The 60,948-nt window shown below is 36.3% G+C and overlaps 2 protein-coding genes across 3 annotated transcripts; one reads left to right on the top strand and one right to left on the bottom strand.

Annotated features, from left to right (window-relative positions):
- Positions 1–5,450: 5,450 nt before the first annotated feature.
- On the top strand, positions 5,451–19,012 carry LOC145558527 (homeobox-DDT domain protein RLT2-like). Of its 2 annotated transcripts, none has more exons than XM_081619796.1 (18): positions 5,451–6,323; positions 6,452–6,994; positions 7,803–7,876; positions 8,973–9,395; positions 9,608–9,697; positions 9,811–9,975; positions 10,046–10,268; positions 11,156–11,256; positions 12,053–12,139; positions 12,240–12,392; positions 12,521–12,676; positions 14,411–14,620; positions 14,741–15,463; positions 15,608–16,168; positions 16,363–16,983; positions 17,076–17,180; positions 17,341–17,592; positions 17,855–19,012. In XM_081619796.1, the coding sequence occupies exons 1-18, from the start codon at positions 6,170–6,172 to the stop codon at positions 18,767–18,769; spliced, it is 5,556 nt and encodes a 1,851-aa protein (XP_081475922.1). In that variant the 5' UTR covers positions 5,451–6,169; the 3' UTR covers positions 18,770–19,012. The 2 variants fall into 2 exon arrangements, with proteins under 2 accessions (XP_081475922.1, XP_081475921.1); XM_081619795.1 differs by having other exon boundaries at positions 8,970–9,395.
- Positions 19,013–19,560: 548 nt separating this feature from the next.
- Positions 19,561–23,185, bottom strand: LOC145558528 (uncharacterized). Its single transcript, XM_081619798.1, has 3 exons — positions 21,983–23,185; positions 21,231–21,682; positions 19,561–20,262 (listed from the first exon to the last, which is right to left on the bottom strand). The coding sequence occupies exons 1-3, from the start codon at positions 22,145–22,147 to the stop codon at positions 19,827–19,829; spliced, it is 1,053 nt and encodes a 350-aa protein (XP_081475924.1). The 5' UTR covers positions 22,148–23,185; the 3' UTR covers positions 19,561–19,826.
- Positions 23,186–60,948: the final 37,763 nt, after the last annotated feature.

Genomic DNA, 60,948 nt, shown 5'->3' with positions numbered 1-60,948 from the left:
AGAGAGCAGAGAGAGAGTATGCAGACAGTTATTTGTGTTTTTATTAGAGAGTAGTGAGCTAAACTCACCCTAGCACTTAATGGTTAATTTGGAAAAAGAAAACAAGGAAGTTGTTAACAGGGTAAGGGGAGGAGGGAAGAGGTAAGGCTGAAGAAATAATGTCATCCTAACAAAGGGTAGTGACTAGATAGAGAATAGTTTATCATAGTTGCTTTTCTGAAAAATTTCATGTTAAAGAAAATTCTCCTATCATTTCTCTTTATTAATTAACATGTAAGCTAACTAATGCAAACAAGGTTCTTTAGATGTCAAAAAAAAAGTGTTTACAAAAAACTAAGAAAAAGATAGACGATTCTAGTGATAATTTGTTTGCTACTTTTTTTAAAAAAATGGAAAGTGGGATAATATTAATTAAAATTAACCAAATACAGCTTGGTTCCAATGTTTGAGCAAGAAAAACCGAAAATCCGTACAACAAGGCCTGGAAAAAATGATACCTATACAGGGATCTGAAAGAAAGCATAGTTAACAGGATACCCTAAACAAAAGAAAACATGGATAATAGACTACCCTACCCAAAATGAAGTCTACCAAGTTCAAGTTAAAATATAGAACTAAACAGTCGGAAAATCTTCGCAAAGCAGAGGATAAACAGAGAGTAGTTATAGTCTTCACTTCTAAATGTTTGCTACATCTATATATGAACCATACACCTGTTAAGGAAAGCGTGTTCTAGATATCGTTTCATATTATTCATTTGCTAGTAATTCATCATCAATATGCACATGGAAGAGCTCCTACCCTGATATACCTAGTACAACTAATTTATACTAAGCATCAACAAAAAATACTGAAGTATGTGTGCTAAATAAGCACCCCAATCAATCCATCCGTCCATTGATTATCCCATTATAATTAGAACTACACTCTAATCAATAAACCCCACTTAAAGAAAAACCAAAGTTGGAATAATCAGAATTTAGATCTTTATTACATTGAAAATAATTAGGTCTTTTCGCATAATCAATCAATTTTGAATGGTTTTACATCAATTGACTTCAATAATAACCCTAAAATTCGCAATTGGAATTCCCCTTTTTCTTGTAGTGAATGATTATGGTTTGAGAGTCATTAAGAAGTTTAATAATATGTAAATAACGTAAAGTGAAAGAGATTACGCACCAAAACTCTTGGAACGTATATACCTTGAGTATGAACATATGGGGGGAGTTATGTGACTTTATATATGATCATAACTTCTACTGGAGTACAGGACGCTGTACATTCCTTTTATTATTATTATGCGTAGGAATTCTGCCACTTACGAGTGGTTATTGATGCTGGCACGGTTAGCTCCCGTGTCAGTAACCTCAATTTATTGGGGGCGGGGGGGGGGGGGTGGGTTAGTGGGGAAACCCGTTCGATGCGTAATCAATGCTAAATAAATTTATGTAGTTGCCTAGTGAGAAGTTTTGTTGAATGTTGTATGCTTGAAAAATAGGTGGAACAAGGTAAGTTGTGTGTTGATAGGTAATTTTATATGTTAGTGTGTTAATTACGCTTATGTATTCAGCTTTGCTGATTGTGTGTTTTGGGTGTTTATTGGCCTTGTCTTTATCTTGGACCTATGATGACCCATTTTTGATGGAGAGTAGTGGAAACAAGTAGAGAGAAGCTCACTACAAAATTAAGTCAATATAGCATCAACTAAAATTCGTTGCCAACTCTATTTAGCAACGGTTGGAAACAAAATTTTGTTGTTGCTAAAAGGCTTGTTGCCAAGGAATTTTGGCTACCAGTTGCAAAACAATTTTGTTGCAATATTGCATCAATTTAAATATAGTTTCCATGATAGTTGTTGTGTTTTGGTGCATTTGTTGCCAACTTTGGAAACTAATTACAATTGGTTGTTGCTAAAATTAGCAACAAATTATTAATGTTAGCTCTTAAAATAGCAACAAACTATTAATGTTGGTTCCTAAAATAGCAACAAATTATTAAAGTTGGTTCTTAAAAATAGCAGCAAATCATAAAATTGGTTGCTATCAACACTTTGAGAGAAAAACCCAATCCCTATTAGCAATTCGGTTCTACTCGATCTCGGCCTTTATCAATCTGAAATCTCACTCAACTCGGCTTGACTTTGCATGTAAGGCTCTTTAAATCTCCCGTCTCAAGAATCGCAGTTGGTAGGAGTCGAACTTGTGACCTCAAAGTCACATGGTGAATCTTTTACCAACTATACCAAGTATTATTTGTTTACTTCTAGGCATATAATTTATAATAAGTGAATGAAATATTAGAGACGAAATTGAAAAATTTGTCTCTAAATTAGGGACAAAATAAAAAAAAAAATCCTTCTCTAAGTTAGAGATGAAATTTAAATCCGTCTCTATTTGATGTCATTATAGCAACAAATAATAAGAAGAGTGTCTTCAAATAATTTTATACGTAGTAGCAAAAGGTGGCCTACATATAAATTATTAACAAAATGTAACACAACTTGTTTCCAATGACAACAAATAAAAAAATACGTTATCATCTAGCAACAATAGTTTAGACGACTTGTTTCTAATGGAAGCAATTCAAAAATTCATTGTCTTTGTTTGTTTCTAAATCAATACAAATAAAATATTTGTTGCCATATTTTGTTTCTACATAGCAACAAGAGAAAAATATGATGTCATTTAGTAACAGCTATTAAGACAATTTGTTTTAAATTGCAACAAATAAAAAATATGTAGCCATTAATTATTAAAAACTAAAGCATAAAATGTCGCTTTTAATTAGGCAATGAAAAAAATTATATTCGTTGCTATTTAACAACATTATAAAAATTTGTTGCCAAACTTTGTTGCTAAAAAGCTTTTATTTTTGTAGTGAAAGCTTTTCAGGTGATGAAGCATATTCATGAATGGGCATGAGTGAAGCGAATCATGCTAGTTTCTATAAGTATATGATGTGTTTAATGCTTTAATTATTTATGATATTATTATTATGCATGCCTAACGCAAAAGTTTTGAAGTTGGTTTGGTTTTAATAATGGCCTATAATGGTTCCAAGTTGTAGGTTGATTTTATTTTACTTCATTTGACTTTGGTTTGACTTTACTTTCGTTGGTTGACTGTGTTAAGTTGACTTGTTTTGAATGATTTTGAAATTAGTCTTCCGTTGTGTGTCTTTGATAATTTCCTTAACCGTTTTCACGGTGGCGGTAATGTCTCAGATATTCCTATTTAAAGTTTTAAACAGGGCAAACCAGGTATTTTAAAAGATTGGAATTTCTAGGGTGTTACATTGGGCCAAATACAAATCCAAGTATTTGAATTATCCAAACAAGATAATTGGCCAAATTCTTGGATTTGAAATGAAAACCTTAAATCCAAACAAGCCATTAGTTTCATTTGATTTGGATGTTTGTGGTGAATTTGAATCAATTGACTTACGAGGAACCACTTGATTTTCTATCTCTTCTGCATTGTCTATTTGATTACCTCTAGTGTCTTGATTCGTGCTTATACTTTCTCTATCCTCGTTCATTAATGGCGCTTCTCTGTGTTCATCATCAATTTGAGTAGTTTCTATGTTATCATCCACAAAATTCTCTATTTCATCTTCTATTAGTGTGCGATTAAGGTCGAAATCACCTAACAATGGTGTTTAAATTTGCCTCTGTTGTTGTAGAAAATCGTGGATCAAATTACTGCAATTTGACGAATTGCAGATTGCTGATGAATCCTCCATTAATGATCGAATCGATCGAATCCCTAAGGTAATCAATTTTGCATTTTCTCTCTGCGTTTTCTCAGTTTCTCTCTCCTCCATTGTTGCTTTGCGATTACTAAAATTAGGGTTAAAATGTTCTTAGTTTTTCACGTCGTTTTTTATGAAATTTTAAAAAAAAAAGGAAAAATTGACATTTGCTACCTGTTTAAATTTTTTTTTTTATTTTGCTACCACACAAATCCCTAAAATATATATTTCACTACCAAATGACTTTACCGTTACCGTTTCCGTTAGTGAGTTTTAGCCACTGTTCAACCACCTTGCAGCCACCCATCCACTTCACTGCCACCCCTCCCCCCTGCCGGCGTCGGAGCCGGTGCGATTCCACCCCCTCCCTTTCCCCCACCTACGCAGCCAACCCCCCTTCCATTTCCCGTTCTTGCTGCCCCAATCCCCACCCCGAACCGAAAACCACCCCCTTTCCCTTTCCCCCATCGGAACGCCCCCTCCCTATTCCCCCACCGAAATCGACCCCCTCCCCTTCCCTTACCCTTTCGGCCATCCCCAATCCTAAACCACCAGCCCCAAACCACCCTAAACGAGGGTTTTGATTTTGATTTCGGTGGTTTGGGGCTAGTGGTTTAGGATTTCGAATTCGATTTCGAATTTTAGGGTTTTGATTGGCTGGTGGTTTGGGGCTGGTGGTCGGGGCAACAAGAAGGCGAAAGGGGTTCGTTGGCTGCGTAGGGGTAGGGGAAAGGTCGGGGCGCCGCCGATGAAGAATTTGGTGGAATTTCGCGGCGGAGGTGACGGTTTAGCAGCGGCGGGTGGTGCACTGACCACGAGGTTAGTGGTGGTTGGCAGGAGGGGAAATGGAGGAGGTGGGGTTCGCCGACTTCGGGGAAACATTTGGCCGCTAGCAAGTGGAGGGGGGAGGGTGGCTGATGCCGGGACAGGGGAGGGGAGATGTTTGAGAAATTTTTTTAAAAAGTTTTTTTATATAATTTAAATTATTATTTAAAGAAATATGGGGCCCACTTAACGGAACCTTAACGGATTCTGTTAAGTGGTAGCAATATATACAGTTAGGGAATTTGTGTGGTAGTAATTTAAAATATTTTTTTAAACAGGAAGTAAATGTGACACGGGGTGTTTCCGCTGGTGGCAAATGTCAATTTTTCCAAAAAAAAAAAAATTGGCTCGTAAGGTGACGTCCGATTTACAATAAATTATTGTAAACCGGGAGCATATAATTTTTTTTTTGAAATTCGTATAACATATATATTTTAGATAAATTGTTTTATTTTAAAATTCAATAAACAACCGGGTTGCATGGGGCACAAAACGAGTAATAATAATAAGGCACAAAACGAGTAATAATAATAATAAAAAAGATAAAAGAGGATTGAAAAAAAAAAACTTCCTTAAAAGAAAAAAAAAAAAAAAATCCTCAAAACAGAATATGGGTGGAAGCGTAGAACTGTATGGAAAAAAAAAACTACTACTCGTACTCCAGGAAAAAAAATTAAATTAAAACGCTTGGAATAACAAAACGAAAAAAAAAGGAAAATAAGCATAGAATTCCTGGAATCGTGAATCTAAGTCAAAAAAAATTCCACGAATATCAACTTTAACCACTCACTCCTGTTCTTTTTTAATCCTACTAATTTATTTTGTTTTTTTCTTCGATAATTGAAAAGAAGAACAAAAAAATATAAATATAAAAACTGTAAAAACCCAAAAAAAAAAGGGAAAATCTTAGGAAGAGAGAGATGGAAGGTAGTAGTGGAGAGAGAAAGACTGTTCGTTCGTTTGTTCGTAGCAGCTCCTTTAATCAATTCCCACAAAAACAACAATCACAATCCCTTTTTATAATTTTATTATTACACCAACTGTTTTATTTCTCTTTATTATTTTTACGATAGTATTATTATTAATTATTTTCTAAGAGAAACAAATAACTGTGTTGAACAATACTACAAATTTTGTTGCTTTAATTCTTCTAATACTTCTACTTGGTTGCTATCATTATTATTATTTATTATCGTAATTCCCCAAAATCTTACCCAATTCAACAAGCAAAGCAATCTTCTCTTGTTCGTGAATCACAACCAATTAATCAATTTCTAGAGAGAGACTACTTTTTGGTATTAGAGAGAGAAAGTGTGGTCTCACTGATTTCTGATTTTTTTTGGAAAATTATTAATGCAATTTATACCTCTCTTTTTTTCTTTCTATCTTTCTACCTCTTTTTTTATTCGTTGTCAAAATACCTAACTTCTGATTTTCATTCAAGTTTTGTTCTTTGCGTTGATTTGCAAATACCCAAATCGATTTGGGGTATTTGCTCATCTGGGTCGTTGTTGATTTTGTTATTTGGTAATTTTAGATCGGTTTTCGTCGATTTCTAGGGTTTTTGTGTTGAATTTGGGGGAATTTTGTAATGGAAGGTGGGAGTTGTTCTGATGGAGAAAAGAAACCGCCTGAAAGTGGTGGTGGTGGTGGTGGCGGCGGAGGTAGTGGTGGAGGTGAGCCTAAAACTAAGAGAAAGATGAAGACGGCTTCTCAACTCGAAGTTCTTGAGAAAACCTATCAAGGTTTGTTCTTTGTTGCCTGCAATTTTGATTTTATTTACATCTTGTATAATAATTTTGAAGAGTTTCAGATATATATTGTTTGATTGATTTTTTATTTTTTAAATTTTTTTGTTGATTTGTTGCTGTAGTTGCGACATACCCATCAGAAGCATTGAGGGCAGAGCTTTCTGTTCAATTAGGGTTAACTGATCGGCAATTACAGATGTGGTTCTGTCATAGGAGGTTAAAGGACAGGAAACCGCAATCAGCAGGTGGCAGTGGTTCAGGAAAGAGGGCAAAGAAGGGGGAGGCGGCGGCATCGGCTGCTGCTGCTGCTGTTACTGCCACGGTTGGCCCTCCTGCAGTTGTTACTCAGGCAATCCTACCGGCTGTGGGTCCCAAAGATGAGATGTTGGGTGCTGAGTTGGGTAATGAACATGGGTCAGGGTCTGGATCGGGGTCTAGTCCTTATGGCCATATGGACCCACGCCGAGCATATGTGAGCCGCCCTGGGGTTGCTCTGCCTAGACTCAGTGGGCATAAGAGGTACTATGAGCCTCCTCAATCGGTAGCCGAGCTTCGGGCTATTGCATTTGTTGAAGCGCAGCTTGGGGAGCCACTTAGGGATGATGGACCTGCTCTTGGGATGGAGTTTGATCCATTGCCTCCTGGCGCTTTTGGTGCTCCAATTGGTATGCCTCACTTTTTTGTTGTTCTGGCTTAATTTTATTTTTTATCAGAGATAATTTGGTTTATGGCTTGAAGCAAAAATTAATGAGATCCATCATTTTATTTTTGCTTGTATTATCTGTAGAACTATGTCATTGCTGGCTGATTTAATGTAGTTAACTAAATTTGATGTGAACGCTGACCAGCTGATGGTGTCAATTGATTTGTGTGAACTATTTGATCTGTAGTCATTGTATGGTTTGAAGTGTTGTTTTTTGGAGTCTGAAACAATGTGACTTTTTGTTGGCTGGCTGGAGGCAAATACTTATTTCACATGGGGTAAGCTAATATTTTTGAGTAAGCTAGTGCTATTCGATAGGTCACTCTAATGATGTGTTTGGAACATGCTAGCATTGGTAATTGGTTTTAGCCTTGCAATCAAAAGAGGAAAGAGCTTTTTCTTACCAAAAAAAAAGAGGAAACTGTTTTAAAACTCTGTCAGAGTTGATATTGTAAAATAGTGAGAAAGTACCATCTATTTTTACAAATGCATTCTTAGTTTATGTTTGAAATCTTTTCTGTTTTAAGCGATTGATTAATCTGTTTAAATTTGAATGCACCCTAGTATGTGACTGATTCCCCCCCCCCCCCCCCCCCCCCCCCTTTTTTTTTTTTTTGGAGTTAATAGTCCCTTAATTTTTGAAGGTGTGATATCAGATCTTTTATAGAAATTTGGGTAAATGAAGAATTTTCTGTGGTTGTGCTGACTGCTTACTGAAAATGTCATGTTTGTATGGTAAAATTTATTAAGCATTAATCTCATGTATGTAGCAACTTCAATCACACCACAAAAGCCAACTGGACGAACATATGAGTATGAGCGCTCTGATGCTAAACCAGTCAAGGTGAGTTTTTGTTTTTTTTTTTTTGTTTTGTTTTTTTTTTTGGAAAATGAAATCTTTGTTACTTTATTTCAGGATTATAATACATTTTTTTCATTGAATAATTTCCCAATCTGTTTTGGTTACGGTTTTATTCCTTGCATCATATATTTGGATAGAAGAGTTGCATCATTATTACAAGTCTCATGTGGCTTAATCCTTTGTCTCTTTTTATTTGCCACATTTTCCTTTATGAGATGTCCCTTTGAGATTGCTGAAAAGCACTCTATAGTTGGTACCACCTCCGCTTTTTTTAGTTGACACGATTTGTCTTCAACACTATTCACATACTTCCCTTTGACCGTGTTTTGTGATTTATACGTGATGAAAAATAGTCATGTGAGATCTTGTTAAATTAGTCACTTTATAAATTTTTAAAATTTCATCCTTTTTTTTTTAAAAATAATTTTTGCTTATCAGTACTTAAAGATATTATTGAATGAATTTGTGCATTGACAAACTTGACTAAAGAAATGTGTCAACTAAAAAGGAACGGAGGAAGTATTTGTTTTGCCTTTCATTTGTTGTGAACTTTGGAGCGGTAACTGGGAAGGAAATTAATCAAGTTCTGTTCTTTGTGTAATTTAGGAAGATAAAGAATTAGGTACAGATGTATTTGTGTAAAAATGGATCTTGAGGTTCAGTGATCTTAGAATCCGCTGACCTGACTGGATTTTAGAACTGTAACAAGGTGTCATAGAACAGTGTGGGTGGTTTCTGATTGATTCCTTTATTTAATATTCCTTTTGTAACATGTTTTGTACAGACAAAATTGATCAGAAGCTATGAAAATTATTGGTTTTATGTGATAGCTGAAGAGAAAGAGACTTTAAAATTTAGTTTAGCTGGTATGTAATGTTTCAGATGAACTCACAACTCAGAAGTAAATTCATGAAAATTGAAGGTCTGTGTGAGGAAAACCGGGGTGTCTTATTAAACTTGGTTCACAAATTGCTGTTATGAGGGGCTTTCTTTTAGTCTTAATAATTATTGACTAATTCTTTGCACTCTTTGTACTTTGCTGTTGATATAGAGTTTTTAATGCATGTTTTTCTAGCAGGGCTCTAGTAGAGCTCCACATGAGTACCAGTTTCTTCCTGAGCAACCAACTGTAAGAAGTGAATCGTATGAAAGAGTGGCTCAATCTCACTACTATGGCTCACCTTCTGATGGGCCGGGAACCAAGACTCCTCCATTATCTAGTGGACGCTCATACATGCATGGTTATGAAGAAGTGCCTGTGGTATATGGTGTTCCAAATCAGATGCCAAATTTAAATTTGATGTCTCAAGGAAAGGGGGGTAGCCTCTTGCCGTCCACTTCAGGGGACTATGAAACCATTGCCCGGAAGTCTCCCTATATAAATATGGGTATGGAGTCACCTTTTACTGCACACCCAAACTCATTGGACAATGCACTTATCCCATCCGAGAGGCGCGTGACCCAAGAAGAGGATGCTGGGAGGTTGGAAAGGAAGCGGAAGGTATATTCTTCTGACCAGAATTTCCTTATAGTTTCCCTTTTTCAAAAACTTAGTTTGAGGTGCTATTGCAGATTATTTATAGTCTGCCAACTATGGGTCAAGCCATTTTTTTGTGTTTTACTTATTTATTTATTTTTCCGCATAAGCCTTGATTCGGATTGCTCCTTGTTTTGGCAATTTAATTGTGTAAATTGGTACATTTTGGGCTTTAGAATGAAGAAGCAAGAATAGCCAAAGAAATTGAAGCCCATGAGAAAAAAATGCGGAAAGAACTAGAGAGGCAAGATATTTTGAGGAGGAAGGTAATCAATTCTTGAGTGTTTTTTTTTTTTTTTTTTTTTTTTTTTTTTTTTCCGGTTTTGCTTTATTCTGTTGCATTTTATTTGTGACTAACCTAAATCATTTATGTTTGAAGAGAGAAGAACAAATGAAGAAAGATATGGAGAAGCAAGATCGCGAGCGAAGGAAGGAAGAGGAAAGGCTATTGCGTGAAAAGCAGCGGGAAGAGGAACGATACCAGCGGGAGCAAAAGCGTGAAATGGAGCGACGAGAAAAGTTTTTGTTGAAAGAGTCGATTAGAGTAAGTTAAGATAGGTATCTATCACATACCCTCTTATTTGAGGATGTCTAACTATCTTACTCTAATACAGGCTGAGAAAATGAAGCAAAAGGAAGAACTGCGTAGGGAAAGAGAAGCAGCTAGACAGAAAGCTGCTAATGATAGAGCTGTTGCAAGAAGACTTGCCAAAGAATCGACGGAGCTTATTGAAGATGAGAGATTGGAGCTGATGGAGATAGCCGCTTCAAGAAAGTGCTTAACATCCATATTGTCACTTGACAGTGAAACTTTGCAAAATCTTGATTCGTTTAGAGGTAGCTACTATGATTTTACTGAATGACATGTTCTTTGATGCCTTTTGAAGTCATAAAACACAGACCCGTGTACAGGCTTTGGGCTCTGTACTAGTTTGGAATAATTAGCAGTGAAACCCATCTGTACAACAGCCCAGACTCGACTACTCAATCCTCTATTGATAGATTTTACATTGGATGATAGTGTTTATAGGGTCAACAATCTGTATTACATAGTGTGAATAGTGAATTTTGCTCGCAGGATCAATTGGCAGTTGGTGTGGTGGTACCTTGGCTGCTCTTGGTGTCCATCTTGAATTATATGTCTTTTATTTTCTCAGTCCTGTGTTCAACTTCTCCATCTCCGTCTTAGAAATTCCCAACAAAATACTTATTACATTTTAAAATGAAGTTTATTTTTTATTTATTTATTTTTATTTATTTATTATTTTTCTTTTCATCATATCAACACTGTTCTCTTTCAATTCTAATGGTTTGCTATACTACTTTTTCTCCCTATATTCTCTCACAATTACATTTCAGTATTTCACTTAAATATTATTACTATTATTGTTTTTTTGGTTCTACTTAGTACTTAGTAGGAGTGATCGGGTAGTATGTTGTATCTGTTAGGCCTTTTTTGAGCGACATGTTGAGCTATGATTTCAGAGTTTGAGATGGGACCTTTTTTTTTCCTCTATTTTTCCGTGTAACTTTTACCATCAAGTGTTTATAAGCATTTTTAAAATAGGAAGTGTCACATCAGAATGAGAGCCTTTTTCGAAATAATAATAGATCCTAAAAATAAAGTCAGTGTTGTGGATCTAATTGATCTACGATATATAGTTGATCACTCTTTTTTACAACTTAAGCTTATCCGTCATAACTAATTGGTATTTGTGCTTTAGATATGCTGCGGGTGTTCCCACCAAAGTCCGTGCAGCTGAAGAAGCCGTTTGCAATGCGGCCATGGATGGGTTCCGAAGAAAATGTGGGAAATCTTTTGATGGTGAGACTGAGCAATCCTTATGTAGTTTTCATTTTCTAGCTAAGAGGATTTAATAAGCATTAGTATTCCTTAAGTGTGCTTGTATTTCTGTACTTTTATTCACCTATGTATAGGCTTGATCTCTGATTATCTTACATTCTTGACTAAGTATTGAATTGATACGCTGCCATGACCATACAAAATAATGCTATATCGTATCTTATGCATCAAAGAATGGACAGTTGAATTAAAATGAATGCATGAAGCCTCACTTACATAGAGGCTGTTGTGTTCAAATTTTGATGATAAGAATTGTAGAATTGCAGATGGCTTGTATAAAATATGATGATAAGAATGGCTATTTTTGATGAACTGTGCAATCATCTTTAGCTAGGAATTCAATGAATCAGATAGATAGGTACGGAATTGAGGATATAACCAACTCACCTGTTGAATTATGGTCCAATTTTAGTGAATGCCAGTATATTATTTGAGATTTTCTTTGGCTTATCACTGGTTCAACTTTATTCTGATACACCTACATGTTAATGGCTGAAGCTAATTGCTTCCAAGATGTGCATGTTTGTGCATGTATGTGTGCTATGTTTGGGGTGCCGGGGAAGGGTGTTTGACCTATTTTTGTGCTCCAGGAACTGAAGTGCTACACTTGACATTTTTTTTGTTCACATTGTTGCTTCTCTTATACAGTATATTTTATTTGATGATGCCGTTCTCTCCCTTCCGAGATACTTTATGATGGGTGCTCATGTCTCTTTTTGTTGTATATTTATTGTTGAAATACTATTCTTGATTTCAGGTCTGGAGATTTCTAATTACATTTGCTGATGTTCTTGGATTGTGGCCATTTACTCTAGACGAGTTCGTGCAAGCTTTTCATGACTATGTAAGTTCATGAACTTTCCATATTCTACATATTTACTGAATCATCATCATTATGCTCAAGATAGCAATCTTACCATTCTTTATGTTTGCCGTTCATGCAGGATCCTCGCCTACTTGGAGAAATACATGTATCTCTTCTGAGAACTATCATCAAGGATGTTGAGGATGTTGCTAGAACACCGACTACAGGGCTTGGTGTAAACCAAAACAATGTGGGTAATCCTGTTGGCGGACATCCTCAGATTGTTGAAGGGGTAAGCTCTATTTTTTGCTGCTCAATTGTCCCCTACCCTTTCTCCATATACACATGCGCCTGCATGCACACAAAAAAAAAAAAAAAAAAAAAAGGAAAAACATTGAAGCTTATAATGTGTTTTACCAGGCATATGCATGGGGTTTTGATATACGCAGCTGGCAGTGCAACTTAAGTCCATTGACATGGCCAGAAGTTCTCCGGCAATTTTCTCTTTCTGCAGGTTTTGGGCCAAAACTTAAAAAAAGAAATGTTGAGCAGGCATATTCACGCGAGGAAAATGAGGTATGATCTCATTGCAGTAGTTGATCTGATCTTGTAATAACCTAGGTTTGTCAATTGTCATACCCTCCCTATTCAACAAAACATTGCAAAGTAGCTTTTACCTTCCACTGAGCCTGGTAGTGGTTATGTCAAAGTTAATATAGTAGTTTGAATTATAGCTCTTTAATCGTCCATGAAACAATTCATTAGTTCATCTGCTGTTGGTGCAAGACCTTATGTGTATCTCGTTCGGTCCAAGTTTCGAGTCCTTGTTGCTCATCTAGTTAGTAAATGAAGTTTATGTTTTCAGATTCTAGTTTGTTTATTATGTTTTTTGTAAGTACTTCTGTTTAATAGATGCATTTTCCAACATAAAAAAACTTTCACCAATATTATCTTTAATTAGCAATTAGCAATAAATATAAATTATACATCATCAAGACTATTCTATTGAGTACCTATTATGATGAAGGGTTTTCAAAAATGGAAATTGCCCGAAATAATCCCACCTTTGAGCCATCTGCCCAAAATAATCCTACCTTTGGATTATTTTTAAATAATCCGACCTTTACGGTCAATCCGCTCCTAATGGTCCCAACCGGTCATGTAACTTGTTATAACAGGTTACCTGACCTGCCGATTCCGACGACGCCGCGCCACGCCCAGCCTAACGCTCCTCCCCCGGAACCACCAACCAGCCTCGTTAAATCCAAACCCTCGATTCACCAGCAGTTCCCACCCTAACCAGCCACAACAACCACTAACCCCTGCCAGCGAGCCCCAACCCCGACTCCAATTAGCGCACAAACCCTTACCCCTGCTAATGATATCCTACGCCCAACCCCAACCCCTTGCCCCGCGAAATCCTAGCCTATCCCCTTACCGGCGACCGTATTATAGTCGGTGACCCAGTCCTCCCACCTAGCCTCAACCTTGATTTCGGTAACGGTTGATTGGTTGTGGTGGTTTAGTGGCGACGGAAGGGGGTAGGGTAGGTCGGTGAACCGCGCGGGGAAGCTAGTGGATCTGGGCCTTGTCTAGGCCGACGGTAGGGACAGCCGACTGGGAGGTGGCTGGGTCGTGGTGGGGCTAGGGTTTGGTTTAAATTTTAGGCTTTTTTTTTTTTTTTTACCAATTACGTGATGACTCATTATTTTTTGACCAATCACGTGATGACACGTGTAAAATAAACTTAATTAAAAAAAAATTACCTACTCAATCGGTTACTGGTAACTTGGGACCATTAGAAGCGGATTGACTATAAAGGTCGGATTATTTAAAAACAATCCAAAGGTGGGATTAGTTTGGGCGGATGACTCAAAGGTGGGATTATTCCAGGCAATTTTTCCTTCAAAAATACCCAACCTGTTAGTCGGGTTTTTTTTTTTTTTTTTCCAGGTTGGGTCATGGGCCGCCTTCGAGAAAAGTCCATTGCCAACCAGTTCATCATGACATTTTTTAAATTTCAGTTTAAGATAAATCAGTGTGATGAGTCATTTGTTTTGATTTTTAATCAGTTATGGTTTTAAAGTCCATTGCCAACTAGTTCATCATGACATTTTTTTTGAACATTTGTATATGTTATCCAGTCTGGTAGGTTTTGTAATTTTAGGCAATTCACATACGGCAATTAATGCCTAGTTTTAGTTTTTTCATGAACTTTTATTTCTTCAAGATGAAATTTTCTCTCTGGTTATTGTTTTTGCATGTATTGTGTTGCAAGCCTCATATCTGTGTTTAAACTAATAATTTCAGGGCAATGATGGTATTGACATAATATCTAATTTACGTACCGGAGCAGCAGTTGAAAGTGCTGTGGCTATTATGCGGGAGAGGGGTTACTCTAACCCACGCAAGTCAAGGCATCGACTCACTCCTGGCACAGTCAAATTTGCTGCTTTTCATGTTTTGTCTATTGAGGGGGCAAATGGACTTAATATATTGGAAGTTGCTGATAGGATACAGGTGAGGGCATTGATACCTGCAGGTTTATAACTTCTTTTCATTGTCATACTTCATACTAATATTTACAAAGCTTTTCTTTTCTTTCCTTTTTTTTTTTTTTTTTTTTTTTTTTGGGGTTAGAAATCTGGACTTCGTGACTTGACCACAAGCAAGACCCCTGAAGCATCAATTGCAGCAGCATTATCTAGAGATACGAAACTTTTTGAAAGAACTGCACCTTCAACGTACTGTGTGCGCTCTCCCTACAGGAAGGATCCTGTTGATGGAGAAGCCATTTTATCTTCTGCCAGGGAAAAAATTCAGATATTTAAAAGTGGTTTTGTAGATGGAGTAGAGGCAGATGTTGATGGGATGGAGGTTGATGATGTTGAGAAGGATGAAGACTCTGAAAGCGATATTGCTGAAGATCCTGAGATTGATGATTTGGGTACTGAGCTGACTCCAAACCTAGATGTAAATCCTCCTTATGACGGGAATAGTTGTGTACCAAAAGTTGATCCAGACAATGTTAGTAGGGATTTGCATTCCCATGTTGATAACACATCTAATGGACTTGCAGACACCAGTGGTGCTTTGTCTTCAGCTCATTTGGAAAGCTTTAAGGAGATGAGTGATAATGGATGTTTTGTTGAGGATTCTGTGGATGTTGGCGGAATTTGCCAAGAGGGCAATAATACTGATCATGAAGACACTGATATTGATGAAAGCTTTCGTGGTGAACCTTGGGTTCAAGGGCTTATGGAGGGAGAATACTCTAATCTTAGTGTTGAAGAGCGCCTCAATGCTCTTGTTGCCCTTATTGGTGTGGCTACTGAGGGAAACACAATCCGAGTTGTTCTAGAGGTTGATTTTTTAAGTCTTTTTTTACTCCTTTCCCGGGTGTCCCCCCTCCCTTTCTTTCTTGCACTGTGACGGAAGTTCTTTTATGTTCTATTTCTGCCAATATTTGATTTTGTTGCTATATTCTGGCATGTAATATATTTTTAGGAGCGTTTAGAAGCAGCAACGGCACTGAAAAAGCAAATGTGGGCTGAAGCTCAGCTGGATAAGCGCCGCTTGAAAGAGGAGTATCTGATGAAGACTCCTTATGCAGCATATGTCACAAACAAGACAGAATCAATCACAATGGCATCTGCACCTGATAGTAGGCAGAGTCCGATGCTTGCTTTGGATGAAAATAGTACTGAGCCTATGGTTAATCCTGAAATGCAGCAAAAGCCAATTTTTGATTCCCATAATGATAATAATTTAGAAGCAGACCTTCCCTCTGAGAAGAATTTGACAACACCAAACCTTGCTGCGGGTTCAGATAATCTTGCTTTGCAGCAGTCTGTGTATGCTGCTGAGAGGTGCCGTGCTCAGTTGAAGTCTTATATTGGCTACAAAGCTGAGGAAATGTATGTTTATAGGTCATTACCTCTTGGTCAGGATCGTCGACGAAATCGCTACTGGCAGTTTATTGCGTCTGCTTCTTGTAATGATCCTGGTGCTGGCAGGATATTTGTTGAATTGCATAATGGTGGTTGGAGGCTTATTGATTCTGAAGAGGTTATCTCTCTACTCCTTTTCCCTCCCTTGTTGGTTTCTTTGAAGTGCTCAAGAGCTAAAATGTTTTAATTTAAATATATATATATATATATATATATATATATATATATATATATATATATATATATATATATATATATATATATATATATATATTTATTTATTTATTTATTTTTGTTTTTTACTCAATGCAGGGTTTTGATGCTCTCTTAGCTTCATTGGATGTACGTGGGGTTAGAGAATGTCATTTGCATGCATTATTGCGAAAAGTTGAGCCTCTGTTTAAGGAGTCCATTAGAAAGCAGCCTAACATGGATAGACAGAACACTGTTTCCATTAAAGCCGAAGTTTCTGAAGTACATTTTAACCCTGAAAGCAGTGGTGGTACTGATAGCCCTAACAGTACTGTTTGTGCATCAAATTCTGAGGTGCCTGAACCCTCATCGTCATTCAAGATTGAGAGTGGTAGAAACAATCTTGAAGTAAAGAACACCTTTAAAAGGTACAAAAATTTTGAAGAGTGGATGTTTAGAGAATGTTTCTCTTCCTCGGTTTTATGTGCCACTAAGTATGGGAAGAAGAGGTGTATGGAGTTGGTGTGCAGATGTGATTCTTGCCATGATGTATACTTTTTTGAAGAGAATCACTGCCCTTCATGCCATAAAACATATAGTGTATTTGACCAGAGCTTTAATTTCTCTAATCACGTAGCCCAATGCCAGGAGATTAAAGTTAATCTTGAGTGGAACCTCCAGCGTCTAGAATATCCTCCTCCAAGAATTAGATTGATCAAGGCCCTCTTAGCTCTAGTGGAGGTGATTTATCATATCTTCTTACTTTTATGACATTCTGCTCTGTCCCAATTCTTATATATCTATATGATTAATATTGCTATTCTTTTTAACAGGTTTGCATCCCTCCTGAAGCCCTTCAACCTGTTTGGTCAGATGCCTATCGAAAATCCTGGGGTATGAAGCTACATATTTCAGCATCCGCAGAAGACCTTCTACAGGTTATATTGCTTTTTCATTCTCTAAATCTGCAGTGTTATCATGTTATGTTAACCTACATGGGAGTCTATTCTTTCAGATTGTCTTCTTGTCTTGCCTGTTTTGTTCTGCAATTTTGTTACAACCTGATGTGTGTATGGTTCAACTTTTCTTTGTCATCAGGTCCTTACAGTACTTGAAGGAGTGATAAAGAGGGATTTCTTGCTGTCAAATTTTCAGACAACAAGTGAATTGTTGGCTTCTGATAATGCTACTGGGTATGTTAACGATTCCACAAATTTTGGCACTGTGACTATGCTTCCATGGGTACCCCAAACAACAGCAGCAGTGGCTTTACGGCTCATGGAACTTGATTCAGCAATTTCATATCTGCCTGATCAGAAACCAAAGGATACAGAGCCTAGGCACTTCCTGGTATGTCTTTGGCTTAATTTGTAGGTCTCATAAATAATGATTTAATAGAGATTTAGCTGTGGAATCCTGTTTCTGCCAATTTTAAATTTCTAAAATAAGCTGAAGAACAAGTTCTTGTTGGACCATTGTTTTATTATTTTGCCATGGATTTTTGCTCTTGAATTATAGTTTTCACTAAATTATAATTACTTATTATGGGAACAGTTGGGAACACTTGTGTATGTACTCACTCTTGTTTTTTTTTCTTTTCTTTTTGCATTAGAATCTTCCTTCCAAGTACGCTGTTGTGAGAACTGTCCAAGATGATGAACTTGCTGGTCCACCAGGTGACCATCAACAGGAAGATGCATGGTTTGATCACGGTGATCTTGGATTTGCTTCTATACGCGGTAGTCGTGGCCGGGGCCGTGGTGGTAGATCCCGTGGTGGTAGATCCCAAAGAAGGGTTGCTAACTCCCGAGGTGGTGAACCTAGCAGAGGGTTAGCCTCTAATGAGAGACTTGGCGAGGTACTTGGTGGATGGAAAGGCCGCAGTAGTCGTGGTAAAGGAGGACGTAAGCGTGGTCGTCGCTCTGTCCGAAAGAAGCAGAAACCTGTTAAAAAGGTGGCATCTTCTGTTGGTGGAAGGAGTCTGCCTGAGCCAATTATCTTCGATAAATCTCCTCCTGGTTTCTCTGGAAAGGGTGAATGGAATCATGTTGAGAGTAGACCGATGCAAGTGGATGAGATTGATGTCAATGATGATAGCAACTCAGAGCGATCAGACTATGATGATGATTATAATGGCCAAGCTTCAGGGGATGAGTATGATGACATGGCCATTGATGATTATACTGCTGTCTATAATGGCAGACCTCATTTAAGTGATTATAATGTTGATGATATCGATGAAGAGTATGATGATCAAGATGAAGTGGGAGATGATCGTGATGAAATCGGAGATGATGATCACCGTGATGAAGTTGCAGATGATGTGGATGAAGATGATGTGGATGAGGACGATGTGGATGTTGATGGTGGTGAATATGAACAAGGCGAATTAGAGGATGTTGGAGGATATTTGAATGCAGATTCTGAAGACGAGATAGAGGGGAATGGAGATGAAGTTGGAATGCGTGATGATAGGGATCAAGATGACACATCTGAATCTGCATCAACTGATTATAGTAGTGATTAGGGTATTTACTTAATATTATTAGCTTCAAGGAAGAGAGTATTTTTTTGGCGAATGTATTTTGTAAGGTTTAGAGATCTACTTCTTTCTCTTTTTGTAAATGTGGGGCAGTTTAGAAACAATTAGTCCCATCTGATCGTAATGTTGATCAGATGTGGCTGCAAACTGAAGTGAATGCGGGTTATGGTCCGTGTAACAATTACGAGTACATTTTGCATTATATCAGAAGTTTTAGTGAATCAGAAATTTGTCTACCTTGTATTGTTATATGGACTATATGCGAGCAAGATGGCTTAATTGATGAAAGCGTGCTCGGACAGTATATCTTTTATTTCAAGTATATAAGGCTATAAACTCACAAACGAGCTTCAGGGTGCATTTTATCACCCAAAACTTAAATGGACTTGTTTATATTGTTATAACTTATTTCAGTTGAAAGTTGAATAGGATTATAAACGACTAGATTTGAGTTTTTGTATATTTGAGCTAAGTTTAATTGAAATTATGATTCAAAAATGCCATTCAGTATCTATTCATCCAAACATTACCATGAGCTTTTAAAGAACTCCGACGTACAGTTTAGGCCCTGCTTGGATTGAGGGGAATGGAGTGTAAAATTTAAACAAAATCTAAAATAAAGAATGAAGGTTTTAGAAGAGAAAAAATGTAAAACATCACAATTTGTAAATTGAAATTTTAAATTCTATAAATGACAATTGTGGGCACATTCTATCATATAAGCAGTAACTAGGGGAGGCAAAATTAAGTACACTAAAACCTGACCATAAGCTAAATTACAGTTCAATGTTGCACAAGTGTCACATTATAATTATCAAGTTGCAGCTCATTATAACTCAGTGAAAGCAAGAATATTAACAAATACAATATCCCAAAAAAAAAAAAAAAAAAAAAAAAGAGTCCAACCATCTACAACAAAATCACTTGATTTGTAAACCAATGCCCTCCCACATCATTCAACTCAACCTCCTGCAATCCTTGGGTGTATTCGTGACATTCGACTGATGCACTATAGCTTGATGTTCATTCATCCATGGGTGGCCTAACTAAATAATTTCTTGATTCCAGCTTTCTGTTCAAAGGTCAATCGAGTAGGGAATTTGATATCAAATTTTATCCTTAGATTGCCTCTTCTACTCGGTTCTTTTGGTAAAGGCATTCCTTCCCTAGGGACAACTTCCTCATAACTCGGATGAATCACATTGTTGATGGGGATGTTAAGATTTCTGCCATCAAGAGTAGTTAGATGAACGGTGTAACCTGTTAAAGCTTCAGCCAATGATATCTTCTGAGTTACGACTAAGTCATTGCCATCCCGAGTGAACACCTTGTGTGGCTTCTCATCAATTACGAAGACCAAATCTGCTGGGGTTATTCCTGGATGCTCATTGCCTTTCTCAGGGAAAGTAATCTTTGTGCCCTTTTTCCACCCAGGCTTTATTTCAATTGTAAGAATCTCCTCTACAGGTATAGTTTTCCTGCAATATTAAAAATCAGTAAGGTAACAGATCAAAAAGAAAAAAACAAATGAGATTTGCAAATCAATACTCATCAGATTCATATACAAAATGGCAAATATAACAAGAGAATGGTGGCAACCGAGGATTGAACATTAACAAACCAACTTATGTTTGTGCCTTGCTTAATTCTAAAACAACCATTATCATATTTTAAAAGCACTAAAATCAATGTCCTTCTTTTGATGACTGGTTATTGATGTTCAAAACATAAGTCTGGACCCCTGCCGGCAGAAACTGCATTTTCAGAGTAGTTTATTCAAACAGAGTTGTTATCAATATACCATCAGTAAGAATGTTAGTGCATTGAAGTTTTCCCTACCTACGACTCCTTCAGGGTAACTATCTAAGTCGTACCTTGACTTATACTACCTCCGTTTCTTTGTAGTTGACACGTATTGGTTTTTTTTTAGTTGACACATTTCCTTTTGGGTAACTTTTGTACCTTGTATTTACAAGTTATCCCACTTACTTTTTCATTCTCTCTCACTCCCTGTGTCCTCTCCTTAATATATGTGCCTAAATCAAACGCGTCGGCTAAATAGAAACAGAGAAAGTATACAATTACACATTATATTTAATGAAATGGACAAATGAGTAGAACCCTTCACCAATCAATCATAATTTTAGAGTTTATTTGCTATCTATACATAAAGGCTCACTAAATAAAATATACTACATTATGGCGATTAAGTTGAACCAATTAAAATCAACACAATTAGAATATCACCTAGTTCTTGAAAACAGAAATTGAACTTAAGATCAACAAATATGCAACATGTCTTCAAAAAAAAAAAAAAAAAAAACAAATATGCAACATATAGATTGGGAAATCAACCAAAAGCTATCCACAACTACATAGATTTCTGCAAAGCAATTGAGAAAGTTAATTTTCAACATAATCAGGCCAGAAATTGAAAATTACTTACCCACTCATATCAGCAATCTCCCTAGAAATCTTCATTTTCTTAGTTGTTCCTTTATAAAGTTCCTCTAAAGTGCAAGGCAATTTGTTCTCAATGGGTGGCGCCTTTCGCGAAGCGCTTTGGAAGTGCATTGGGCCACCACCACCACCACCATTCTCAGCAAAACTTCCAAATATGTCATCACCAAATATACTACTCGAAAACTTAGAGCCCCTCATGCCACCACCTCCGCCACCACCACCTGCACCACCAAATGGGCTCGAAAACCCGAAGAATTCAGCAAATATGTCATCTGGATTCCGTGAACTAAACCGGAACGAGGTAGGTCCATCTCCGGCAGAAAAGAACGTTGCACCACCCGGACCACCAGCCGCGTCTGGTGGTGGGGTTCCGCCTTTAAGACCTTCTTCTCCATACTGATCATACACTGCCTTCTTCTGGGGATCACTTAAAACCTGCAAATTTAATCTTGTAAGAAATTGTCTATTTTTCTCTACAATTTTTACAAATTAAAAAATTCATTACAATCAAAATACTTAATAAACAGTAATTAATTCATCAATTCAACCATAGTCAATACGACAATATTAAAGAAAGAATCTATTGTCCATGATTAATCACTATACACTCATAAAATTAATCATTTCAAATTAAAAGGTACAGAGACACCAATATTATTCACCAGATAACATAATTTAAAAATAAAGCATAAAAAAAATATCAAAACCAATAAGAAAAGGCAGTCAGAAACTTACATCATAAGCTTCAGAAATCTGCTTGAATTTAGCTTCAGCTTCCTTTTTATTATTTGGGTTTTTATCAGGGTGCCACTTCATAGCTAATTTTCTGTAAGCTTTCTTCAAATCGTCATCTTTAGCATTCTTATCAACACCTAAAATCTTGTAATAATCAACACCCATTTTTTCTTCTTCTCTCTTTCTTTTCTTCACTTTTTAATTTTGTTGTCCTGCAACAATCAGTGCTTCCTTTGCTGGATTTTCTGTGTTGTCAGAAGAATTTTTGTGATAATTGAATCGAATCAGAGTGAATTACGGTGGTTTCTAAGTTTATATATTGAGGAGAAATATGTGTTAAGCAATAATTTGAAGGGGAATTTGTTTGGATTGTTGAGGATTTGTAAAGAGTTGTCTGGAAGGTTGGGTGTTGGTAGAATATTGTCGAAGTTTCCGGAATAAACCCCCGTGTTTATAAAGGTTTATGTGAGATTAAATTATAGGAAAATTGTTTGTCAAAAAAAAAAAAAAAAAAAAAAAAATTAAAAGATTGGCATGATTAATTTCAACTTTGCCTCATCCATCAATATTAATCACAACTTTAATTTATTTTTTGTTAATCCAAACTTTATACCATTTCCGCCAATAACACTCACAGGTGAATTATTGAGTAGGTAATTAAAAAAAAACAAAAAAACCCAAAACTAGTAAACCACCAACCCAGCCAACCACAACAACCCGCAGCCACCAACGGCTACCCGCGGCAACCCACGGCCAGCCAAACACCCTTCCCCTCTAGCGTCGGTCGTCGCCCAGTCCTCCTTCACCTCCCCAGGTGTCGGCGATGCTCGACCACCCTCCCCTTTGCTCTTAAAACCTTTCGTAATCCATCTCCTTCTCGCTCCCCTCTAACAACCATTAATCCCAGACCACTGGACACATCCAAAAAGCATCCCCCTCATCGCCGCGGCGCCACTCCTTTTCCTTTTCTCTCTCTCTTCGCCCTAGTTTTCCGCTGTCGAAGTTTGAAAGTTATGTATGTTAGGGTTTGGGATTTGGGGATTTTGGATTTTGTGGTGATTGAAGGGGAAAAGGGAGGTGGTTGGGGAAGCGCCGACACTGGGGGAGAGGAAGGAGGCTGACGGCTGCTGGCGCTCCGGGAGGAGGGGGGAAGGGGGTTAGGCTGGTCATGGTGGCAGCGAGGCTGGGCATGGGTGGTTTTTGTGGTTTTTTTTTTTTTTTTTTTTTTTTTTTTTTTTTTTTTTATTTATAGATTTTATAAGCCAATCATACGCTGATACGTGTCTTGTAACCTGTAATATTAGGTTGGATGATCGGTTGGGGGTGATAAAAATTAATAGGGTACAAAGTTGAGAGTGATAGGAAATAAGTTGATTGGAATTAATGATCAAATTTATACATTTGCACGTGTATCCAGTTGCAGATCCAAGAATATCTAATTGAGTGATGACAAATAAAATATCACATAGTTTGACAAAAAAAAAAAAATGTTAATTTTTTTTTATTTAAAAAAAAAACAAAAATAAAAACTTGTGCACATAGCTACTTAGCTAGTTTGTTAGCTAATGTTTTACGACTCAATAATAATCCAACTACCATATCATACTTTGAAGTGATCAATAATTTCCTCTTTGAAAACTTGTAAGAATACATCCTTCTAATTTTTTTCAAACATAAATTGTCGAAGACTAGGCTGTTTTTTTTCGTTGGACATGTTTAAATTAGGCGAATCATTTGACATGTCTTAATTAAATTGAAAAATTTTGCGTGAGACTGGACTCACGGTTAGTCCAGCCTCAGCAACAAAAGCCCATATTAAAAAGTGTGAGGCTATTAAAACCTGATCTAGGCCCGAAATACAAGATGCATGTTATTCGGCGGATTATAAAATAGTGCATAATGCATCAATATTAGGCTATTAGCGACGCTGTTTTTCATCAAATCTCGGAAAAAATTAAAAACTCGTTAAGCTATTAGTAATGGAGAAATCCAAGGAGATTATGATCATCAACAAAGAATAAGACTCACTTATAGGTTCAATTCAAGCTCAATTACAACTGAAGAAGGTATGAACTATAATTTTAATGCTTTTTAAATGAATTAAATTTTCAAATTGATTCAAAGTATAAATTATTAATAAAATTTTGATGCGAATTTAGTATCGCATTGGATTAACAGTTTAAATTTCAATAAAATTTCATGTAAATTTAATTGGATTGAATTTAAAATATTAAAATGTAGAAATTATAAATTCTAATTCACGCAAATTTAATTTCATGTTGCATTTTATTTCATGCAAATGCTAATTAAAAATAATAAAATGAATAAAATGCAGAAATTACAATTATGATTCATGCAAATTTATTTCGTATCGTATTTTAATTTCAAATTCAAAAATGCAGAATTTATAAATTATGATTCGTGCAAATTTAATTTCGTATCGCATTTAATTTTATATTAAAAAATACATAAATTATAAATTCTGATTCATTCAAATTAAATTTAGTATCGTATTTTATCAGATTCAAATGATAAAAGTTGGATATAAATATAGTAGTTGATGTTTCAAATACGACAATTCAAAAAATGTAGAAATTATATATTTTAAATCATTCAAATCTTATTTTATCAGATTCAAGTGAAACAAGTAAAATAGTAAACAACGACGATGGAGAAGATATAAAGAAGCTGCAAAAAATACTAGGTATGTCTATTTGAAGTTTTGAATATACAACTTCTAATATGTGACAGTATGATTCTATTGTATGACACTTTATATTTAATATAAAACAAAAATAACATAATTTGATTAATAATGTATTTTCATATAAAATTAAGGAAAAATACACTTTAATAATCCCAACTATGGGCGATTTATCTACAATAATCCCAACTATCGTTTATTCTACAATAATCCTAACTATTAGGTCAGTTTTCCTCCAATAGTCCCAAAAACCGATTACCTGCTGAAAAGGTAAACTTTTTGTTTTTTGTTTTTTAAATGCCACATGTCAACACATGATTGGCTTAATGAAAAAAAATTTAAAAAAAAAACAAAAATCACCCCAACCACCCCTCCTCCCTTCAGCCACCATCGGGACACCGTCCCCTTCCCCAGCCCCGTCCCCTCCATCCTCCCTATCCTCATCGGAAAACCATCCTCCTTCCCCGGCCACAAGCCTGCAACCGTCTATCCTCGCCGCAATCCCGCAACCACCAACCCAAATCTGCACCAACACCACCGTTGGATTCTCTCTCCTCCGCCGCAACCACCAACCCAGATCACCCTTGTTAAATTCGTCGGTTTCGGTGGTGAGAGAAGGGAGGAGGGGCAGTTATAGCAGCGGATTCAAGTAGGGGGCAGGTTTCGAGGGTTGTTGTAGATTAGGTTGGTAGTTTTCGGGGTTGGCGTAAGCTAGGTTGGTGGTTTCGGAGGTCGGGGGTGGGTTAGATGGGTGCTGCTGGTGCGATTTGGGTGGTTTGGCCGGTTTTGGGGGTGAGGCTGGGGGTCGTGGGTGAGGCTGGGGGTTTCGGTGGTGCGGCTGGGGGTTTCGGTGGTGCGGCTGGGGGTCGTGGGAATCGTTTCCGGCAGGAGGTGGAGGTGGAGGTTAGGGGTGGAGGTGGTGGTTGGGCGGCAGGAGGTGGAGGTGGTGGTTAGTGTTGGCTGCCAAATTATTTTTTTTTTGGTTTTCTTTTTTTTTTTTGTTTTTTTTTTAGAACCACTCACACACTGACACGTGTCAAACAACCTACAATAATAGGTTGTTGACTTTTGTTGACCGGTTTGGGACTGCTGGAGGAAAACTGACCTAATAGTTGGGATTATTGTAGAATAAACGATAGTTGGGATTATTGTAGGTAAATCGCCCATAGTTGAGATTATTAAAGTGTATTTTTCCTAAAATTAACGTAACATATGACAATTATAATCTATTATAAAATATTAAAATAATGCCTAACTGTAAAAAATTATTTGCAAATGTGACTAACATAGTACCTGACTATTGTAATGCCTAAGTATGATAATCTATTATCAAATAAAAATAACATAATATATATGACTATTATAATCTATTATCAAACAAAAGTAAAATAATTACTAACTATAAAAAATTTCATTTCAAACTTAACTAACATAATACCTGAATATTGTAATGTATTGTCGAATAAAATTGATCTAATACCTGATAATAGAATTACTAATTCAATTTGTACAAAGCACATTCAAGATCAATTGGATTCAATGTCAGAAAAATCAACAAAAAGAAGAGATAATTCTAATGATAGAATTCTCTATGAATTTTTAATTTTTAATTTTTTCTCTCTTCTTAATTGTTTGTGAGCATTTTCTCTCTCATCATAATTTTTTTTTCCCGATCTAATTTCTTCGCTCAATAAAAAAACCTTACTCTTCATTGTTTTCATGGAGTTTTCTTCGATTGGAGGTTTTACTACTGAATGTGCAGTTGTGTATTCTTCGATTTCAGATTTTGATCGTGATTTTGAGATCGTGTTTCCATCTGGTGTTGGATTGTTGGATACGTTAGTTAATCAATGTGAGTTTTAATTCAATTTTTCATTAATTTGTTGTCAGTGTTTATTTTTCTCGTTCTTTTAATTCAATTTGCAATACTTTGTTTCTAATTAATATTTCTTTTGTTTATCAATGTAAGTATAATTTGTTGATTTTCATTAATTTTGTGGTCGTTATATTTCTCGTTGTTTTACTTCAATTCTTAATAATCTGTATATTTTTTTGACCAACTTGAGTTTCAATTCATAAATAATGACGATCATTCATCAATGTCGTTGTTGTCAATTTTAATTTCTAATACTCTGATTTTATAATAATTATTGTTTTAGTTCAATTTGTTGATCAATTTGAGTGATAATACGTAGCTATTGTATTTCATTGTTTTGCAGTAGTTTTAATTTTTAAATTGCAATTTGTTTACTATTTTATTTAATTTGTAACATTCTTTTTTTAATTTTGTAATGCTAAATAATAATCTATTTTTATAGTTGTATTGTGATCAATTTTGTAATGCTAAATGATCATTCATAATGCTTATATATCAATTTTATTACTGCTAAATGAAAATTCATAGTCAATCAATGTTTATAGTCAGTTTTATTAATGCTAAATGAATATTCATAATGCAAATTGATAAGGATAAATGAACACTTTAATAATGCTAAATGTTCATTTATAATGTGAACAAATTAATTTTAATTGTTATGATCAAATAGGTAATGATAAATGATCATTTATAATGATTATGTTTAATTAGTTATTGAACATGTATGTCAATGTTTGTGTTCATATGTTTTAAAAACTTATGCAGTGGGAAAGAAGGATGAAGTGTTGTTGAAGAAGCAAGTAAATTTGACTTACTTGGTAAAGAAAAAGAAGCATATGAAAGGTACAATGAATATGCTTTTAAGAAGGGTTTCGGTAAGACTAGAAAAGATGAGTTAGTAAAGGTAAAACAATTTGTTTGTTCTAATGAAGGTTATAAGGATGATAAGTGCAGGAGTATGTAATATGTTTGATTTTATGAGAGACTTGAAACTGAAACTGATTGTTTAGCTTTTATTCAATTTAAAATTGATCATTTAGGTGTGTGGACTTATACAAGACATGATATGAAACATAATCATAAAATGATTCTTGTTGAAAAGAGACATTTGTTAAGGTATCAAAGGAGTGTTAATAAAGAACAATTACAATTTATATCTACATTTAAGGTGTAGTGGAGTTAAACTTTAGATGCTTTGAGAGCATTGAGGAAGGAGGTTGGTGGTGAAGGATTTATGTCTTCGTTGTGTGCAATTACTAGATATATAAATAGATCAAATTATAGAGATAATTAAGTTCGTACATCTGGGTCGTCGTTTTATCATAGCTAGAGGTACTAACGATCTTTGGGCTAGTAAAATAGCCTAGGTGCCTAGGGTTTGCATGTAAGCAATTGACTGATCATTTGATCAAACCCTAATTATCAAACACGAAATCCTACCCTCTCATATTCCTCTCTCTCTCACGGCTCTCTCCTCCTCCTCACGCCGGTGGTGATTCGTGGTGGTGGTGGTGGTTCGTGCGGTGGTCGGTTGTCCATAAAGGTGGTGATCGCGGTTTTCCTTAATCACTCGACAATCTAGTATTGGTGGATGGCTCGTTCGAATCTCGTGGACTAAGTAGAGGAGCAACAGTTGGGGCTCTATTCTCTCCCTGATTTGCCTGTCGAATAGCTACGTGTAATTCACGCTTTAAAGGTATGATTATGTGTCTTGTGTGTTATGCATGTGATTCTAGGGATTAGGTGCTTAATTTAATATGATTCGTATTATTTCCGCTGCGTAGTACCTATAAATTCCTTCAATGGTATCAGTTAGCCTCTTGCATGAACGCGCTTGATCATAATAATACGATTATTTGATGTCCACGTTAATTTTATAATCAATTAAGAGGGAGAAATTAATTTAAATATGTTTCAATTATTATTTTAATGTGATTAAACTTTTGGAATCAATTAAATGTGATTTAATTATGCTCAAATAACCATGAAGAGGACCGAATTCAGCCCTATAATATTCAAATTTTTTGAAAAACCCTAACCCTTATTTCGAATTTTTTCGAAAATACTAGCTCTAAAATATGATTTTTGTGCTTGTTTTTGATTTAATTCGATTTGTTTTATGATTCATAATTGTAATCGGATTGATTTATGCATGAAAATGTTTTATGTATAATCATCGATTTAATTTTAAAAGTTAAAATTAAATTGGGATTAATTTTATGATAAACCCTAATTTTAAAGTTGAATGTGATTTAATTTTAATTTTTGGACTGATTTGATCTAATTTTAATAAAATTTATTTTAATTAAATTGAAAGAAAAAAAATTGTTTTGAGGCCGACATCCGCGACTGGGTGGCGCAGCCACGGCGACTGCCGACCTGGTGGTAGTTTAAGAGGGAGGGGATGGAGGGCGGCGGTCCAAGGTGGCTGTGGGCAGCAGCGTGCAAGCATTGCACGGTTGTTGCCACGCTAGTGCCCTTGCGGCAGTGGCTGCTATTGGCAGCCAACCACAGTGGCTAGCTTCGGCTAGCCAACCACGGTGGCCGGTGTGGTGGTGCATGGTTTTAAAAAAAAAAGAAAAATTTATTTTGAAAAATATTTCAAGATAAATATGATTTATTTTGGGATAAAATAAAATATTTTAAAAGATAAAATCAGCTTTATTTTAGATAAAATCTTTTGTTTGGGATAAAATCAAATCTTTCAAAAGTTGTTAAATTTGATATTATCCATATTTAAAGTTGTTAAATTGGTAATTATCCATAATTAAAGTGGTTAATTTTGGATAAGATTGATGATGATATTCGGAGCATATTCCAAAAGGATAATAATTGATTTAAATAATGTGATTATCCCATAATTAGATTAAGATGTAATTGATTTTAAAATTATTTGATTGGCTAATAATTAGGATAGAATCTCCTAAGTTTGATAGGATAATCATGGAAGATTAAATATGATTTATCTTTTCTAGATTAAAATATGATTTGATTCTATCTCATGACTAAATTAAATATATGATATTTTATAGACCGTCATGAATAATATATGTTATTATCTAATTATGATTAAAATATAAGATAAAAAAGGAAATGCGTTGCCTTAATTATGAACATTCGATGTTGTAGTTTAGACAAGCATGTTAAGTGATTTATTATATGGCACTTTTATAGTATATGATATTATGTTGCTATATATAGACTAGTGTGGCCCATAGATTCTAAATACGATCTACGCATCTTGATGTATTTTTGTAATCTAAATATGGTCTGCAAACCGTTAAGTATTTTTGTAACTTTTATTTTGTAACACCCCCGATTTACTAACTGAAAATAAACAATAATTAAAGGAAAAATAAACATTCTTTAAATAAAATTGCGGAAGCATACTCCTAAATCAGAGGTATTACCGCCACACTCAACAACCTGTCGAGTGTTAAGGCTTACAAATCCCAATAAATACAACCCAATAAATCTAGGTGAGCTATTTATACAACTTTACAAACTGGTTACAACATACTACTCGAAACACTTGAGCTCCTTTAGCTACAATCACTTGATAAACCTGCTTAAAAAAATCTTGACTGCTCACCATTAAGGACAAATTCCAAAATAGATCGTTGCAGGGCCACCATAAGAAAAAGACATGGCCGCAAACACAAGTAACAGAACAAAATAACACACACACGTCAGCAAAAGCTGAGTAATCACCACATATCAGAATATAGTGTATAATATAATAATTAACATTAATATATCAATTAAATAATGTAGTTCGAAACTACATTACACATTGTACTCTGAAAATAACCTCTGTCAACTCAACCTCGAATAATAACACAATCCTTCACTCAATTAACTCATAACCAATTAATGTGCCATGCTCTTTGTTTTATACCTAGCCTTGGACATGGGTAATTCGAATAACAAACCAACAAGTATAAAAACTTGAATACTCCCAATAACCAGAAAACACCTTGAACCAGACCACATACAGGCTAATTCCCACACTAGGGGACCATAGAAAAATAATTAATAAAGATTGTACCTCATTCTTAACTTATGATCATTATCTCATTACCAACATGTCAAGGACTAAGGTCTATAACGTCGAGCCTCAAACCAATAACAAAATAATAATTCTCAACCTTTTGATCTCACACATTGATCAAATAACCATTCACAAATTAATTTATAATATCTCAATATTGGCACATATTCCCAAATAACATGACAATTCGATTAATAATTATCTCAACTCTTAGGGCAATAATACTAGCACCCAAAATTAATTAAATCTCAACCCAAAAATAATACTCTGCATTAATAACCCTAAAACCTCGATAAAACAATACTCCCTATAGAAACAACATTAAAAACCTAGAATAACACAATCAATCAATGCGACAATTAAATCGTATAATACCACGTACTAATCATATATAATTCACAAATTATAAGATTTAAACATACCAATACGAAGTACAATTAATACTAACAATTTATAACCAAACAAATCACAAAATTAATTGAGATCGTGTGATTACCATACGGATGAATTCACTTCGGACTACGGCAAGAAATAGGCTATCATAGGCTTTGATTTTACCAAAAAAAAAAAAATATCATGTGGCTTCTCCATTGATCTCATCATGATGTAACCATCAAACAAAACAATTGATATGATGATGGAAATTGTTGAATGAAAAAGAAAATTTAATGAAGAATCAAAGTTTTGGTATTAGTTAACATAAACCACGCACAAAAAAACGAAAACCACTGCTCCCTTTTTTTTTTTTTTTTTTTTTTTTTTTTTTTTTTTTTTCTAAAATACAATAACTTTATTAGGGTTTAAGATAATTTATAGTTACTGGACATAAAATAGGAATTAAAAATTATTTTATTTATTTTTCCATAAAATATATTTTATAAAATCATAAAATATCTGGGTATTACATATTTAAAGTAAATAGATTAGTTATTTAAATAGTGTTAGTACAAAGAAGCCCATAAAGTGAAGGCCCAAAGGAGCAAGGTGGATGGAGATCCATGATGATTCAAGTGGGAGCATTTTCATTTCTAGTTTTCTTAGGACTAAGGGGCCATACTATGTCATGTTTTAATGCATTAGTAGATTATGCATGTTAGATTTTATTTATGTTGATTGATGATGCGCTAGAGTTCACTAAATAATCACAACATAATGAATCTAGGTCCCTGTAATATTGAGATTGCTTTTCCAATTAAAAACCGAATGAAACCTTCGATATTTGTGATGGGTCATGCCAAAGCTGGGTGTCATATTATATCTTTGGGAAGTTGGGGTAAATCAAATTTTACAATTTTAATTGGTTATGCTCAACAAGGTTAGCTAAAGAGTTTAGAACCCTGAAGCAAAGGGAAATAATTAAACATGTGATGGTTAATTATTCAACCAAGAGTTACAAGAGTTGTAATCAGTAAAGAGTTTACTCACCTTGAAAATGTAATGGTTGATGGTAGGGCCAAAGTCCAGTCAATTATTGCACGAATAAAGGGTCTTCGAATCACTTAAAATTCAATTGGGATCATTTAAACATTGAATAAAGTGCTTTAAAGTTACCAAATTAATTCGTTTATGGTACTTTAATTATTTTAATTAAACATAATTATTAAAATTTGCCTTATTTTGACATAGATGGGTAGCCGTAATCATAATGACAACAACATTTACAATTTGCAACCATTCCTTGAGAAGGATAGGTTGACAGGAGAAAACTTTTCCACTTGAGAAAGAATGCTAAGGCTCGTTATGAAATATGAAGGTAGAGAGGATGTCATTGATACCCCATTGCCAGGACCTCTGCCAGAAACTGCAACTGTGGCAGAAGTCAAGAAGCACAAGGAAGCTCATGATAAAGCTGTGCCCTATCACTTGCTTGATGATTGCTACATGAAACATAATCTTCAAAAGAGTTTTGAGGATCAGGATGCGTACACAACCATGCAAGAACTCAAAGCTTTTTTTAAGAAACAAGCTAGAGTTGAAAGGTACAAACTCCATCGTGAGATTCTGGATTGTAGGATGGAGAAGGGTGCCAAAGTTCATGATCATGTTTTCAAAATGATTGGCCTAATTCAAAGTATGGAGAAACTGGGGCACTCATATAGTGATGAGATGGCAACATACATCATTCTCCACTCACTTCCAGAAAGTTTTAACCAGTTTATCATGAACTTCAACATGACTGCCACTACAAAGACTATGAATCAATAACATGCAATGCTGGTTAGTTCTGAAAAGAAAATCTCTAAGGAACCTAAGAAGGAAGTTCTTATGATCCAAAAGGGAAAGGGGTTCAAGAAGAAGGGGAAAAAGACTAGTGCCAAGAGCAAGGGCAAGCAAGTTGCCAAGGCTCCTAAAAAGCCTAAGGCGACTCCAAAACCCAAGACTGCAAGTGAGAGTGATATGAATGCTTTTACTGCAAGAAGAAAGGGCATTGGAAGCGCAATTGCCAGAAATACCTTGACTTCCTCAAGAAGAATAGAGCATCAACCTCAGGTATTATGTTATAAACATTTTAACTTTCACTTAGGTATGAGATATCAAGTTGTAGTGCTTAACATTATTATGTTGCACAGGAACTTCAAGCAATTGAGGCTAGCATGGCGATGGAGATTGAAGGTGAACTAGGAGTTTTGAGTGGCCAGAGATAGCTTCATAGTTTTGATTTCTGATTAGTTTATCATGACACTAGAACAATTTTTGGTTTTTTTGATGGGACAATATTTCGGTTTTCTTGTTTTGAATTTTGAATTTGACAAGTGTTGATCCATGACCAAAGTAATAAATTGTTTTCATTTTGCTAGAAATGAGTTAATTTTTTTTATGGCATTGATATAAGTAGATCACAAAATAAAATTAGATGATATAAGTAAACTTACTTATAACAAAGTAAGGTTAGGTCACATAACCAATTTGCACATCTAAAGTAACAATTGGATGGACTTTTATTCTTATATGATTATGAATCACTTGAGAATTAGAAGTCATGCTTGATAAGGGGAAATGACCAAGTCGCCTTTTAGTTGAAAGGGTGAAAGAGCTAATGACCCTTTGGAACTCATACATATGATGTGTGTGGACCATAAGTTCAAGAATTAGCAAAGAGATTTAACTATTTCATTGCTTTTACTAACAATTCAAGAATTAGCAAAGAGATTTAGCCGACCCCACTTTTGGGATTAAGGCTTTGATTGATTGATTGATTGATTGCTTTTACTAACAATTTAAGTAACTATATTGATAATTACTTAATGAATTAAAGCTTGGAATCATTGAAATGTTCAAGAATTCCAAAATGAAATGTAAAATCAGTTTGAGATAAGTAATTTAACACCACAATATGATTGTTGTGATAAATTTTTTTCTCAAAATCAATGATCATCTAAAGGGATTTGTTGACTTAGTTCACAATCTAGAAACAATAAAATTAAAATGAATGTTTATGAATAAGGAATCAAACTTTTCTTGCCATGGTTCGATCCTACACTAACTTTAATGATTTACAAATATCGTTTTGAGGATACGCATTACAACGACAATTGCGAATGTACTAAACATGAAACTTTACCAAAGCAGTAGAAAATATGTCATAAGAGTTATGATTTGGAAATGTTCCAAAAGATATTTTTTCTAAACATGATTAAGGGTTATGAAATCAATGTAAAATGTTTACAAAAATGACATAATACACCCTAAACCAGAAAAATAGTTCTTCATGGGTTTTCTCATGGAAACTAAGAGGTATTATTCCTACAATCGCGTAAAAATAAAGTGTTTGTTGCTCGCGATAGTGTCTTTATAGAAAGAAATTTCTTCCTACAAAGCCAAGTGGGAGTAAAGTTAGATCTCGATGAAATTCGAGACGAGCAACAAATGGATGTGGATAGCACTACATCAAAGACGAAAGCATATGAAATCAACTAATTTGATAAACCATATGTTGAAGAAAGCTAATTCCACTTGAATGAAAGGCTTTAAAGAGTTGAAGATAATAATTCTATTGTTGCTCATACCTATTGGATCAAAACAAAGAGTTTGTTGAATTTCTGAGAAAAGGTGGATTATAATATTTTCCTATTGGAATGGTTGGAATCCATACCCTACAAGAAAGCTTTGGATAAGTGCCAATTCAGTAAGTGGCTTAAAGCCAAGAAATCCAGTATGGACTCCATGTCTGTAAAGATGTGTTAGTCCATGATAGTCTTACATATATGGTCAAACCTATTAGATGCGTAAGCCTATTCGGATTATTCTAGTGATTGCTAATTTTGATTACGAAGTTTAGCAATGGATATCAAAATCACCTTCTTGAAATGTTCTTGATGGAGGATATGTATATGATACAACCTAAGAATTTTGAAATCCATAAATCCTAGAAAGTTTTGCAAACTTCAGAAATTCATTTAATGGATTGGAGTATGCATCAAGGAGTTAGGACATTCGTTTCGATTAGGCAATCAAACAGTTTGATTTCCTCAAAGAACGAAAAGGAATCTTGTAGAAACAAGAAGTTTAGTGGGAGCAATTGGTCTTCTTGGTCATGTATGTAGATGACATACAATTCATATGAAATGACACATCAATGCTTGAATCAGTCAAGCAGTGGTTAAAGAGTTATTTCTATATGAAAGATTTAGGATATGTTGAGTACGTATTGAGAATCAAGATCCATGAAGTGAATCTTGATGAATGATTGGAGTTAATCAAGAGACTTATGTTGATAAGATGCTTGGTAAGTTCAAGATGCAAGACTCTAAGAAAGGATATCTTCCCATGTCTCATGGTATTACGCTCAGTAAAACACAATGCCTTCATAAGCTAATAGAGTTGAGTTGTATGGATAGTGTACCTTATGCTTTTGCAAAAGGGTCCATTATATGTGCCATGAAATGTACAAAGAAAGTTGTTACATGTGACTTATGCATATGTAGCAGCTTCAAGCAAATTCAGAATAAGCATACTGAAAGTTACTGTAGGGAGTATTTCAAGCATTATCCCAAGCTTGAACCCCACTGTGATCATACACTAAAGTACGGTGGCGTCCAAAGGGAAAGAAGATAGAGCAAAAGAGTCGCTAACAAGTTTTAGGAACTTGTAAACCGTTCACAGGGTGAAGGTTACACCCCTTAACGATCCAAGAGATCATCAACTCCAATAGGTCTAGAACCATGACTGGTAGTTAGGGGATGAAGGTACAAATCCAACCTAAAAGAGATTGAACCTGCCCTAATAATAGGCCTCTACTTTATTCTGATTGTATTCATGTGCGCTTTCTGACTAACATGCAATCAATAGGATTAACCCTAAACCTGTTTATCTATGTTGGTTGAATATTAATGCACAAATAAATCTATTATTGACGATCACTTGAATTATAATCATATTAACCCTAAATAAGATTAATAATTATCTTATTAAGCGTGATTACAAGTACCAATTCCCTTTAAACATGCATAAAAGGTGTGATCAAGCAATAACAATAAATATCAAGCAACATAATAATAATCATCAAAATAATAATTATAATTATAATCATAATCATAATTATAATAATCATGTTAAAGCATAATATTAATAGCAAGATCTTAGGCATGATACTAACAAGATTAATAACAAACTCTAGCATGTCACTAAACAATAAAGATTAAAGCTTTAGCCCTAACATGATACTAACATGCTATTAGGAAATAATATAAGAAGTATCATAGAAATCACAATTGATATAAGCAAATCACCCTAAATATCATACTAAAGAAAGCATCCTAACATGATACTAGGAACATCCTAAACATGATACTAGGAATCAAAGTAGCAACCTAAGCATGATTTCTATATCATAATATAAATTAAACAATTAAAGAACTTACTTGGATGCTTCGTATCTCTTTCTAATAACAAAATACACGCGTTAGTAACTTCAAGGAAAATATAAAATCAAAAAAATCAAATTAAATAATTGAAAGAGAGATTTGGGACTAAACCCTCAGAAATTAAAACCTTTCACGTCTAGGGCGAAGGCAACTTCGAACAATGCTAGGCGTATCTAAGTCTTGTGAATGCGGAATTTTGTATGTAAAAAGGTTGGTTTAGAAAAGAGAGAGTGAGAAGCTTTAGCTTTAAGAGAGAAAAGAATTAGAGAGAATAAGAATTGATGATTGTAGATGATTCAAGGAGTTTTTAGGAGGCTATTTATAGAGAAAATCAGCCAAAAAGATAGAAAATCGAACTAGAGTTCTGACGTGAAAAAACATAGTTAGCGCCAAACGCTGATATTAGCGTCAGACGCTAATGCTGGCGTTAGGCGCTAATCAGGTTTTTGACGCGTTTTCTAAAATCAGATAGAAATTAACCGTACAGGAGGATAAAATCGTATTTTTCTCAAAAACACTCTTTTATTCTGATTAAAACTCTAAAAAGTCAACAAAAGTCAATTTATCAATGTTAATTGAATTAGGAATGATAAATCCATATTAGGCCCTCCTCTAGATCATTGGGCCGCATATAAGGTTCAAACCGGGCCTAGATTAGTAATTTGACCATAACTTCCTCAATATTCATCGGAATCGGGCTTATAATATATCGTTGGAAAGCTCTTTTCAAGCCCCATCCAACTACACTACTATTGGACCCATATCATGAACCAACCAAACTAGATTGGCTGTTTTCTAAAAATAGGTTTTCAAAAACAGGGAGAAAAGAAATTAAAACTATCCGCAACACTAGACTTTCCACACTTTCACTTCATTCGATTACGATAAAACGTGAAAGGTACTCATCACCGGGTTTGGTTTTGGGGAGACATGGTGTCTACAAAAGCTCCCACTTTGACTGAGTTTGGAGAAACGCTAGTTTCGAAAACAAAAGTCAAAGTATCGATAGGGACGGAGAATGATTTAGAACGTTCTGCGATCCTAAATCATTCTTGCAACGCCGATACCTGCAAACTAGCATTAGTTAAACAATTAAGAGAGTTAAGAAACGCGTATCTTGCACCGTCGAGCACACGTCTTTGAAAGTAACTGATTTGTTGCCGTATTGCCGTATTTTTGTATTTTTGCCGACCTCCTGCAAGCTAGAGAATGCTGCCTGAAGACTGCTACGCTTGTAACTGCCTCCAATTCCATCGTGAAAGTCTTTTAAAAGACCACTGCTTGTTGATCCTTAATGCTGCTTGAATTTTGCTGTTGATGAACAAGTATGTCGACGCTTTTGCTGTGATGACAATCCTCTTTTCTTTGGGAATAGTTGCCAACACAACTCTTGTATGATGTATGACAATCCGATTTAAGGAAAGTTTTCAATGCTTCGTAATAATCCATCCTTGGAAATGTTGCCACGATGAAGAGACAATCCGTATCTCGGAAAATTTTCCAAAATCCAATTTTTGGGAAAAGTTGCCAATGCTTCGTAACAACCTATCATAAGAATTTTGCTACGATCGACAATCCACATCTTGGAATATAACTCTTGAAAGCAATCCACCTTTGAAATTTGCCAACGCTATGCGACAATCCTTTTAGGAAAATATTGCCACAATTGACAATCCGCGTCTTGGAACATTTGCAAAAAAGAGTCGACCGACAATCCACTTTGGGAAAATTTTCCACTTGCTGAAATGAATGACAATCCACGTTGAGGAACTTTTGCTGAAATTTATGATGAGTAGAGACCTACGACAATCCTTTGGGAAATTTTGCCATAGGGAACTGGGTGTATGACAATCCAATCTCGGAAAACTTGCCAAAGATGCATGAATGTATGACAATCCGAACTTAGAAAAACTTTCCATACAAAGAAGGAGCACGACAATCCACGCTTGGAAACTTTGCCAGAGATGACAATCCAATCTTGGAAAAATTGTCGTTGAAGAAGATGCACGACAATCCATATTTGGAAATATTGTCAGTTGGGGATGACAATCCAATCTTGGAAATATTGTCAGTTGGGGATGACAATCCACGCTTGCTTTTAAACCGATGCTTTGGTTCTTGTAATGAGCCAATGCTTAGGCGCTTAAGCTAAGTGAGACAATTTTTTGTCAGGTCAATCACTTACTACGATTGTAATCGAGCTGACTACTAATCATGTCAAATTTCTTATTAGGGGCTAACTGGCGTACAAAGGAACCCGAAATTGCTGTATGAAGTCGAAATAACCGTTCTGAGAGGCTTCGAGCTCTGTCGCTGCTGAAATATCTCTAGCATCAAGAATTGGCTTTGTCGCCAGACGATGGGATCTAGAGCCAAGCGCTAAACTCTGTTGCCAGACGCCAGATGTTGTTGCCAGAAAACATCCTTGTCGTCTGATGCCGGAGTCGGGTCTTCCCTACTCTGCTCTTGCTGCCGCCGTTGCTTGGTTTCGCTCCGAACTTTGAAGTTGGTTGTTTCCTTTCAACCAAATCCGCTCAAGTCTTTTGTAAATTAAAGCTCTTCATCTCTAATTTACCGATCAATGTAACTCCTCTTATCTTGGAGGAATCTCTTGTGTCATATTCGCGGTTTTTTTCAAAAAAATCCGAGAATGTCCTCGCTTGCTAGGATGCACCTGCATTTATATCTTTGACTATAGGACTTTTCTTATCTTTCTTAAGGGTTGACCTAAGCTTTAGTGTTGCTTGACTCATTGACTTGACATGACTCAAGGTATAAACTTGACTCGCTGTGATCGACTCGAGGTTGACTCGACTCAAAGTGTTTGACACATGTGTTAGACTCAAATCAAGGTGATATGACACGACATGAATTAATGTGTACATGACTCGTGTGTGCATTGTAATGTGATCGTGCGACTCGAAAATGCAAAAAACCAAAAATTTTCCGTCATTATTGTGAAGGGTACCGACTTTCTCCCGAAAAAGAAAGACGCGAAAAAAGAAGCGAAGTTTTCGAATGCATGTTGAATGAGCTTAGTCAAATGTTGTTTGATACTATCTCTCAAGGTGCAAGGATTATTCCATCCTAGGCTATCTCAATGGTTGACTCAATGATGAAAGTATTTGGGTAACTTAGGCACGGAGGCTAAGCATTTCATACTTCGTGATGCAATGACAATTATGATTGATGAGGGATGTTGATATGACAAGGCATGCTTCAATGTTGTGTTAAGATTCCATGAAAAAGGGTTCCTAATGGAAGGTATATTTGGTAATGTATCTGTGATGTGTGTGAAAGTGACACTAAGGTTAGGCCGCAAGAGCTAAGTGTGTGGAAAGATATTATTTTTAGAAGAGTCGAATAATGGTGACTCTTAGGCTGGGTAAGCTAATGATGTAAGGATCAAACCCTCAAGTCTAGTTCTAAATGAAAAAGGATGAGCATAGGAGATCCTTTGATATGATCATGATGTGTGAATGTGAATGCATTTTTATTATGGCCGCGCCTCGATGTGAGGTTGCCTACGTATCCGTTAGGAATCAGGCCGAACGTAGCTCTAGCCGAACCTCACACAAGTGTGTGTATACCTCAAAAAGGTCTTTTTAAGGGTTGTAACGTGGTTAGGCTAAAGGTTGAAGAAGGGGATAAAAGGCTCAAGACCCTAGATAAGCCCCTAAGGTGTGCAACCTTGCTTTTGAATCTTTATGTTTTTATGCTTGAGGCTTTCTACTCTTTTTTAGCTTTTTTTTTTGTTTTTTTTGCTCTTTTTTTTTGGCTTTTGCAATTTTTTTACTTTTATAAGTGTGGGCAATCCCGATCATGCGGTCTATCACTCACTTGGCATTCATGTTTCTCAGGCACGGTACCGAGCACTCGATAAGAGACGCAATCTGAGACGTGTTCTTATCAAAGACATTGGAACACTTGCACTTTTGTACACTTTTATTTATTTATTTTTCTATTTTTGCTATTTTAATCTTTTGAAGTCACTCAAGCTTTTTATGAAATTGAAAATTGCATAAGTTGCCCACCATCCCATCCTAAGATTAGGTAGATATGGGTTGAAAAATGAAAGCTCTATCGTTAGACGAGGCTCAAAGTGGTTTATCAAAAAAGGATTGCATCAAGGGTGAAAGGTAATATGATGTGGCTACAAGGGGTGCCTCAAATCATTGGTATACCTTGTGCTTAGCTTGACAATGATTTTTTATTTTATTTTATTTTTGTTAATGCAATATAATGAAATGATCATATGCAAGGAAATAAATACTCATTTTATTAAAAGAGAAAAAGAAAGATTCTACAAAATTCATCTAAGGGAAAGAAAGGTGCCTATGCTAGACTTATTTGAGGAAAGGGTAAATAAAAAAAAGAAATAGAAAAAATAAAAGGTCATAAAATCTCGTCGTTGAAGCTCGCCTCTGTCTTGTGTCGTTTGCTTCATCATCACCCAGTCTTATCGTTAGCTAGAGGCAATGGGATCTTATTTGCTTCTATGAGATCTTGAATGAGATTTTGAAACCTGTAGCATTCATCAGTAGTATGACCGCGTCCTCGATGGTACTTGCAATAAGAGTTGGGATTCCATCTCGAAGATCGATTTTCTGGCGTTGGATCCTCGGTAGGGCCAATAGGTTTGATTGACCCTCGATCATAGAGACGATCGAAAGCAGCATCGTAGGTCATTCCAATGGGTGTGAACTCTCTCCTGGGTTTCCTTTTAGTTCCTTGATTGTCCATGGCTAAGATACCATTATGGTCAAAGGTACTAACATTATTACTAGAGTGGGCGTTTTCGAAAGAAGAAGGATTGTCGTTCTTCTTTCCTTTCCAGCCACTGTTGTTACTATTGTTAGTAGCTTTTTGTTTTACGAGGTCATCTTCAATTTCAATTCCGATGTCATAAACGGCTTTGAAAGTATTCAAGTTGTGTTGATATTTTAAGTGCTTTGAATACTTTTCTTAGATATTCTTGATAAACATCCTCACAGACTCTTTTTCGGTGGGGACCTCAATCATCTTAGCCGAAGTTTCCCTCCACTTATTGAAGAAAGAAGTAAAGCCTTCGTTCTCTTTTTGTCTTAGCATTTCAAGTTGTCTATAATCGATTTCGACTTAAATATTACACTTGTATCTATCAATGAAAGCATTCACTATTGACTCCCAAGTAGAGGTTCTCTCTTTGTCAAGGGAGAAGAACCATTGTTGGCAAACTGTTTCAAGAGATAGAGAAAATATAGAGGGAAATACTTTCTTATCAATACCCTTAATACTCATTATTGTTTCAAAAGCTCTTAGATGAAAATAAGGGTTGTTAGTTGCCTTGAATTTCGGGATGTCGTTGGCATTTAACTTTTGCGGAAGAAGCTCCTTGTCCACCGAGACCCCTTGTGAACTAATGCCTTGAAATTTGTAGTCACTAGATAGCTTGCTCAAGCTTTCTTGCATGAGCTCCATTTGTTGTTGCTTCATAGGGTCATTGATTTTGAGGGTTAAAGCCTTCAACGCCTCAGTCACGCCAGTTAAGTGATTCCTAAGTTCATTGACTTCTTCTTGAGTTGCCATTATCTTCTTAGCTTTCCTCTTTTGACGAATTGGTTTATCAAAAAGTTGAACTTGAATAAAGGTGTTGTCCTTGATTAATCGCCCTTCTCTCCTCGACCAAGTACTGTGGAAAGGAATTTGGGGATATTCATTGTTAATTATTTGACTCAAACTCTATTCAACATGCAATGGATGGAGGAAGTGAAGAAAGATGATGAAGATGGAGGGATATGAAGAATTAGGAATGGAATGTACCCCCAACTCAAATGACGGAAAAAAACCATTTCATGCATGAACCTAAGACATGGTCATGGTGTGAAAAGAGTATGTGCAAAGTGTGTGCCAAGACTAGTGAGTGTAGGTGACATGTTAAGACTCGTGTCATGACCATGTGGCTTAGTGCCTAGACTCAATTAATGACTTAAAAAGGTATAATTAACAGTAAAAATTGACCGAATTAATTAGCAAACTGTTTAATTAGACACAAGGTGATGACTCGAGCAATAAACCGTACTGTCGTCAAAACGACAAGATTAGTGCCTCTCTTTGCAGTGTACCGCCAGACGACAGGCGCTACACTCCACAGAGTGGCGCTACAGTTCAAACTTGGGCGCCATTTCTAGAGCGTCGATCTGAAACTGTTTTCAGTATTATTACTCAACAGGGGTATGCCTAAAGGTGTGCTAAGTCAACTCTATTTAAAAAAAATTAGACTTTATTTACTCAAATTAATTAATTAATTAATTAGGCAAAGTTCTTGTAGTCATGAATTAATTTATTTAATCTTAGCACAAATCAAGCAAACGGTTAGGAAAAAACACATAGGGAATGCACAACCAATAATACACAATTAGTCAAGTAGACACATCATGATGCAATGAGTTTGCAACCTAACCATGGCTCTAGTTCTCTAAAGTTTGGGATATGGGTTAGTCAATAGAGGGTCCATGGTTAATTGTCCGGATGCACCGCGCGGAAGCCTAACCGTGAAGGGTTGGCGCGAGTGGATGGGACACCGCGAGTTTGGAAAAACTCGCTTCCATGGTTTGGTGAATTCAACATTCTCGGATGTACCCTTTGTTTCTCAGAGCGTTCAATCAGGTAGATGGAGCATGAATACCCAGAGGGTTATGTCCATATGTAGAACACATATGGGTTTCAGAAAAGTGAGAAAAACTCAATCAGGAAGTAGGATCGAGCAAACAGTGCTAAAAACTGGTCAAAATTAGAACGTATATTTCTGGCTCGGTATTGGAAGAACTTGGCGCTAGCAAACAAAGGCCAGCGCCAATATTTGGCTTTAGCGCCTGGAGACAGAAGCTGTCGCCTGGCGCTAACGTCAAATTATTGGCGCTAAACTTTATTCGCTGACGCTAGTTCCTACATGCCTCAGCAGCTTTCCGTGCTCGATAAAATTTTCCAGTTTCGCGCAACATTATTTCGATCCTAGTTGTGAAAGATATTCCTCAAATTTCCTACGTATAAAAATCCTATGTTTTAACTCATTACCGATGGTCTTTCCAATGAGATCTTTTTTATGCATATGACAATAATGTTAATCAAAATTACGCACATGAAATACATAGAACTTTTCGAGTCTCATCCACTCATTCTAAATCATTGCCAAAATAAATTTTAGGAATTAAAATAGAAATCCTCCCCAGTGGAGTCGCCAAAAAACTGTAGGAAATATTTCAAGCATTACCCAAAATTTGACCCCAATGTTATCATACACTTAAGCATGGTGGCGTCCAAAGGTAAATAAGCTAGAGCAAAAGAGTCGTCAACAAGTTTTAGGAACTTGTAAACCGTTCACAGGGTGAAGGTTACACCCCTTAACGATCCAAGAGACCGTCAACTCCAATAGGTCTGGAACCATGACTGGTAGTTCGGGGATGAAGGTACAAATCCAACCTAAAAGAGATTGAACCTGCCCTAATAATAGGCCTCTACTTTATTCTGATCGTATTCATGTGCGCTTTCTAACATGATACTAGGAACATCCTAAACATGATACTAGGAATCAAAGTAGCAACCTAAGCATGATTTCTATATCATAATATCAATTAAACAATTAAAGAACTTACTTGGATGCCTCGTATCTCTTTCTAATAACAAAATACACGCGTTAGTAACTTCAAGGAAAATATAAAATAAAAAAATCAAATTAAATAATTGAAAGAGAGATTTGGGACCAAACCCTCAGAAATTAAAACCTTTCACGTCTAGGGCGAAGGCAACTTCGAACAATGCTAGGTGTATCTAAGTCTTGTGAATGCGGAATTTTGTATGTAAAAAGGTTGGTTTAGAAAAGAGAGAGAGAGAAGCTTTAGCTTTAAGAGAGAAAAGAATTAGAGAGAATAAGAATTGATGATTGTAGATGATTCAAGGAGTTTTTAGGAGGCTATTTATAGAGAAAATCAGCCAAAAAGATAGAAAATCAAACTAGAGTTCTGACGTGAAAAAACAGAGTTAGCTCCAGACGCTGATATTAGCGCCAGACGCTAATGCTAGCGCCAGGCGCCAAGCGTAGCGCCAGGCGCTAATGCTGGCGTTAGGCGCTAATCAGGTTTTTGACGCGTTTTCTAAAATCAGATAGAAATTAACCGTACAGGAGGATAAAATCGTATTTTTCTCAAAAACACTCTTTTATTCTGATTAAAACTCTAAAAAGTCAACAAAAGTCAATTTATCAATGTTAATTAAATTAGGAATGAAAAGAACCTTCTAGAAGAATCTAGAAGACTAAAACCATTCCTAATTGCATTAGGAATGATAAATCCATATTAGGCCCTCCTCTAGATCATTGGGCCGCATATAAGGTTCAAACCGGGCCTAGTTTAGTAATTTGACCATAACTTCCTCAATATACATCGGAAACGGGTTTATAATATATCGTTGGAAAGCTCTTTTCAAGCCCCATCCAACTACACTACTATTGGACCCATATCATGAACCAACCAAACTGGATTGGTTGTTTTCTAAAAATAGGTTTTCAAAAACAGGGAGAAAAGAAAAGAAATTAAAACTATCCGCAACACTAGACTTTCCACACTTTCACTTCATTCGATTATGATTCGACGTGCAAGGTACTCATCACCGGGTTTGGTTTTGGGGAGACACAAATGGGTGTCTACAGTTACCAAGAACAAATCCTTGAGTACTCGAGAAGCACTAAAGGAAATTTTCTAATTTATGGTGTTAAAGGTAAATAAGTTGTCAAAAGGTTATACGGATGCAAGTTTTCCAAACAGGCAAGATGATTCTAGATGTTAATCTAGATGCATATTTGTGTCTGTATGGAGAAGTACAGTGAGCTTGAAGAGTTCAAAGCAGAATGCTGTTGCATACTCAATGTCAGAATATGTGTAAAGAGGGAGTTCGGATCAAATTGTCATGTAACTAAGTGGATGCCTTTGCCAAAACAAAGGAGCCAGGGTCACATCACAAATCAAAACTAATAGATATGAGATATCACCTTAGTTATGAGATCAATGACAAGCGGGATGTCGTGTTCTGCAAAGTTTTATTATGAGTGAGAGATCACTAAACCCCTTACATGGATTGAGGTATGAAAGTCATATTAAAGTCTTGGATTGAAGCAAGTTATGCAATTCAAGTTATATATGTTTTGAGAAAACATGTTACATAAGGAATGCATCAATTTGCAGAATTATGTTTAAAACAGAAATTATTATTTCTCTAATTTATTTATGGTTTTGGAAATTAAATAAAATGTCCAGAATAATTATGAATTGATGGGCTCATCAGGTTGATGACCTGGTGAATGAAACCCCACAGGTGAACAAAGTCATTAGATTATTTAAGTTCCTAGTTTGAGATCATTAAAGTGGACATAAATGATTTCAATAAATGGACTAGCATGCAAGATTAATTGGATAACGTAGTTTCATGGGCTATAGGGGCATAGTGATGCTCGGTTAATCACTTGGATATGCATGAATGATGCACGATCAAACTATTGACCTACTTTGAAGTTCAAGTATAGAACTTCCGGATATATAGTGGATTCCTTTGACATGAGTAGAACATTGAGTTCATTCAATGGATGTTATGACTGTGGAACACTTAAATGTCTGGCCGTAACCGGAGATTATAAAGAGTGTTTCCTGGCTATTTCAAAAGTTGAGTGGGAGCCTTGTTGTCACAAGATTGAATAGAGTCTACCTATTAAATTAGGAAATGTGTCATGGCCGCTTGAAGAGGGAGAATTCAAAAATACGTGGCCGCGTTCAAATGCATTACTCAGTAATCATTTGGTTTTGTAATTCTTACTCAAATTTCAAGAAACGATTTGTAGATTAATATGATCTCGACATGGGATGCAATCATATTATCAAATCAACACATATTGACTTAAGGAATTTGAATATTGCACACTTGTCTCAGACAAGTGGGAGATTAAAGGATTTATGTCTTCGTCATGTGCAATTACTAGATATATAAATGGATCAAAATATGGAGATGATTAAGTTCGCACATTTGGGTCGTCATTTTATCATAACTAGAGGTACTAACAACCTTTGGGCTAGTAAAATAGCCCAAAGCCCAATTTTACTGATCCTATAAGGTCACACAAAGGGGCTAGATCGAGCATTAGAGGACGAGGACCATCATGGGCCTCATCTCTCTAGGTGGCCGTCCATGTAGGGGAATCAAGAGGGTTTTGGGCCTCGTGCCCTAGTCTAATTATAATGGGATTATAAATAGACTAGGTGCCTAGGGTTTGCTTGTAAGAAATTGACTGATCATTTGATCAAACCCTAATTAGCAAACACGAAACCCAACCCTCTCATACTCCTCTCTCTCTCTCTCTCTCACGTTTCTCTCCTCCTCCTCACGCTGGTGGTGATTCGTGGTGGTGGTGGTGGTTTGTGCAGTGGTCGGTTGTCCATAAAAGTGGTGATCGCAGTTTTCCTTAATCACTCGACCAATCTAGTATTGGTTAGACGGCTCGTTCGAATCTCGTGGACTAAGTAGAGGAGCAACATTTGGGGCTCTATTCTCTCCCTGATTTGCCTGTCGAATAGCTACGTGGAATTCACGCTTCAAAGAAGTGATTATGTGTCTTGTGTGTTATGCATGTGATTCTTGGGATTAGGTGCTTAATTGAATATGATTCATATTATCTCCGCTGCGTAGTACCTATAAATTCCTACAGGTGGGTCTTCATTCTAATCTAGGATTTAAGGTGTAACTGATCATATTTTGTTTTGGCAATGAACATTTATCTTTTTGGTTATGAACGTTTTATTGCATTTTGTTATAGTTGTTATGTAATTGAACATATTTTATTCTGGTAATGAACATATGAATTCTTGCTGATGAACATTTTCATTCCAGTAATAAAAATAAAAAATATTTATACATATATTTATAGTAGTACTCAAGGAAAAAGAAAATATTCATTTCCTCTTTGATAAAACAAATCAAAATGAAATTGTACATCACTAAAAAAATGGATATCAATATACAATACAATTCCACACATAATACTATCAAACATAACAAACTTCTAAATCCAATTCAAAAAATTTAGGTTCACGTTATTGATTTATGTTGTTTGGTGGTCCCATGTCTTCTTAATCTTCTTCTTTTTGCCGACTTTCATAATTTTTTCTTGCTATTTTGCGGTGTATGTAATATATCTACGGTTCTTTTATCTAATAGACATAATCATACAAATTATTTGATATGAACAAAGATTAGAGTAGTTGAAAAAGGAACCAATTATTAAAGGAAAAATGCAAACTGATAATCCCTCCTTTGGATTTTCTGCTCAAATCAATCCCACCTTTGACCCCCATTTGCTCAAAACGAGCCTACAACTTGTTTAACATTTCTTTAGTTTTTCCTTTTTTTTGTTTTTTTTTTCCAATCTCCATCTCCTATCTTAACTCTACCATGACTACCCACCATAACCACCACCACATCACCACTTAACCCCACGTCCCCATCCCACCATCTTCTTTCTCTCTCCGAACATCGACCACCCCACCAAAGCTAACCTAGAAACCCAACCACCCTCAACCACCCACAAAATCCCCTAAAACCATCAACTACAACCATCCTTAAACCCCGACTACCCAGAAAACCTAAAATCCGACCATGTACCGTAGCAACCCGCGAAACCCACCCCCTATTTCCTCTTCAATTCAAATTGGCTTCTTCAACTTGGGCTTTGATCCCTTGCTTCAAACACCAATAAAATCCATCATCAATCTTCATTATTGAATCATCACCGTTCATCATCATCAAAATCAGCATCACCAAATCACCACCGTTGGGATCTTAATTACGAATTTTAAGCTACCAACATTTGTTGTACAACACTGTCATTGTCTCGTAGGCACCATTTATTTTTCTTCAAATCCGAAGACTAGAGACGTGCGATGGTGGTTTTTTGGGCTATCGTAGGTTGAGCAATGGTGGTGTTATTGTGGGTTCCTAGGCAAGTATAAGTCAGATTGCTGATGCAGGTGATGTTGTTGCATGTTAATGTCGCTGATGTTGTTGCTTGTTGATGTCGTTGTCTCGTTGATGTTGTTGCTCGAAAGTTGGACTGTTGCTTGCGGTTGATCGATGGAGAGTGGCTGTGATTGATGGAGTTGGCTCCAACAAGGGGAGAGATTAGCTCCGGCAGGGAGAGGTGGGTTAGTCCGGCACAGGGGGGTGTCGATCCGGCAAGGGAAATGGGAAAGGATTTTTTTATTTTAAAAAAAAAATATTAAAAGAACGAAAACCAATAAGAAGGTGACATGTGTCAAGTTACCTTCTTAAACAGGTTACTAATTTGACAAACCAGTAAAAGGCTCATTTTGAGCAGATGGGGAGGGGGGGCAAAGGTGGAATTATTTCCATATTTCGAGAAGTTGGGATTGTTTTGAGTAGAAAAGCCTAAGGCTGGATTATTAGTTCCCATTATTAAATGAAAATTAACATATAATCAAAGTATAATAATTTATGTGATAGAAACAATATGCAAATGAACATCTTTTAATGTATAAATGTAAATATATTTGTTTTGGGTAATTTTTACCCAAGCCACGTAGGCCAACCAGGTGGTGACACGTGTCAGACCTAGATTAGTCCAAATTGGACAAATCTCCATTTGACACGTGTCATTCCCAGAATTTGGGGTAAAAGGCGGCCTTTAGGCCCAAAATCTCAAGAACAAAAGCCGTAATTCGGCGCCGCAGCCCATTAGAATTAGGTTAGAGTGACCTTATAGGGCCACGTTTACCAATGACCCTATACATAGGGAGATTCCCCCCATTTTGGGGACATCTACAATTTATTACAGCATACCCTACATTCTCTTACATCAGAGAAAACACATGATCTCAGAATCCGAGAAGATCTTACTTTTACCTTTTCGCACTTTTTACTCTCTCAAGCACGTTCTAACTTGATCGTCGAAGGCAGACCTCCAACCACCCGGAGTCTCTGTTATTTTGCAGGTACAGGCGCCACCAAACCAATCTTCAAGCTTTAACTCTCCCGAGGGACAAAAACACCTAAAACATTTGGCGCTGTCTGCGGGGAGAGTACCTCAAAGATGGTTCAAGAGTCTGTACCGTTGCCAGACCCCAATCGTCTTACGGTTGATGGGGAGGTCTTTACAAACAATGAAGATGACCACGATGTGGACATCGAAACATATATGGCCACTGACGGGTCACTCATTGCTAAACACATTTGTTTCAGAGACAAGCTGGAACGAGTAAACAATGAAGCTGGTACCAGCAAGTCTGCTGGACCACAGCCTGGAAATACCAAGGCGGCAAGAGGTCAGAATCCAGTAACACGAGATGAACTCACGAAATTCATGACAAGTTTCAAGGGTGAAATAAAGGACTTGATTAACCAGAGGACGGTTGGCTCAAGCAAGGGTCAGTCGGCCAAAAAATCTCCTCAAGTTGCGAAGAGGAAATCAGTCAGAGACAGGCAGCCTACTCCACACCCAAAGGAGAAGACTACGCCTGCCATTGACTGGACCAAGATCCTTCTGCCCCAAACGGGTAAAAGGAAGGTCATCCGCGCTATTCAGTCGGATGGCAGCAAGAAAACCTTCACCAATGCTCGACATGTCATCGAGCAAAATCGAAATCAGCAACTGTCTAAGTCGACTTCTACTTTGAGCTTTCCAAACATTTTCAAAAATACATCTGCAAGTAATACTCAGTCCTTGCGTGAGAGCCACACGAGCGGCAAGTCCGTCCATTTTAGCCCTCATATAATTAGGAATGCATCGTATGTGCCTAAGGTGGCATACATGCTATACGCCCCTCATTTCATACAGCTGGCCCTCTTTGGAGGACATGTGGCATATAATGTCTAACCTTTGGACTGGCAGCTCCGTCTGCTCAAACTTGGTGAACAAAATTTTGCGTTCACCAAGGAGATAACCCAGGTGACACAACCGGCCAAGGTTCAAAATGTGTTGGTTGGTGCCTACATGGTACCTCTAACCCAGAGAACCACCTCATGGCCTACTCAACCCTTATGCACATGCAGGGGTTGGAAAATGCTAAGTGCTACCAATGTTTCTCAGCTACCTTGAAGGGCATAGCCCAGCAATGGTTCGACAACTTGCTAGCTGGGTTCATTGATAGCTTTAGGAAGCTTGCCTTCTTATTTGCTTCTAACTTCTCGATGAACATCCCTGCCAAGAAAACAAGTCTTGACTTGAGCACTATCAGGTAAGGAGAGAGAGAAGGACTTCGCTCCTATGTCAGACGGTTCAATCTGGTGAGAATCTAGATTAAGGAGTTGTCTGACGAGGTAGCCTATACATACTTTTTCAAGGGTCTGAAGGATGGGTCAACCTTTAAGTTTGATCTCATCCGAAAGAGGGTCTTCACCCTCCAACAGGCGTTGATAGAGGCGGAAAGCTTTATTCAAGCTACCGATCTTTGCTCGTCTAGCCATCAGTCAAACTCCAAGAAGTCTAACTAGCAAAAAGAGAGTCGGTCTACTCAGCCGGCTCAAAAAGCAGATGAGAGCAAAAAGAGAAAAGAAGTTTTGGCGGTTGATGAGCCTGATCAACCGTCCTCTCTCTAAAACTACTCCTAAACTAACCCTAGATCTAGAGAGAGAAGCTATCAACCTAAGCTAAAAATATGAGATCTAAAATTGGATTTTAATTATCCTAAAATTGTTCTTTTCATTTTACCCCAAAAATGGGTATTTATATTTACCAGGATAAAAGAAAAATAAAAGAGAAAATAAAATAAAAGAAAAGGAAATGAAAATAAATATAAAATAAAATAAGAAAAGAAAAAAAAAAGAAATAGAAAACAAAAAGGGAAATTAATAAGAAAATTTAAAAGAAAGAAATGATTTTTCACGAAATACCACAGAGTTTTAACAAAATTCACCAAATACCACCAATTTTTTTCAAACTCACCTTATACCATCCAGTTTTTAACATTATCACATAATGCCTATTTTCTTAACGGACGTTAGGCTGCTGTTTGTGTAATTTACAAATTCACCATATACCACTCTGGGGAAATTTATTTCACCATATACACACTAATAAAACTTATTTCACCAGATACCAAAAAATAATAATGACTATCTTTTTTAAATATCTCCACTTAGACAGCCTACACCACCACCAACAAAACTTGTGGGAGGCTTGAAAAAAATCTGATGGTGTCTTCAGCATGGCTATGCGGGCACCTATTGCAGGACTTGAAGGAAAATCCTGACATTCTAGTGGATTCATTGCGGAGAGTGTGCATGGAAAGATACATGCTTAATGTGAAGCTGCGGTTATTCTACAAAGTGAATGCATTATCTAGGGTGCAAATTCATGACGGTATTTCTTATTCATATGGACTGTTACCTGAGTATGCTGAGATGATTAAAGCTACAAATCTTAGATCGTATGCATAAAGCTACTAATCCCTGATCCTATGTGTTTTGGGTGATTTTGTGATTCTTTCGGACTCTAGTCGCGTTCTTCTGACAAGTAGACTAGGAAACCTGCAAAACACGAATATTCCGGTGATGGAATATTCACCTCTGACAGCTAAGTTAGTAACATATAATCGGAAAGGCTAGAGAGAGAAAGTAGAGAGAAGTTGGAGCTATTTTGTGCTCTATTAAATGTTGTCTTCCTCCACCCCTCCTATCATAAATGATTGGGGTATTTATAGGGGTGGGGATTTGAGCTTTTTAGGGTTTGTACCCTAAAATGACCATTCTATTGGCGGCGCAATTAGGTAGGGACACGTGTCCTTGAGGAAGCTCCGTTTTGCGGCTTTCTCGGGAGTTGGGCCTCCTGATTGAAGGAGATCCTTTTTCTCTCTTATTCAGGTGCTCTTAAATAGGGTTGCATACATGGCTTCTTTCTATAGTGACACATGTCACCTTTTGATTGGGCGACGTGTCACTGTGGGATTTGTCCACATTTTAGGGTACCCCAAACACTATACACTTGTTACCTAGACTGATAGTGGAAATGAATGATCAAAATTCAAGGATTGTTTTATTTCATTTGCATCTTAGGTGAATGGTTCTTTGGGTGGATGTAGACCCATAATAGGCATAGATGGTGCACATCTTAGTGGATATTATAAAGGCATGATGCTTATTAAAGTTGGAATTGATAGAAATAATGAGATTTTTGTCATAGCCTATACTCTTGATGATACAGAAAGCACATATATATAGTTGAACATATTTCTCCAAGAACCTTAAGATTTTGTTGTTGTACTAATCTCTCTTCAGTTTGTTCATTTCTTGCTTCAACATGGTCTCATCTCCATGAAAATTGTGCATCAACGCATTCTCTACTTTGAAATTCATAACCCAAACCAACATTTTTCTCAATATTTCCGTTGCACTATATGAATTTATCACAAACATTACACTTGTAATACAATCTTTGAGGATTTTTTGCCGAATTAGAGCTCCTAATTGCAAATTTCCTCCCACATGAGCCGACTTTGTTTGGCACCCTCACGTATGGAGATTCGTAACATGAGGATGAGGATTTAGAATGTGCGAACATGTTTGCAAATGAACTAAGTAGTGTGGTTGTGCTTTACTCCCTATAGAAAGCTGCTTTAATACATAAACTAGCCGTTGGATATGGTAATGGCTAGTTTTTTTTTTTTAATAAATATCCGTTAATATTTTTGGGTATATGGTGAAATAAGTTTTATTAGTGTGTATATAGTGAAATAAATTTCCTTAGAATGGTATATAATGAGTTTGTAAAGTATCATAAATGACAGCCTAACGTCTGTTTAGAAAATAAGAATTGTGTGATAATGTGTAAAAACTGAATGGTATATGGTGAATTTGAAAAAAGTTGGTAGTAGTTGGTGAATTTTGTTAAAATTTAGTGGTATTTCGTGAAAAATCAGAAAAAAGAGAGAATTAAAGAAACGAAGTCCACTGATTTCGATTTTTGGTTGCTCTTATTATGGGAAATAATCCCTTGCTTCTCACGCACCAGCACAACCATTTGATCATCAAATTAATGAAGATCAATGGCTTCAATTTAAACCCAGCTGCGCGCACGCATCAAAGGGTTTTCGCGCGCGTACATGGAGGTCGAATGGGCTGCTTTGGTGCGGTTGTTGCGGTGGAGAAAGGTGGTGCTGGGTTGCTCTAGTTATTTTCTGAAATTGGTTGCTTGTATGGTGGCAAAAAAGCTTGCAAGATAAGGTTATTATTGCGGATGGGGCTGTTGGGAGTTGGAGACGTTTGTGTTGCGGTACAAGGTGATAATTATGGTTATGTGGCTACTATTGGTGGCTGATTTTGGGTGGTCTTTTGCGTGAATAGGGGAGGCAGCAGATTGTGGTGTTAGTTGCGGCTGCAAGGAGTTGCAAAAGGTGGTGGCTAGTTTGTGGTCTGAGAGTTGATGCGTGGTGATGTTTGCTGCGGTATAGTAGAAGGTGGCGTTAGGTGGAGATGATGGTGATTGATTAGTGGCTGCTTTGGGGGTGAGAAAGGTGGTGGTTGTTGTTGTTGTAGGTTGCTATTCATGAATTGGGGAAGTAGGGGAAGTTGCTAGTTGAATGGTGATGTTGTGCGTGAGTAGGTGAGGTGGACTCGTCTGCGCTCTCGACCGTCGACCTCATGTGATGCCCACGAGCAAGGCAGGCCCTAAATGCAGAAATTGACTTGTTCATTACAAAAACGATGAGAGCGCAATCACGAGAGCTCGACAATTTGAACTTTGATTATTCACCTACAAAACACAAATAAAACTAAGGGAGAATACAAAATAAAATAAACTAAAACTACGAATTATCATCTAAAAATATGAAAAACTCGTAAAAACTAAGCCAGAACCAAAAGAGTTATTAAAATGGAAAATAAAAGAAAACTAAGAAAATTATATGAAAATAATGAAAGTAAATATAGAAAATGAACCTAAATCTTATTCTTTTGAGCGCCATAAATGACTCTCATCATTCCCCCAAGCTAAAATTTTGCTCGTCCTCGAGCAAAACAAAATCCAACCCAAGGGAAAATGATGACGTTATTCAAGCAAAGAAAGAAACAAGAAAACTAAAGAGGATGGGAATATACACTCACTCACTTTCGTAGGAATCACGGTTGATTTGGAAACTAAAGACAAGCCATTTAAACCCATAGAGGGCGAGTAAAGCTCTCATAAGGGTTTCCTAAAAGATTAACCCATAACTCTCACAAACCAAACAAACAAGGCAAAACATGAAAAAGAAGCAAAAAGTAAAGGAAAGAAAACAAATGTTCATGAGTGGACTTTTGCAAATGAACAAGCATAAATGGATGCAATTCTTCCTAAAAAAGTAAGGGAATGCACATTTCAAGATATCTAAGGTTGATTGAAACATAGAATATGCTAAGCATAGAGAACTATTAAGACACAATTCACTTTCATCTCAAAACATTTTTAGCACATTTTCCCAATTAGCCTCAAATCTACCTAGTGAGCATCTCAATGGTTCCTCAAAGGAACAGGAAAAAGAAAGACATTTGAGGCTACTCGACATCTCGAATATTGCATATCGCTCTATAAGCTTAATCTACATCTCCTTCCATCGACTTGTGACTCAACCACAAAGGTCAAAAGGTCTTGGAAAGGGTTGTAATGTATGGGCAAAAAGGGTGAAGGTAGGCTAAAATTTGAAATTTGGTGGTATACCTAAATTCTGAAGTAAAGATTGGCCAAATCTCAACACCAAAACCAAGTAATCAACAAACAAAAACACCAACACCCCCAAGCTTATTCAAATAAAAAATCACAAACATATACACAAAAGCCGTAAGAACGCTTCCCCTCCAAGCTTGAACAAAGCATTGTCCTCAATGCTTAAAATAGGGTGAAAGACACTAACATCAAAGTAATTTTGAACTTTTTCTTTTTTCACTTTTTATCACTTTTGCCAAAGCGTTTTGAATTTGCTTTGCTTTTTCTCATTTTTCGTTTTTTTCATTTTTTTTCACTTTATTGTCCTCGCCTCTTTTAACTATGGACGTCTCATGGCCATCTTTAGTTGTAGCAAACTCTCACTATTAGTTTCAAAATCACCAAAAGGGAGCAATTTCAAATTTTTAAAAACAAATAGAATCCGGCTTCAAGGTCCCAAAAGTTCTAAACGACTACCTTGGTGTACTCTATCCTAGAGTCAACCAAACATACTCTCAAACCGTGCACACCATTACCTTTTAATAAGAAAATCATTCAACTATACAAGTCCAAACTTATTATGTCCAAAGCAAGAACAAAACAAAACACATTACAAATTTGCCTTGATGGAAACAAAAATCTTTTTAGAGTTTCTCAAAATAAAGGCAACAAGGAAATGCATATACAATTGTGCATGGCATTATTTATGAATCAACATCCCACAAAACATGATAGAATACCCTCCCCCAAGCTTGAATGAGACAACATTCTCAAACATAAATCATAGATAACATGGGAGGGGAAAACAAAGAGATCAATCCAATAATACCAACACATGTCCAACAAGGCATCAACCATTAGAGAGAGAGAAAGGAAAGATATTACCGGATGTTAGGTGGGTGTAAATACCCGTAAATGACCCAATTTAACCTTTCAAAGCCAAGTTCCTCTAAAATTGAGTGTTGCTTTCCATATGCTAGCAAAATAGGAGTTAAACTTCCTTAATTCTTGATCAAAACTGATGGGTGTCATAAATGGCACCCATTTGATGAGCATTTAAGTCGTTTTTACTTTCTTTTCATAGCTTTCTTTCTTAATAAATGTTTAGTTTTATTCTTTTGCTCTTGGTTTTACCTTCTCTCTCTCATTTTGTAGCTTTTGTGCAATTTGTTGATTTTTCTACTCTTTTATCCTTTATTTGCTCTATTTACGTGGTTGTAGGTATTGTACGAGGTCCGGGTCTTGATATTGGTGATTTACTAAGGTGTAAGATTCTTTTGGAGCAAGCTTATGGCAATTGAAAAGCTCAAGATGCAAGGAAGTGGATTCTCCAAGTTTTAGCTCTTGCGCTTTCAAGCCGTGCTCATATAAAGATGGGGTGTTGAACTCACAATCAAGTGCTTTTGGTATTGCCTCTCTTAGTGTTTATCATCATCATGTTGCGCGTTTATTTGAAGACCTTAGCGAACGCACGAAGCCGCGAGAAAGATAAAAAAACCCATATCAGCGTGAGCGCGAAACCCCTATGCGCGGGCGCGCCACCCCTGCTCGCGCGGCCGCGCCTCTCTGGGTACTTCCTTGCTCGGTTTTTGTTCGCGCCTCCTATATATATCTTTGTAACCCGATTTTTGGGGCAAGTTTTTTAGAGAATTAGAATTCATAATTTTAGCTTAATTGAGAGCTTCTCTCTCTAGCTTTTAGGGTTAGTTTTAGGAGTAGATTTTAGAGAGAGAAAGTGAGGAATTTCAATGGTTATTTGAGAGGTTGAATATTCAAGATGACAATTGTATTGAAGATCTCCATTATCAATCAATGAGGATTTCTCACTCTCTCTCCTCTTTGTTTCTTTATTTGATTTCATATTTGTTTTGTTTGATTTTGATGTTTGATTGTTGATTAGTGTAATTGTTCTCCATATTTTGATGATTCTTGATTTCTTTAGTTGTTTGTGACTAGATGGTGATGTTTGAGTAGTTGTTTGGGTAGGGATAAGGTGAAACTTGTATGATTGATTGTGCTTAATTTGGGGATTGTGTTGATTAATGGTTGAGATTAAAGTGATTAATGGAAGTTTGCATGTGTGTAATTATATTAGGCCTTGAGAATTATGCTAGATTGCATTGTAGTTTCTAATGATACGACCATTGATTTAGGAATTGCAATTGTTGATTGAGCTTGATTAGTGATGCTCCTAGTTAGAGTCTCTCGTAGTTGGCGCTAGTTTGACCTCTAGGAGATAGCTTATTTACTCTTTTGATTGAGCTTGCCATTAGTCTCACAACCATTGACTTGCATGTATTTCCGAGTTGCTACAATTGTTATGATTACTTGTTGTTCCCCATTTCTAGTGCTTTATTTGTTTGGTTCTTCGTTTTGTCAGTTGGTTAGTGTTTACCTTTTATCCTTAGACTTTGACCTAGCTTAGGCGCATAATTGAGAGCGCTTGAACATTACCGTTCGTTTGGGTTCGACCCTTGACTTGCCTCTATACTAATATTAAGGTTGGTTAAGTGTTTATAAATTTAGTTTGACCGAGGGAGGATTAGTTTCAACGACCTAGTTCCACCCCTCGTCAAAAACCAATGCACCAAAGTATATGAAGTCATGTACCTAGCAAAAGGCACACAAACATTTCCATGAGAGAAAATCTATTCTAAAAAGAAAAGAAAATGGAAGCAATAAAACACGAGTTACTTCCCGAGAAAGGCTTGCTTAAGGTCCAAGCTTGACCGCTCTAAGAAATAATAATTCAACACACGCAAGAGCTTGTCAAACGCACTACTACACATTTCATGGGGGTGTAGATAGGAAAATGACGGAATAAGAACGTGCAACAAGATCATTGAACGCAAGTGAGAAGGGATATGCCAAAAGAAAGAAGAAGAGGGATCAAAAAGGAAATTTAAGAAAACAAGAAGTAAAAGGGGGAAAGGAAGAATGGAAAGAAAAAGAAAAAGGAAAATCCTCCTCACTAATTTTTTGGTTGGCATACTTCCTCTCTTCCTCAACAATGATGGAATAAGGGACATGAAAATCATCCATAGAAGATGGCTCCCAATAGAATCTTTGAGATAGGAAGGGAGAGAAATAGGGAAAGGAGGGATGTGGTCAAGCCTTTGAGAAAAAGGGGTATGAGAAATGGGAAAAGGGGTCGCTACTTCCTCACCACAAGGTCTCACATCGCCAATGAGGGCACAAAAATCAATCATAGAGTCCTCAAATGAAGAACTCTCACAATCTACACCTCCCTCAAGCTCAAAAATTCTAAGAGAATCAACCTCAAGCTCCTTTCCACCACAATAAACAACCTTTCCTTCAACTATCTCAAAACCCAAGGACTTAAAACCGTGCATGAATGGAGGTAGGTTCATCTCAAACTCATCTAAGTCCTCATATTATTCTCAATAAACAAATGGGACATTACCTCAAAATAGTCTATATACTCATAGATAGAAGCACTAGTAGAAAAAACCAATTTTGAAGCCTAAATTGTAAGCGGTTTACCAATTATGCTTCCAAAACCCCAAAAAAACCCTCCCAAAAAAAAACCAAAGATAAGGAAAAGGAAGCGGTTTGAACTGAGCCGCTTCCATAAATCAAAAGGGAAGCGGTTTTCGCTTCCTTTTTTTAAAAAAATTTTCCGCCCACCAACAAAACCCTTCCTCCTGTTTTCGATCTCCCTCGGCTCCTCTCATTTTCATTACAAAATTTTCGGATTTCCCTCCATTCCTCTCTGACTTTCGTTCCACCACCACCACCACCACTCCTCTCATTTCAGTCTGACAAGACTCCACCACCACCACTCCTCACTGACTTTATCTCCCTTCTCATTTCGGTGGTGCTGCTGGTCAAGGTTCTTGCTGGGGTGTTGCTGCTGGTCGTGGTTATTGTTGTGTTGTGGTTGTTGCTGTGGTGTTGTTGTGGTGTTGCTGCATGTGGGTGGGTGCTGCAGCCGGAAGCTGGTGGTGTTCGTGGCGTTGCTATGGTGTTGTGCAAGTGGTTCACCGACTTCTCCTCCCTGCCATAAGGACATAGCACCACCACTACACCTCTCTCTCTCACTCCACATTCCATCTCTTTCTCACTCTCAAATTAGGGTGAGTTGTTGCTAAATTTTAACTTGCACTTGATATAATTTGTTTGTTTATTCCAAACTTAAAAGTTAGGGTTTCAAATTTAGTTAAGACAATTTTTACTTAATTGTTTAATTAATTGTTTGTTTATTTCATGTTGTTAATTTTTTGTTTATTTCATGTTGTTAATTTTTTGTTTATTTCATGTTGTTAATTTTTTGTTTAATTTTTACTTAATTGTTTAATTAATTTTTTGTTTAATTTTGTACATGTTATATATTTATATGTTGTGTGAATTAAAGTAGCTTTAAAGTAATTTTATTGAATATATTACTTGTTAGTGAACTAGTTAGTTTGTTAAAATTGCTTAGTAGAATATAATTTATGAATGGATTGTTATGAATGAATGTATGGATTGAGAAGTAACATTAGTTTGCTTGCAGTTACTCTAATTAGCACTATATAAATGAATGAACTTGTGTATTGTTGAATATCAAATAAATGCAAATACTTGAATGCTTGCATCATCATTTGCTTAGATAAGGTCAGGTTACTCTGATTTTGCGTCTGATGATGTCTCTGAATCGCTAGAATCAGTTGGAGGGTTTCGGTGATTATTATTATTATCACCAGAATCCGCCAGGATTTGCTTGTAGAGATTTTTCTGTCTATGGAAGGAACGTTCGATCTCAGGATCGAATGGGATGTAACCTAATCTGGAACACATGGGCATAAACAAAAACTAGAAGCAAATGTGAGATTTGTCTCAGAGAACTAACGCTCTTTGAGACAAAAGGGAAATAATCTAGACTACAAAAAACAATCAGAAATAAAAATAAAACCGTTTCCCCGGCAACGGTGCCAAATTTTGACAAGGTAAAGTCGTATCCCCTAATCAAAAGTAATTCCTAAATCCTCTAACTAAAGTAGATAGGGAAGTAGGGTCGATCTTCATAGGGAAACAAGTCTTTCTATTCCTAATTAACTAAAATAATCTAGATTATGAAGTAACCAATATTTATATTTGAATAAGAAACAAAACTACGAAGATTGAGAATAGGGAGAAAACAATATATAAAAGGATCTAGGGCATAGGTTCACCAATAAATAATACTCCAGGGTAGAATATAGTAATCATTCATCAATGCATACATCAATCAGATTATAAAGGGCTTTCGCTACGTATTATAATCACACAATTAATTTACCGGTATTAAATCTCATTTTTCGAATCTCGACTTAACCATTTATAAAATAACCTGCCTATTGAAACTAGACCTAAACATTAATTCTCATCTGTCGAATCTCGAATTAATATTGCCAAACTCATGCATAAAAGATCAGGCCTAATCTAGTCACATAGCATTAAATCAATCAATAGGAAATTAATCTAGCATTGATAATTAACAACGACAAATTACCCCTTCATATTATTTATGGATCCCCATAAACCCTAGAAATAAAACTACTCACACATAGCAGAAATTAAACCAATCAAAGTAATAAAGCAAGACATGATAAAAAGAATAAAGTAAATAACCAAGATTAAGAGAAGAGAAATCGTTACCAAAATAAATCTGGAATTAAGAGTAGAATTAAGCTAAGGACAAAGGTTTAAGAGAAAAGAAATCTAAGAGAACAATTAAGAGAGTAAAGAAAGTGTAAAAAGTGAGAGGAAGAGATCCTAAA

The sequence above is a fragment of the Chenopodium album genome, chromosome 9, assembly GCF_948465745.1.
Source record: "Chenopodium album chromosome 9, dcCheAlbu1.1, whole genome shotgun sequence".
Lineage (NCBI taxonomy): Eukaryota > Viridiplantae > Streptophyta > Magnoliopsida > Caryophyllales > Amaranthaceae > Chenopodium > Chenopodium album.
The sequence above is the reverse complement of the archived record's forward strand: the minus strand, read 5'-3'. Positions and strand labels throughout refer to the sequence as shown.

Excerpts from the sequence above, each read along its gene's own strand:
- LOC145558527 (XM_081619795.1), top strand. The coding sequence starts at position 6,170 with ATGGAAGGTGGGAGTTGTTCTGATGGAGAAAAGAAACCGCCTGAAAGT. Across the intron at positions 12,677-14,410 it reads ATTCACGCGAGGAAAATGAG|GGCAATGATGGTATTGACAT; the intron begins GTATGATCTCAT and ends TAATAATTTCAG. Across the intron at positions 15,464-15,607 it reads CAATCCGAGTTGTTCTAGAG|GAGCGTTTAGAAGCAGCAAC; the intron begins GTTGATTTTTTA and ends ATATATTTTTAG.
- LOC145558528 (XM_081619798.1), bottom strand. The coding sequence starts at position 22,147 with ATGGGTGTTGATTATTACAAGATTTTAGGTGTTGATAAGAATGCTAAA. Across the intron at positions 21,683-21,982 it reads AGATTTCTGAAGCTTATGAT|GTTTTAAGTGATCCCCAGAA; the intron begins GTAAGTTTCTGA and ends TTAAATTTGCAG. Across the intron at positions 20,263-21,230 it reads GAGATTGCTGATATGAGTGG|GAAAACTATACCTGTAGAGG; the intron begins GTAAGTAATTTT and ends TTAATATTGCAG.